The 71,549-nt window shown below is 46.1% G+C and overlaps 2 protein-coding genes and 1 pseudogene across 2 annotated transcripts; 2 read left to right on the forward strand and 1 right to left on the reverse strand.

Moving 5' to 3' along the window:
• The first annotated feature begins 8,786 nt into the window (after positions 1 to 8,786).
• On the forward strand, positions 8,787 to 12,597 carry Rax (retina and anterior neural fold homeobox). The gene is made up of 3 exons (XM_075970821.1): positions 8,787 to 9,075; positions 9,292 to 9,545; positions 12,012 to 12,597. Exons 1-3 carry the CDS (start codon positions 8,787 to 8,789, stop codon positions 12,495 to 12,497), a joined length of 1,029 nt encoding a protein of 342 aa, XP_075826936.1. The 3' UTR covers positions 12,498 to 12,597.
• A 12,095-nt stretch (positions 12,598 to 24,692) lies between these two features.
• Positions 24,693 to 25,418, forward strand: LOC142848585 (RNA transcription, translation and transport factor protein pseudogene; annotated as a pseudogene).
• Positions 25,419 to 42,305: 16,887 nt separating this feature from the next.
• Grp (gastrin releasing peptide) lies at positions 42,306 to 54,347 on the reverse strand. The gene is made up of 3 exons (XM_075970822.1): positions 53,882 to 54,347; positions 47,836 to 48,062; positions 42,306 to 42,526 (listed from the first exon to the last, which is right to left on the reverse strand). Exons 1-3 carry the CDS (start codon positions 54,024 to 54,026, stop codon positions 42,473 to 42,475), a joined length of 426 nt encoding a protein of 141 aa, XP_075826937.1. The 5' UTR covers positions 54,027 to 54,347; the 3' UTR covers positions 42,306 to 42,472.
• Between the last annotated feature and the right edge of the window lie 17,202 nt (positions 54,348 to 71,549).

Here is a 71,549-nt window from a genome sequence, read left to right on the forward strand (position 1 = left end):
ACATCAGAACTCAGAAAAACTTGCCTCCATCTCTCACAGGACAGGGGGCACTGGTTCCAACACACTAATGCCATGTAAAACTATTGCCAGGAGAATTTTTATTCCACAGAAGCTCCTTGGTCTTGCATGAGTTATAAAAGCCAGCTCAGAATTAAAACAATTGAGTTGGTAAATAATCGAGGTGTAGTGTGAATGACTATGTAATTGTGTTTGCACAACAGATCTATACCTTGAGGACTCAATACAGATATGCCCTTGACGTAAGCATGAGCTATCTCAGGGAGAGCCCCAGTTCACGGGAATTCCTGGAGACCTTGGGTCTCATGCCTCCTACTCTGACCCTGACTACCAAGTTCGAAATCACCTTGGTAAACCATTTCATTTTTACATCTAAACAGGAACGTGTCAGATGAGAGAGAACAGAGCAAAAGTACCACCCGGGCGTCCTTTCTACCTAGCATGCAACATAGTGTGGTCTGAAATACAGGTGTTTAGATGAGAAATCAGCTCTAATTGCTCCTGGCTCTGAAATGATTGCATCTGGGAAGCCAAGGAAGCGGCTGAGCAGGACAAGTTTCTTGCCTCTTGCCAGGTGCTCTGCAAAAAGCTATGGTCTTTGGTTTTGCTTAAGGAAAATGTTTGAGGCAGGGTGTTTCCTCCCCTGGGCAGCACTGCAGCTACCAATTGCCTTTTGCTCTGATGATGCTGCTCCCTTACGTTCTGCTCTGTGTGAGCCAGAAAAACCTCCATGGAGTGCTTCTCTGGTTGATTCAGAATGATTTGGGCACAATTATGTGAAGGGATTATTATTCATTTCAATGTTCTTATGCCAACATTCAGTTCAATGTAGTTTTAAAATGTTAATAGAGATATAAGAAGCATGTTTATCACTCATACTAAGGTAATTCATTCCTGAAAGTGGCCGAGAAGAGTCACTATTAGTTGATTTCCACTGACTGACTGTAAGCCCTCATTTGATTATTTTACCTTGTCTGAGGAATCACTTGGGCTACTCCATTGTCTATTGTGTGGTGGTTTCAGTGGAAATGGATCCCATTTCCATAGAGAGTCCATAGGGAGTGGCACTATTAGTAGGTGTTGACTTGTTTGAGGAAGTGTGCCACTGGGGGGGGGGTGAGCTTTGAGGTTTCAGAAGCTCAAGTCAGGCCCAGTGTCTCTCTCTCTTCCTGCTGTCTATGGATGCAGATAGAGAACTCTCAGCTACCTCTCCAGCACCAAGTCTGCCAATGTGCGGCCATGCTTCCCCGCCATGCACCACCTCCAAACTGTAAGCAGCATCAATTGAATGTCTTCTTTTATAAGAGTTGCTGTGGTCATGGTGTCTCTTCACAGCAATAGAAACCCTAAGATACTATTGGATGTTGGGAGTGTAATGGTAAAAATAAAATGCTGTAGGTCCCCAAGGGGCAGCAGTAGGTAGCAGGCCACAAGGGGCAGCAGGTCCCAGACAGGGAGCCACATGGCAGGTGAGAGACCTCAGCAAGTTTGTCGGTCCCACAAGGAGCAGCAGCTTCTGAGAGACAGAGATGGATAGGTATACCATGCAGAGTGAGGTTGGATATTTATTTAGTGGGTTATGGAAAGGAAGGGGAACCAGGCAGTGGTGGCACATGCCTTTAATCGCAGCACTTGGGAGGCAGAGGCAGGCAGATCTCCGTGAGTTCAAGGCCAGCCTGGTCTACAAGAGCTAGTTCCAGAACAGGCACCAAAAACTCCAGAGAAACCCTGTCTCAAAAATTAAAAAAAAAAAATGGAAAGGAAGGGGAAAGAGGAGAGGGAGGGAGCAGGGGGACAAGGAGAGAGAGGCACAGAGAGAGAGAGAGAGAGAGAGAGAGAGAGAGAGAGAGAGAGAGAACGGAGGAGGGGAGAAAAGCTACCTCTTTGGGGAGAGAGCTCACAGACTGGAAGCAGAAGGAAGATCCACTTGCCTAGGAGAAAGGGGAATGGAGTGGGAGGGGCTTGTCTTTTGAAGGGACCAGACAGACCATTACAGGGAGCCTCCTGATTTGATAATGCTTTGCCGGCTGCTGTTTCTTTCTATCTACTACTTAATATTTGTTCTTCTGCTTACTATATACTTAACTCACTAATCTGAAATGAGAAGCACACAACTTTTGCAGCTCATCACCATAAATATCATAAATATGTTATTACAAATATGTTATTACATGTAGCATATTGTCAAAAATACATACTAGAGTTCAGGTTGCATATCCCTAACTTAATCTGAAATATGAAAATGCTGCAAAACCTGAAACTTTCTGACTGCCAATATGAGGTTACAATGGCAAATTGCAGTCAAGACACATCACACTGAAACTACTATATTACATTCAGGATTGTGTGTCTAACATTATATAAAATATACATGAATTTCCTGATTAGACTTGGATCTTGTCCCAAGTTATCTCATAATGTATATACCACGTTCTTAAATTGGAAAAAAAATCCAAAATTTAAAATATTCTTGTTTTAAGCATTTAGATGGGGGTTGCTCAGTCCCTATCAATAATCATGCCATTGAAGGCAACTATTTAGAAATATTTTGATGTTTAAAAATATGTTTTCAAAACCCATTGAGAGTGATTGAGCCCTAGGTATAGTGAGAATTCACTAAACTTCTTGAGACAGAGTTTGGATAGTTGAATGAATATTTTGTTATTTCAAATTGGATCTGCCATCATTTAAAATGCCTATAAATTATAAATTACCCACCATATCTTCCTCACGCCCATATTTATCTAAGGTATATTATTCCTATTTTCCCTGACTCCTAATTTTTTTACTTTAACACCTCGTCTTTATTACGGGGTCAGAGTCCATGATGTTGGAACAAAGGACAGCTGGTACATTACATCTTGATCCAAGAGTGGGAGACAAAGGGAGAGCTTTGAGAATCCAATGAGCCCTCTGAATCCTCAAAGCTCACCCCCAGTGGCACACCCCTCACACAGCCTATTCCATCCCAAACAGTTCCGCCAAGTGGGGACCAAGTCTTCAAATATAGGAGCCTGTGGGGGACATTCTCGTCCAAACCACTAGTTTCATACCTTGGTCCTATAGGTTTATGGCCGTAGCACAATGCAAAAATGCCGTTACTTCCACTTCAAATGTACCCAGAGTCTTTTGCAGACTTGAGATTGTCCAATCTTTTCTGAGAGTGAAGACAGTCCCATAATTGTAAATGCAAAAAGCAAACAAAGTGCATAACTTCCAACACAGAATAGCACAGAATATGGATTATTATTCTAAAAGAGAGGAATAGGGGCAGAGTGAGGAAATACTGGATCAAACCAAGACTGAAACCCAGCAGAACAGATTGTAAAGCCTGTAGCTCCACATCTCATGTCAAAGGGCTTAGATGGCTCTGCCCTTCGGTTCTGCTGCTTGTGAGATACACCTCTCTCAGACTGGTTCCACTCTCTGTACGCAGCTCATGTCAGACATTTTGGGGTTTCTCCAGCACAACCCAGACATCACTTTCAACAGCTTCACACAACGGCTTCTCAGGGCCTCATGTCCTCTCAGATCCCCCCTTCATTCAAAGCTGGCCCTGCCATGTATTTCCTGGCCTCAGTGTCCCTGATTAACCACAGATGAAGATTCCGCAACCCCTGTTCCCATGCATCCTTCATGACTCCAAAGGCAAGATTGTTGTGGGTGATGTTGCCAAGTTTGGCTGCCCGATAGGGATGAAGCTTTGCCCCTTCTATCACATTTGCAGAGCCCTTTCTTTGTCGTTGTTTTCTAGGAGCAGAAAACTCTTCATGTTCCCCCTTCTACAAGTTGGAAGCTTATCTGAGTGGAATTCCTTGCCAATGGGAATTCCTCCCTTTATTCCAGTTTGGAACAGGCCTTTCATCAATTTTCTTGTCTCTTTCAGCATGAGTCTTCACTCCCAGATTAAATGTCAGGCACTCTTTTTCTCTTTTAACTATGTATTTTTTATTTGGTTTTTGATTGATCACTAGTAACCACACAACAGGATCAATATCAAGCTTTTTTTTTTTTTGAAATCTCCACTGGATTAACTATTCCACTCCTTTTCAATTTAGGCAAATTCTTAGAACAAAGGCAGAAACACAGTCACATTCTTTGCCAAAATACCACAAGAATGGTCTTTAGCCCAGTTGCTGATACTGAATCTGAATTCTCCCAGTCTGGGCCTCCATGATCCACATAACTCTCAGCACTACTGTCTTCTAAGATCCTACCAAGATGGACATGTTTAGAGCATTCTATTAATTTGCTAGTCCGAAGTCCCAAAGTCTTGCATATTCCTCCAAAATATCACATGGTCATGTCTGCCACAGCAATAGCCCACTCCCAACACCAACTTCTGTCTTAGCTCATTTTCTATTAATGTGATAAAACATAGTCCTTCAAAGCAACTTTTAAAAGAAAGTATTCAGCTTTACTTACTGTATCAGGGCTTTAGAGTCCATGAAAGAGGAGCAAAAAAATAGAACAGCTGAGAGCTCACATCTTGATCTCTAAGCAGGAGGCACACACACACACACACACACACACACACACACAATGGTGTGAGTCTTTTGACACCTCAAAACCCAGTTTTAGTGACACACCTCCTCCAACAAAGCCACACCTCCTAACCCTTTAAAAACAATTCCACCAACTGGAGACCGAGTATTCAAATATTTATATAAGCCTATAGAAAGCCATTCCCACTCAAACTACGCCAGTACTAGTCTTCTTAGCCACCCCAAGTGTGCACACACCCACTGGAAGCCTGTGCACATGAGGGGCTAGACTCACAACTGAATAAGACACCTGAGGTCAGGTTTTTGCTCCACCTGGAATAAATTCTGTGGCATTGAACAGGTGACTGTAACTTTTTGCTTCCTTCTCTGTAAAAGCAAATACAAAAAAAAAAGTGACTAAACCATAGGGTTATTGTCAGGACTAAACTAATCCATGTAAAGCACTCAAAAAATATGACATATAACTGCTGGACTGAACAATATTCAGTAACCAATAGCTCTTATCATATATAGTTTAGATTGTTAATTGAATTTGTTAAACTTGTGTGTGTGTGTGTGTGTAATGACATCCTAAGTTGTGCCTTTGCTTTGGCTAATGTTAACGTGAAGTTACTTTCCCTAGACATATATTAGGTAGTGGGGAAAGGTGTTTCCTGGGTGTCGTATGACAGGGGTTGGAATGTTCTAGAATTAAATGTATCTACTGAAAAGCTGATCTACATAGGTGATTTGAGTTGACTTTACACCTTCTGTGACTTTTTTTTTTAACCCAAACACGTAACAGTGCTGAGAGAAAAAGTTTTGGTGATGGGGCAGAAGGGCCTTGATTCCCTGCTCCAGGCTAGAGAAGCCCCCCCTACCACACCCATCTCTCCAGAGTACAGAGCAGAGACAGTGTGTGTCATTTTAACGTACTTGGACTTGTTGGAGGAAGTGCATCACTGTGGGGGTGGACTTTGAGCTCTCCCAGGCTCAAGCCATGCCCACTGTCCTCCCAGTGTCCCAGTTCATTTCCTGTTGCTTTTGTTTCAAGATGCAGAATTCTCAGATCCCTTTCCAGCACCATGTCTGTCTGCGTGCTCCTGCCATGATGATAATGGACTACATCTGTGAACTGTGAGCCACCCCAGTTATATATTTTCCTTTATTGTGGTCATGGTGTCTCTTCACAGTGCATATTGGATACTTCCAGAAAATGGACCCTCTACATATGCCCAGGATAGTAGCATCGACTTGGCACCAGACCACACATGCCACCCCCAACACACACACACACACACACACACACACACACACACACACACACATCTACCAACGCTATTTCTGAAAACCATCAAGATGAACAGAATACTGTGGCTAAGTCAGCCACAGATGGGGGCAGGGAAGAGGGAGCTTTCACTGATTCTTCTAATGAATCAATGAATTAAACAAAGGGGTAGTTCAGAAGCCAGACTCCCCACTTTTGCTGAAGCAGAACTAGCTTAACTGCTGGAAAACACAGCTCCAGCTAGGAGAATTAGGGACATGTCTGTCTATTCATTTTCTCTAATCGAGTTCTTGGGAAATACACATGTAGATTAGCTCCTAACAATGACCCCCAGCTGATTGCTTGGAGTACCCTCCACCGTGCCCACAATGGTCCTGACTGGCTCTTTATGTCCCACACAAAGGCGGATCCCAGCCCTCAAGCCTCAACAGGACTTGTAAAGACCTTCCTGCCTTTCTCCAGAAACTCTGTAAACAGCATAAACAGTAAATAAAAGCTCACCTCACCTGGAGCTACCCGTAGAGCTGGCTAGTTCCAGCAGGAATTAACTTTAGAAAGAGGGTAAAGAAACCACTGGGCAGCTTGGGGGGCAGGTTAAGGAACGCTTTAACTTCACTCAGCTGTTATTACAGAGATAGATTTACTATTGGGGGAGAGGGGGTAGTTACAGAAAAATGCATTCTGTCCAAAGGGAAAGAACATATACCAATGAATTATTCTGGCAGTTAGCTGCCCTCTGCCTCAGTACCTCAGCCACTTTACCTAACCAGCTAGGAAATTCCTCTAGGGTGCCGCTAGGATCAGTGCCTCGCTTCAGAGGCTCCCCCGAGGCTCCAGTCTCACAGAACTGGAGACTCAAGGGCTACCGTCTAGGACTCTGATCTCATTTCTTTCTAAGCTAAATGACCCCACCTCCACCTCAGTCTCAGAGATACAGGATTCTGGAGCCGGGGTTGGCAAGGGACCAAAGATGGGCTGCAAGTCAGGAGGCACTTTGATTTAATTAAAATCTTCACACGGCATTAATAACCACAAGCTAGATGCAGCCAGAAACTTCAGGTTGAGGAATCAGCTGCTTGGCATTCTGGTCCTGCCCCTCAATTGGATGTCTCATTTTGAGCATCATTTCCTCTTCAGGAAGACCTGCCCCTTTCACTCACACAATGTCTAGGATCCCATCGCAGGAAAAACGCACAGGGTTTGAAAAACGCCAAAGTGCTATTTATTTTCATTAATTTAGCCAAGGTGTGCATTGTAATTTAACAGGTGCGAGGGTTTGAACATTATTGGGCAAGCGCTCTACCCTGAGTGACATCTTCAGCCCTAAGAGGTTTTTCTTAAAATTCAGACTTTCTGAGCCGAGCCAGAACTTCAGTTTCAACCCACTCACAACCAATTTGTGTGCTGTATTTCTTTCTTTTTAAAAACTTTACTTTTCTTTTCTTTTTAAAAACTTTACTAGAAAGAGGACTGTTAGGGAAATTAGTAACTCACATACAAAGCCTCAGAGGAGCTGGGATTTCTCCCTTGCTTATTCGTTTGTCTTGCCTCATAGCCTGGAAATTAAACTCCTCGAAGCTGGCTGTGCGAGTATGTGGGACGTGTGTGACCTCATTCAGGATAGTGTTGTCCCTGCAGAAGGAACCAGAAAAGTAGGGATAAAGAAGTCTGCCTTGATGGAGACCTAAGAGCCTAGCAAGGTGGAATTGGGAGATACAGGTCCCCTGCTCTTCGGGGTGGGGATCTTCTGCAGAAGGCTTTCACCACGTTCAGACTAACACTTTAGCAAAGTCAGGTACCAGCCGGGGTCTAACCCTCGACTTTGAGGGATGCAATGTTCACAGTTTCCCCTCAGCAATGAGGACCCTAGGAATCAACTTTGTGCTGAGCCTTTGAGTCGTTCTGGGTCACACAAGCCTCAAGGGGCCCCCAAGGGGAAGGAACTCAAGCGGATTAGGGCGCTAACCCTCAGGGAAGCGCTAGGACCTCCCCCCCCCCCCAGCAAAGGTCCCCACCCACCAGCTTTGCGTCAACCTCTTAACCTGCGGAAGCAGGAGAAGGCCAGGGTTGCACATCACTGGAACTCTGTTAAGGACCCTGCCCTTTCAGGATAGCTTATGAGAGGAACGTTGGTGTGTCTTCTTAGGGCCCTGGGACTTCTCATAGTTGAAGTCATTGCTTCTGTGGCACAGAGTGTCCCAACACCGTTTGCGGTTCGCACTGGAATGAAGAAACTGCTCCGAGGGGACAGAAAGAAGTTAAAACAGACACAGACAAAAGAAGCCTGCAGTCTGGGTCTTCAAAGCCCAGGAGCATAGACGTAAAAATGAGGGGAAGAAGGGGCAAGATTCAAATCGAGAGACCTGTGAACTGACTTCCATGGCCCAGGTATAGCCGGAAAACCTTCAGTAGAGCCTGGAGCTCCCAAGGACCACACAGAGGAGGAGGTCCAGAGTGGAAAGCTCTGGGAGGAGGTAGGCAGGAGGGACAGATGAACCCAGAAAGCGGAGAGGGAACTCCGGGAAGTCTGCCCCAGTGAAGCTATTACTGGAGTAGAGAGATGCCCCTCCTGTCAAACTTCGTAGTCCTGGTACCTGGAAAATGTTTGTGGAATTGAACTAGATCAAAATATCAGATGGAGGGACATTCCGGGTGCAGGCCTGGGTGGCACGCCTAGGACCCTAGGCTCACCAGGGGAAAGACCCGCCCTCTGTAGAGGGAGGGGCTGAGGGAAAGGGCTGGGTCTGAAGAGGAGGAGGAGTCCCTGACCAGCAACGCTGGTCTTTTGCTCTAAAGCTCCAGTTGCCCCAGGCCAGGCCAAACTTCCAGCTGCTACAGCACTCCGATTGACTGCTGACCCAGCGCTTGCCCATCTCCAGAGCCCAAGCCGGGTGCCGCCGAGCTTGGCTTTGGTCCAGTTTTGCACGTTCTAGAAGTGCGCACTTGGAAAACACAGGCATCGAGCTTCAGTCTGCAAAGTGCACGCCCGCCTCCCCATGCACCTGCCCAGCTGCTCGCCAGCCATGGCCGACGGGAGCTTCTCGCTCGCTGGCCACCTGCTCCGCAGCCCGGGCGGGAGCACCTCGCGCTTGCACAGCATCGAGGCCATCCTGGGCTTTACCAAGGACGACGGGATCCTAGACCCCTTTCCTGCAGAGAGGGATTCCAGGGGCGCAAAGGAACGAGATCCCAGGCTGGGCGTTCGGCCTGCCTGCCCCAAGGCACCAGCGGGAGGCACTGAGTCTTCCCCACCGCCAGCCCCCGGGCTGGTCCCGGAGTACGAAGGTGAGTGCACGGCCCCGCTGTGAATCCCCTGAGGTGCTCTGCAAGATGAGTTTCTCTTTGACCTTAGGTCAGCGGGTCTGCCCGATCTGAGATTAGAGAAATCTTAGGGACCCCACATAGTTTCCATCGAGGACAACTCCGGCCCTAGGGCCGTGGGGAGGCGACTGCGCCTTTTGGACAAGTTGTCACTGACCCCCTGGGGCCTTGTTGCCCTAGCTTCTCGCCCCTGCTACCCTAAGGAGCAAGGAGAGACACGGCCGAGCCCAGGACTGCCCGTTGGGCCAGCAGCAGGCGACTCGAAGCTACCAGAGGAGGAACCTCCTAAGAAGAAGCACCGACGTAACCGCACAACGTTCACCACCTACCAACTGCACGAACTGGAGCGCGCCTTTGAGAAATCCCACTATCCGGACGTGTACAGTCGCGAAGAGCTGGCCGGCAAGGTTAACCTACCCGAGGTTCGGGTCCAGGTAAGTTCTAGGACTGATGGACCGGAACCTGGGAGGGTCAAGGCTAAACTGCAATTACTTAGTGTGTTCCTTCCGTGGTTAGGCAGCCCCCCGAGCCCAAGGAGTATCTAAGAACGTCGACATTTATCCCATGTACCACCTTTTGAGCCGTCTGGTTCTGTAAGATGTCCCCTTTGGGGGAGGGGGCTCCCGGCTTTAAACTAAAAGGACTTGGCAGTCGCTTGGGAGATGAAGAGCTTGACAGCTCATTAGAAGCAGTCGAAAAGGAATTGCGGGTGTGCGGAAGGCAAAGGGAATGGAAGCATGAAAGCACCGGCCAGGGGGTCACTAGACTGAGGGCCCCCAACTGCCCCCACCTCGTCACCAACTGCGCACGTTTGTTCAAAACGAAAACTCCCTTCCCTTTTAAGCCGCCAGTTAAAACTTTAGACAGATTTAAGAAACTGACTTTTCCTTCATTTTACACTGCCTTTTCCTTTTCGAGAGTTTTTGCTTTAATTAAAGATGAACTTTTTTTAATCCCCATCATTAAAATATTTGGACGCTTTAAATATTTGCTAGTCATCTGTGAAAAATCTGGGAGGGCTTCCAAATTGAGAGAGTTTACAAGGGACCTGAAAGGGAGACAGTGAGAACAGATTCAATGTGTCTAGAGTGGAACCAAGATGGGCTTTTTGTCGGTAGGATTTCCCAGCAACGGGGATTCTATGGACTTCCGTGGTTAGGCAGCCTGGGGCCCAGGAGTGTCTAAGGCAAAGAGCTCACTAACTGTGATTTTAGGATTAACTACCAAAGACAGTTCAATTTCTCCTAGTTCTGCACTGCAAGTCTATAGTTTTCATTAAAAGTTGAACATTTCAGCACTTGCTGTCCAGGGAAGGGAAAGAGAGAGAGAGAGAGAGAGAGAGAGAGAGAGAGAGAGAGAGAGAGAGAGAGAGAGAGAGAGATTGAAGACAGAGTGGAAACACTTCATCCCAGTGTCCCACAGACTGCAGCTCTTGTCTGGGGCTCCCTCTGCTCCAAGTTTACCTATACCCCTCTTGTTCAGTGGTTTTACCTTCTCCACCAATGTATGGGATTCTGGAGAGCAGGGTCTGTAGCTTTCCTGGGACCAGCATGTAACTTCTCCCCATATAAGTAGATCATCAGAGGGTGTGACAGGACTAAGGAGGGTCTCCTCCAGGATGAAGGGCGGCAGGAGAGCAGTAGGTAGCCAACTATCCCAAGCTTTAGGCACACAACCTTAGATCCAGTACTGCAACTAATTTTGTAGGGATGGCGCAGAGTTCAAGAGTTATGGAAGAACCACCTCCCCCTCCCCCAGAATATCTCTCTCCCTCTCTCTCTCTCTCTTCTATATTTCCTGGTGGCTGGTGCCTTATGTGGAGAAACTTACATTTAGTTCTCTTTTTCTCCCTAATTCCATGGTCACACATGCTTGTTCCTCCTCCACTCCGGGCTGGGTTTTCATCTTCTCTTCTCTCCTGATGATACCACTTCCCCCATTGGTCCAGAGCACTACGTTCTCTTCATAAACTCAGCCCTAAGCACACCTTGTCCAAAGTTCTTTACTAACCTTCTCTAAAAGAAGCCGATTCTGTTTCGTCGGTGAGTGGAATGTGGTGTTAAAACACTACCGTGGCATCCTTCCTCGTGAGGGTATCAAATCAAATCAGTAGTGGAGGACCCAGTGCAAGGAACCATAGCGTCCTTGGCAGGGACTTTTCCGTATGTGAAAAAAAAGAAAGCAGCATCCCTTTTACACAACAATGGACCCACATATGAAGAGAAATGGCAAAATGCCGTACTATGAACGTAGATATAATACACTTGAACAATTGTGATCTTGGGGAGTAATTTATAGAAGCCTCCGAAATACTAAACAGGCACCAATTAAATAAAGCCGAGAGTGCAGGGATTGAAATACAAAGAAACCTAGGGGAAACAGTTGCATTTTTAACATGGGAGTTGCCAGTGCCTGTGTTTGTAACAGAGAAAGGGGGCAGATAAAACAGAGAGGCTGAAGCAGCAAGCAAGAGCTACCGCATACAGAGCAGAAGCAAGATCCCAAACTGAAGCATCAGGAGCCAAAGAGTCCCAGAAACTGGTTTTAAAGTCCTAAGGTCTGGTCGCCTAGTTAAATTCACTGTTCTCTAACAGATACCAAAAACAACAACAACCTTGAGAGATACAGAAGATAGGGGGTGCTTGGAGGAATGGGGTGAGGTCGGAGAGGATAGCGGCAAAAAGAAAGGCATATGTAAAAGAAAGCCTTGGTGTACAAGCCGGGAGAGATCAAGGAAGTAAAGAAAGGAACTTGTGCGCCCTTCGAGCAGAGGTCTACTCCAGTGCCAGGATTATTTGGGGGGATAGGGGTAGGATCAGGCTGGCAGGCCTGCCCAGGGTGGGGGCTTCACTCTGCTGCCCTTCGCCCGAGCCTGAAAGGCTCTGCACTTCTGCTGGCAGGTTTGGTTCCAGAACCGACGAGCTAAGTGGAGGCGGCAGGAGAAACTGGAAGTGTCGTCCATGAAGCTGCAGGACTCACCCCTCCTCTCCTTCAGCCGCTCTCCGCCTTCCTCTGCTCTGGCCCCGTTGGGGACCGGCCCGGGCAGCGGTAGCGGGCCACCCGGGAGCGCCTTGCCCCTGGAGCCGTGGCTCGGGCCGCCGCTGCCGGGTGGAGGTGCTACAGCGCTGCAGAGCCTGCCTGGCTTCGGGCCACCGGCGCAGGGTCTCCCCGCCAGCTACACGCCACCGCCGCCCTTCCTGAACTCCGCGCCCCTGGGCCCGGGTCTGCAGCAGCTCGGGCCACCACCCGCCTACACGTGCGCGCCGGGATTCGGGGACAAGTTCTCGCTGGAAGAGGCTTATCCGCGCAACAGCAGCATAGCCGCTCTGCGCCTGAAGGCCAAGGAGCATATCCAGGCCATCGGGAAGCCCTGGCAAGCCCTCTAGAGGCGCTGCAGAGCGTGTTGCGAGCCCTCTGCTCCCTGCCTTGTGGCCACGCTCTTTGCTAGTCCTGGGGCAAGCCCCGGCCAGCCCTGGGACGGACACTCGCGCCTACCTTCTAACGCTCCAAGAAAGACCAATGGAACCCCAACCGGGAGGCCGGAGGGACGAGTGATGAGCTGCAGGTCCCGCTGGCCACGCCGCTGCTCCTAGCTACTCCCATAAGCATCAGTGCCCACCTGCGGGAGGGACCAAGGATCTTGACTTTGAAGGTTCCCGCTGGAAAGAAAGGGGAGTCAGAAGAATAGAGTTGAAGAAACTGTTTGTAAACTTAGTTGAAAGTATTTTGGAGAAAAAATTAAAAATTTGTTTGTTGCCCGGCTAAGCGTGCTCACCGATTACAGCCTGAGGGTTTAGGTAGGAATCTAGGGGTCAAGGCTGTCTTGGATCTGGTGGGCCTGGGCGGTAGGAGTGCAACACAGGGAGTGTATGCAAATTCTGAGAACACTGCTCCAAGAACGAATCCCCCTCCCAGGCTGTGTGAGGTCAGCAGCCTAAAGTTTAACTGCTGCTCCTGTGTTCCCACTTATTTGCTAATAATAGCCAGCGGCCCTTGCTACTTCCACCCAGTGGGAAGCAGGTCCACCACCTTCTAAGGTGGAATCAGAGCACCCCCACCCTACTCCCTTTTTAGGGAGCTAATACTATCACTGCTAGTCACTGGCCTGGTGCAAGCCCTCACCCAAAGTGATATTAGTTCAAAGATCGGAGCAAAGACTTTTTCTCCTGACCATGGACCCTCTCTTCTCCCCAGTTAGCTCTGCATCCCCCAAGTCGGAGATCTGCTAAGAGCACAGGGTGCAGGGTAGCAGGAGTCAGGGAGCTCCCCATGGGTCTGGGCTGGTAGGCCCTCCTTGACCGGAATATTTTCAATATTTGGTTTGGTGGAGCTGACTGTGGAGCAGGGAAGGCATGCTGCTATCGCAGCCAACTGCCGCTGCTCCCGAGTCTATGTCCAGCAGCTAACAGAGTCTAGGAATCCCTTCTGGACAGCCACTACATCACCCCTGTGGCTGAGAACCTTAGCACCGAGCAGCTGCTGCCCCTGGGTCCTTAACATATTGTGCAGCTCTACAGTTTCTTTTCCTCCCTGAAATGGACCCTACCTCACCGCAGACTTGCAAGGCAACTGGGTTCTGCTGTGATTAAGATTCTGCCTTACCGAGAGCAAGGCAGAAGGCTGCACCTGTGGCAATGGCCTCTCTGTCTTAGCTCTGCTCCCGGAATGCTCTTGATTACAGAAACCTGCTCCACGTTAACTACCTGGAGGCTGGCACAGGTGTAACCCGGGATCCAGTCCTGGCCCTGCAGGATATGAGAGCTGTGACACACACAGCCAGGACCCAACCCCCAACCTCCAGAGTGTGCTGGCAAGAAACTGAGTTACCTTTTCAAGACGTAGGGAGTGACACCTGCACTTTTTGCTTACTAGGATGTCTCTGGGGGAAATGGAACCTGACACGTGATCATCTCTAAGCCAGAAAAAAAATAAACTTATAGAATGGATTGAGTGTCGGGTTCTGTCAGCTTAACCCATCTTCTATTCCATCCTTTAATAGGCAGGCTTTAAATTTTATTGTTTTGTGGGGGTGCGTGTGTGTGTGTGTGTGTGTGTGTGTGTGAGCTCAGGAACACTGATGCTACAGTGTGTGTGTGAGCTCAGGCACACTCATGCTACAATGTGTGTGGAGGACAAAGGAAACCCTTATGAATCCAGGCACAGAACTCAGATCATCAGATCTTCCCGCTGGCACCTCTACCCACTGGCACTTCTCACAGGCCTAATTTTAATAGGAACAGCTTATCCCCAGGACATTCAGCTTCACTTGTCCAAGCTGAGTGCACTTGCTTAACCCTCTCCCTGCTTACCCCACTCCCGGAACTGGGACCTTGCCCCGCAAACACCAGCATCTTCACTTTCCTGAGCCGTCTCCATGAGCACCTGCTGTCCCAGTCTGTTGTTTCCACAGCCTTCCAGCCCAGACTCAGTGAAACAGGGAGGACTTTCTCTGTAGGGTCTCTTGACAGTGCACTGTGACCGTGGAGGGCCTGGCCCGTCTGCTGACTCCAGCTCCAACACTGACAGACATTGTGTGACTTGCTAAACGACGAATTTACCTGGGGTTACTTACAGGACTGGACCAACATTCACAAAGCTGTGCCCTTTTTAAAAAATGCAGGGGTTGGCGAGATGGCTTAGAGGTTAGCAGAACTGACTGCTCTTCCGGAGGACCTGGGTCCAGCTCCCAGCACCTACATGGCAGCTCACGACCATTGTAATTACAGTTCCAGGGGGATTCCATGTTCTCTTCTGGCACCAGGTATGCCTGGGGCACAGACACACACAGAGGCCGAGACACTCACACAAAATAATTCTATTTCCTAAGACAGAGTTTCTCTGTTTAATCCCTGTTGTCCTGAAAGTTATTATATAGACCCACATATTCTCTCTCTCTCTCTCTCTCTCTCTCTCTCTCTCTCTCTCTCTCTCTCTCCCAACAACTTGCTAACTGCCAGTGAATGTTCCCCTTCATGTGGTCTCTCCCACTCAGCAACTCTTAGTTCTATAAATCCTTGGAAAGGGACCAGCCTGGTGAGCCCCTGTCCCTCCAGGGCAGAGAGTCACTTTGTGCAGGTGTCCTGCAGGTGATCACAGCTGCTTCAAGAGGGCATCTGACATACCTAGACGACAGCTCGCACACAGCACAGTGTAAACTGGGACAATGTCTTTGTGTCTCCCCGTTTATGAAATGGGGCCAACTGAGTCTTCCTGACAGGGTGATTGTGATGTGTGAGGAGAGGCAAATATCTTAGAAGAATGCTTGTGCACAAGAGGTCGTCTGTGTGTGTGCATATGTGTGTGTGCATGTTTGTGTGTGTGTGCATGTGTGTGCATGCGTATATGTGTGCATGTGTATATGTGTGCATGTATGTGTGTGCATGTGTGTGTGTGCATGTGTGTGTGTGTGTGTGTGTTGTGAGGATTAAACCTGCAAACAAGAGTTCTGCTATTGAGCAGTGTCTGAAGCCCAGCTACTGGTATGGTTTCTCTCAGAAATATGGGTGTGGTCGACTCTGTTAGTCCCAGAAGATGAATTAGGAGGACACCATTCTAGCAGGCTGGGAAGGGGGGAACTGTACAAAAACAAACATGAGGAGAAGAATGGAAACAAACAACTGGGGGCCCTGGGCTCTCCTTGTTTCAGTTCCTAAGGAGAGCTCTTTGGCCATATTAGAAACTGAGATACTGAAGGGTGGACGCCGAGAGTGCTCTGTGGTCCCCCTAGGAGATTTAGAGGTCCCCATCTCTCTTTGGTCCTTGGCTCTAACAGTGGAAGATTCACTGGCCACCACCCATGCAGGTGTGTGGAGGGAGGGATCCGGTGCACAGCAGGGTCTTGAGACAGGGCAGCTTGCCACAAAAATGACCAGAACCCCAGTGACCTCGGACAGCTGGACCAGTGCTCAAGTTCAAGGTTTACAGAACTCGGCAGGTTCAAAGAGGCTCTGGCCAGGGCGGAGTGCAGGCTTCCTAAATCAGACTAAGGGCTCTGGTTTGGGATGCAGGAAGGTTTCGATGACCCAGAATAAAAGGTTTCCCCCGTCGTCCTCCATCACTGCCAAAAAAAAAAAAAAAAAAAAAAAGATGTCACCTAGTGAAGGTTTGGTTCAAGCGAAGCAGTTAGTATAAAAATGAAAGCAAGAACCAGTTGGGAATAGTTTTACAGACTTCAAGGGGGAGAAGCTGTTCTGAATACTGAGATAAAACCCAGATGGAGGGAGGCTTTAACTGGGGCTGGTCCTTGGGAGAGCCCCCCCCCCCCCCCGAAGATGAACTCCAGGTCTGCCCTGGCCAGAAGTTGCAGGGCAGCAGATCTGCAGTTTCTTTTCTACTTTTGAGAATGTGTTTGGCCGTTGTGCAGAGCCCAAGAGAGTAGAGAAGGGAGCATCAGAATAGACAGCAAAGAAGAGGGTGGAGTCGAGATGGCCACACCCTTTCCCATCTATCCCCTTACAGTGTAGGAGGTACAGTTTCTACATACAGGGATTTGGTTTATCACCATATCAAGGCTCTAGGCCTATGATGGTGGTGCCCTCTGCCCAATTTCTCTCCCAGGGGAAGTCTCTTCCAGTCAAAGGTCTTCAGATCCCAGGGTCCAGAGAGCAGTGGCAGAGCAGGGTCCCCCTTGCTTGGAGCCCTGCAATTCTGACCTGTGTCTCCAGCCCGTACCCTCCTCAGTTTCTGGCTCTTGGTATTGAATCTTGTTCAGGTAGATCTGAACCTGGGACCGGGAGGGGCCACATTTGGGGTAAGTGGGATGAACTGGAGGGACAGGGCAACAGCTAGAGGTTGGCAACCAAACTGGGAGCATCTTCTATTTCCTTTAAGTATATATTTAATAGCTGCAGAAATGGAAAACATCATACTGTACGTAAGTCCCGCCCTCCATCCCAGTTTATGTAGGATCTGGCTAGGGAGGGAGGCAATCCCAGTCTCCCTTCCTAGATCTGACATTGCAGTACAGAAACTGCCAGAGCCCAGCACACCCCTCATTGTGCGAGGTGTACAAGGACAACCTCTGGACTGCAGACCCTGGAGCTCTGGACCCCTGCCTTTGGTGGTGATGAACCCATCTTCCCTACCTCAGAGCCTTACCTCTCTTCTAGCCCCACCCCCACCCACTTCTCTGTCTCTGTTCTGAGCACTCTCCAGCCACAGCAGATTCCTAGGCTATGCATGGAACCCCCACCTCCCCAGAGGTATGTAGAGAAAGAGTTCCATGGGGATGCTATTAATTAACAGCTTACAGTGACTGTGTGCTTAGCTACTGTTCTAACCGGCCTGGGAAAGGCGGAGCCATGGTATGCTTTCCAGCTAACGTTGTCCCTTTCACTGGGGACCGGTTCTTAAAAATCTGGGCTCAGCTTGTTAACTGTACAATAATGGTTTAGAATTAATGGCTCATTAGTGGTTAATTCCTTAACCAAGCTTTAATTGCTCACTGTAAAGACTGTTTCCTAAAACTGGATTAAATCACGTAGATACTTGGCTATGGAAACTGCTAGCTTCTGCTACCTTGAGTTGGGCAGCTTTTTTTCTTTTTCTTTATTCTTCTTTCATACAATACATCCTACCCACAGCATTTCCTCCATGTCCTTCTCCCAGTCCCCTCCCCACAAGATCTACTGCTCCTCTGTTTTCCTTAAGAATAGAGCAGGCCTCCCAGTGAGTGATATCAACTGCACAAGGCATAACAAGATGCGATAAGACTAGGTTTAAACCCTCATATCAATGCTGGACAAGGCAACCCAGTAGGAGGAAAAGGGTCCTAGGACCAGGCAAAAGAGTCAGAGACAATCCCAACTCCCACTTTTAGGAGTCTCACAAATACACCAAGCTAAACAACTACAGCATGTATGCAGAGTGCCTATCACAGACCCATGCAAGCTCTGTGCTTGCCTCTTCAGTCTTGTGAGCCCCTATTAGCCCTGCATATTTGATTTTATGGTATAAGCAGAGAGTGATATTTCATTCCTGGCTGCCCAAACCTGAATAATCACACAGAAACTATATTAATTACAACACTGCTTGACCAATGGCTCAGGCTTTTTCTTAACTAACTCTTACATCTTAAATCAACCCATTTCTATTACTCTATGTATCATCACAAGGCTGTGGCCTGCCAGTAAGGTTCCAGTGTTCTAGTGTCTTTCTCCTTTGGCAGCTACATAGTGTCTCTTAGACTCTGCCTACTCTCTCTATATCTCTCTTCCAGCCTAGCTACATTCTGCCCTGCCATAGGCTAAAGCAGCTTTATTCATTCACCAATAAGAACAACACATATACAGAAGGACCTCCCATATCATCTCCCCTTTTCTAAATAATCTAAATAAAAAGTAAGCTTTTAACTTTAACACAGTAAAATTACATGTAATAAAACAGGTATTAAACAAGAATTACCCTTAAAATATTTCGTCTATTTGTATCTGGAAAGTTTTATATCTAATTTATCTTTTATCATAACTAAGGAAAACTCTTGTTTGTTCTGGCTGCCCAGACTTCCAAAATAACCATACAGAAACATTACTAATTAAATCACTGCTTGGCCCATTAGCTCTAGCTTCTTATTGGATAACTCTTACATCTTAATTTAACTCATCTCCATTAATCTGTGCATCATCATGAGGTCGTGACCAACCAGCAAAGTTTCAGCATGTCTGTCTCCAGTGGAGGCTCCATGGCTTCTCTCTGACTCTGCCTCCTTTCTCTAGTTTAGTTTCCCCCGCCCACCTCTATTCCCTGCACAGGCCCAAGACAGTTCTTTATTAACCAGTGGTATTCACAGCATACACAGGAGAATCCCACATTATATAACTATAACTATCTGTCTCCAACTCTTAAAAGACCCCAGAAGGATATAATATTACCTAACTAAACAGGAAGTGCATTGTAAGTAAATTCCAAAGTTCTAGAAATAACAGAGACATCTCATTTCCTGAACTGTCACCCAAAGTTCTTCTGTAACATTGGGGTATTCATCTTCAGCCTACAGACCCATAGTATCTGTCAGACTGTTCCATGAAGCAGGAAATTTGAAAGACTGTTTTACCTATATTGGCAGTTTGCCAGTCACTTTTTTCTGTGTCCTGCAGAATGTCTGGTAGACTCTTTCATGAAGCAGGAACCCTGAAGGACTGTCTTACCTCTTTCGGCAAGTTCAGTAGTTTTTTCTTTCTGTGGGTCCTACATGTCCAGTTCATACAGCATAACACCAAGCAATCAATCTAGCCAAGAGCAGTGTCTTGCCCAAATGGCTATCATACTCCATAAGGAGCCTTTTTGATGCCCATCATCTTCTTGAAGTAATTGGTGCTGCCAGAAGCAGATGTCTCACTGTTGAGAAAAGTCTAAGTTCTTTAAACCTTTTAAATGCCTTATTCTGTAGTTCTTTGACGTATTGAAGATTACCTAACTGAAATATATCTCTGTACATTTACGACTCAGAAAGGAAGCAGTCTTACTTGGACCTTTTGGAGGTTTCTGTCTTGAGTTGTTATCGGTTGTCTTGAGCAGATAGGAGCATAAAGGGAAGCTAGGAATGAAGAGCACTGAAGATTACATGATCCCTTCCAAGCTTGTCTCCAAGACCTCAAGGCCTTGCCTGGTCTTGGTCCCATAAAGATCCCATCACCTCCCAGTTGTGCCACTGAGGAACAAGTCCTTAGCACACGGGTCTTCAGGGTGTGAGAGTTAATCTTCATTCTAAACTTGAGTGGGTTTAGAATCGCCTGGAAATGAACTTTTGGGTGTTTTCAGAAAGGTTTAACTGAAGGGGAAGAATATAGTTCACACCTGTGTCTTTTGACCCTGGACTGAATTAAAAGGGGGAAAGCGGCTGACACCAACCTCCACCTCTCTGCTTCCTGACTGCCAGCACAGTGTGCCCAGCTGCCCTTGCTCCTGCTACCACTGCAAGGGACTGCATTCCCTGACTGCAAGGCAGAATAGCCTTCCTTCCTAGACTCCCTATGTCAGGTACTTTGTCACAGCCAAGGGAAAAGTAGCCAATACAGGGGCACTTTTTGGGGTTCAACCAGGAGCCATACAGGACTTTGCTTGACACTGAACACAGTCCTAAGTGTAGCGAAAACTTCACAATGCCAAGAAGACAAGGGGTGAATCCTTATGACTGTGGATTAGGTAAAGTCTTAAATATTACACCAAGTGAATGAACAACAAAGGAAAACTGTGAGGGCACCTTCACCAAAACATCACACTGTAATTAAATGATGTCATTTACAAGGTGAAAGAGCAGTCCTCAGAATGGAAGAAAATCCTTGAAAATCATATCCGACAAGGGATTTGTGTCAACAGTATATAAATATCACTTGCAACTCAGTAGTAGACAATCCAATATTTTAGTGGGAAACAGATCTGCATAGGCATTTCTCCAAAAAGATCCACAGATGACCAATAAGATCATGACAAAAGTTTGTCATAGTGATCTGGAAAACACACAGAAACTCCCAGGGAGAGGAATTTCACAGACATCAGGATGGTCAGAATCAAAAGGTGGGGTGTCAAGACTGGAGCAGTTGGAAACACACACAGTGGTGGGAGAGATGGACCAGGGTCAAAGTAAAAACCACAGCTCTCTTCTTCTCCTCCTTCTCCTCCTCCTCCTCCTCCTCCTCCTCCTCCTCCTCCTCCTCCTCCTCCTCCTCCTTCTCCTCCTCCTCCTCCTCCTCCTTCTCCTCCTCCTCCTCCTCTTCCTCTTCCTCCTCCTCCTATTTCTCCTCCTTCTGTTTTTTTGAGACAAGGTTTCTCTATGTATCTATCCTGGCACTAGTTCTTATAGACCAGGCTGGCCTCAAATTCACAGAGATCTGCCTACCTCTGCCTCCTGAGTGCTGGGATTAAAGGCGTGTACTACCACCACCCAGCTACAACTCTCTTCTTAAAGGGCATAGGAGATAGTTTATTCTGAAGCCATTACGAATGATCATGGTCTGGCGAGTACAGATTTAGGTTGCCCATGTTCCAATGTAGAATCACTTTCACAGGATATATACAGAACAAAGAAAGTTATAAATCAAGGCATATTCTTAATGGGTGCATCACAGAGGCAAATACATTGAGATGGGGGGAGCTTTTCTATAGGCCCACGATGTTGCCATCTGATGGCATCCTTAGCTCTTGGACTAGCAGAAACCAGTGTTCTGTTAAACCAATAGCAGATAATATAAACTAATATTCTTTATCACAGAACATTAGCTCTAAGCTAATAGCTCCTGGGATTTTAAATTTATTTTCATGAGGTGTTAGTTCAGTTACAGCGTGGGGTAGAAAAGGGTTGTCCCAGAAGGCTACAACCAGTTCAAGATAAAGTAACTCACCTCTGAATCTACACAATCCCCATCTCCACAGCACTGAAATTTCCCTCCATCTACCCTTCTCTGCAGACACAGAAGCTCCTTCCATGAGGTTTTTGGTCACAGCCAGAAACAGCTTATTTTCTGGAATTTTGGTTCACACACACCAGTCACTTTGGCTAACATCCTGGCAGTTCATCAAACGAGTAGATGTGGAGTTACCCTATGACGTGTTTAGACTAGTCTGAGATGGTCAGGAAAAATAAAGGCTGTACACATTCACAATGACATCTGTCTGTGTCTGTAACATTTTTTTGTGATAGTCCAAAGAGAATCCAAATGCTCATCAGTGGATGGCTTTGTGAACAAAATGTGGTATGTCCACATAGTGGACAATTACTCTGCCACAAAAAGAGCAAAGTTCTGTGCTTTACTGCGAGTAGATCATGAAAACATTATGCTAATTACTAAAGAGCCAGTCACAGAAGACCATTATGATGCAAGTGACTGCCTTAGTCGGAGTTCTGGTGCTGTGAAGAGACGCCATGGCCACAGCATCTGGATAGACAGGCAGCAGAAGGAGAGCATGACGAGGGGCCGGGCTTGAGCGTTTGAAAGCCCAGAGCCCAACCCCAGTGACACACTTCCTTCCAAAAGGCCACACCTACTCCAACAAGGCCATACCTCCTAATGCATTCAAAGTGGAGTCTATGGGAGACATTCTTTTTTAAAATAGCATCCTTTTATTTATTTTTCAATATTATTGATTTTTATTGAGCTCTACATTTTTTTCTGCTCCCCTCCCTGCCTTTCCCCTCCCCTTCAACCCTCTCCCAAGGTCACCATGCTCCCAATTTACTCAGGAGAGCTTGTCTTTTTCTACTTCCCATGTAGATTTGATCTATGTATATCTTTCTTAGGGTTCTCATTGTTGTCTAGGTTCTCTGGGATTGTGATTTGTAGGCGGGGGTTGGTTTTTTTTTTTGCTTTTTGTTTAAAACCCACTTATGAGTGAGTACATGTGATAATTAATTGTCTTTCTGGGTCTGGGTTACCTTACTCAATATGATGTTTTCTAGCTCTATCCATTTGCCTGCAAAATTCAAGATGCCATTATCTTTTCTGCTGTGTAGTACTCCATTGTGTAAATGTACCACATTTTCCTTATCCATTCTTCAGTCAAGGGGCATTTAGGCCTTGTATCCCTGGGGAGCCATTCTTATTCAAACAACCACAGTAATTCTTGAAATGAATTCCAGAATAGAAACATCTGTAAAGGAAGAAAGTAGGTACATGGTGGCGAACGCAGGATCATGGAGCTACACACAGGGTGAAGTAGAAAACGAGTTACTTCCTGAAGTAGTGAAAATGTCCCCAGATAGACTGTGGCGATAAGGGCCTGTGTCTGTGGATATCTTTAGAGCATCGGATGGAGGGTTTACCAGGTGACACACATGCTCTGTGAAAGCTGTATCAATAAAGCTTTAAAAGTGGCCTCTGAGCCAGGCGGTGGTGGTGCACGCCTTTAATCCCAGCACTTGGGGGCAGAGGCAGGCGGATCTCTGGGAGTTCAAGGCCAGCCTGGTCTACAAGAGCTAGTTCCGGGAGGGGCACCAAAGCTACAGAGAAACCCTGTCTCGAAAAACCAAAAAAGAAAAAGAAAAAAAAAGTGGCTTCTGGCTCTTGCTCCCTCCACACTGGAAAACTGCTCTGAGATGCATTTCCTGATGCTCTCCATTGCCGTCTGGGCCTGTGAGAGTCAAGAAAGAAGTTGGTTGCAGTTGATGGTCCAAGAGTCCTCTTCTGCCCTTCAAGTTGTCGTCATTTCTCTGCCTACCAGGTTCCCCTGTGTGGCTAATCCACCACAGTTCCTCTGCCTTCTTAGCCACAGACACTCTGCTCTAAACAGCCCGACCTTCATTGCCCTCCCCGCAAGGCCAGATGTGGACAGTGCCTTTGTAGCCAATACCGAGATCAGTCTTTATAAGACTCCAGCTCCACGGGAAAGAAAAGAACCAGTTTATCTGGCTAAAGGCCCTTTTTAGCAGTGACAGCTGTGGGTGGGGTGGAGGTCCTGTGGGGTCCCAGGGCCCCAGTGAGGCCCTACTCCTTCCTCACTAGTGCAGAGCCAGCCTTCGAGAAAAAAAAGCTTCCAAAAAGCCTTGGCCCTTTTCATATGGGTGAAAGATTCCTCTACAGTGTCTGTTCGTAGTTGCAAAGCTTCAGGGTCTCTGGGCTTATGAAGACAGGCTGTCCTTAGTTCAAGATATGCCAACGCCCTCTTAAACAGTTAGCAGGTGATTACCCACGGGAGACCTGCACAAGGTTAGACCAATTGACCAATTGACATGGAGGGAGGGCAGGCTCATGAATCCTCATCCAAGTTAAGGTTTGCTGGTGTTTGTGGGGGCGGCAGTCCTCACAAGCAGAGTAAGGGTGAGAGAGGGGGACATTTATAGGCAGTTAAAGGTTGCTAGGAGGAAGGGCTCAGGGGGCCCCGCCCCTCCCAGAATTTAGGCACAATGCTTACTGAGTTTTCCTTCAGTGGTTCAGCTGCAAATGCTTCTCTGAACAACACTGTTAAATTTATCCGGCACCGTGGCATATCCAAGTGGAGTAGTTTGTTTCTGTCGTTATCTGGGGGTGAATACACCTTTGTTCACACGTGGGCTGTGTGTCGGTGTTGTGTGGGGGGATGAATATCAGAGAGTTTAACTTCCCCTGCCTCATCCCCTCCTTGTTTCTTGGCTAGTAGGACCTCCGCAAAGTTGGATGAAACTCCTGAAGACTCCAGTTTCAGCTCGCAACGTCGCTACTGCAGCTCCACCTGCTGAGTTTTTCTCACATTGTGGGGTCCTTCATGGCTTCTGCACCTAGTTTTGCTGCTTTGGATGACAGTACACGCTCTCAGATTCCTGAGAGATGAGCAGGAGCAGTAGGGAGTGCTTCTCTGCCGCCCACCCCCATAGCAGCTTTAAGCCCCGTGGGGTCTTCTGGGTGAGGCTCCTTTCCAGGACTCTAAGAAGACTTAGTCCACTAGGCTGCAGAATGTCAGCCTGGAGCCAACTCCTTCAGTAACTTGGCCGAGGTTGCCCTCTCGTGGTCATCTTGAGAACTTCACCTGCGGCCAGACCATCTGGATCCGTTTTCAGAAAGGATCACCTACCTGCAAGGGAAGGGGGTCCTCAGCAGGATTGGTGTCTTCTCTCTGTGTCTTCCAACACTCTGGAGCTTTGAACTTCTCTCTGGAGAGACATCTCTCACTCCATGCTCCGACTCTCATCCAAGCAAATCTCGCCTGTAAGAGAAACCAAATTCAAGAGCCCCTGCTCTCCTCTGCTCCAGGTGGAAACTGTTCTATGCTAATTATTCAAAGTGGGAAGCTCTCTGACCACCTTGCAGGGGAAAATGTTTGCGTTTCTAACGTGAGTCCGGTGCTGAGACTGGACCACCTGGGCCTCTTTTCAGATGCAAGCTCCCAGCCCTGGACTTCAACTGCAAAATGAAACCAGAAAAGCAAAAGCAATTTATTGACTGCTTGGTTTAGCTGTGAGATGTGAATACGGAACTATAACGCTGGAAAGTGGAGGGCTAAGCACCTGATAGCACAAATTAATACTATCGACGCAACTAAAAACTCACAGCCATTGGTCAACCTGGTGGTAACAATCCTGATTTTAGGGCCGGTGTAGTGATTCCGGCTAACCTCCTTTAGATTCAGGGTCAGGAAGGCTAGTCACCTGGTGACGCTTAAGGAGCCTTGCGTTTTGGTTCAGGAGCACCTAACTTAGTGTGTAGCCGCTGAAGCAAGCCAAACAAAGGCGGGCTCACCTGTTGCTTAGACAGACACATTCTTGGTTTTGACACGGAGCTGCAGTTCTTCGGAAGCTGCTCAGATTCTGTGGTTGCTGCATAGAGACGCAGACAAAACTTGGCGATGCTCTCTAGGCAATCATGGCTGAGCCATAGGCAGACCACAGATTGGAGCGATGATTAAATACCGCGGGATTTCAATTAGAAACTGTGCACACTGGTGCGTGTTTAGAAGTCAAATGACACGTTTTTGATGGAGGAATATTCCAGAAACTTGACTATGTTTTAGAGATTTACTACTACTGCTTTTTTTTTTGTTGTTTAATAATGTTTGGGGAAGTTAAACATAAACAAACAAATGAGACAACTCCAATTATTAAATTTTTTATTGAAAATACATTTTTTTTCTTACAACATATGCTGGTCATGGCTTCCCCTCCCCCAAATCCTCCCAGACCCTGCCCCTCCCATCCAAATCCACACCCTTTCTTTCTCTCTCCCACTAGAAAACAAATGTGGTACATTCATACAATGGAGTATTACTCAGCTGTTAAAAACAATGACATCAGGAAATTGGCTGGCAAATGAATGAGGTAACCCAGACCCAGAGAGACAAACATGGTGTGTACCCAGCAACAAGTGGACATTAGCTATAAAGCAAAGGAAAACCATGCTACAATCCACAAACACAAAGAACCTAAGAAACAAGGGGGGACTCCAGGGGTGGGGCGCATGAACCTCCCTGTGAAGGCAAAATAGAATGGGCACTGCCAGTGGATGGGGGGCAGGAAGAGGGTGGGGATGGGAGCAGTAGGGATCGGGTTGGGGCAGGATGGAGGGAGAGAGTATTGGGAGAGACAGCTGGAATCCGGGGTGTCTCTGGGGTGAGCTGGAAACTTAGAACAAAGGAAACTTCTAGCAATGGAATCTGGGGGTGACTCTAACTAAGACTCCTAGCAATGGGGGATATGGGGCCTGAACCAGCCATCTCCTGTAAGCAGGCAAGACTTCCAGGGGAGGGAGCTGGGACACCACACCAGTCACAAAACCTTTGACCACCAATTTGCCCTGCCTGCAGAATGTGCTGGGGTAAAGATGCCACAGAGATTGTGGGAGCGACTGACCAATGACTGACCCAGCTGGAGACCCCTATCTTGAGAGGGAGCTCAGCTCTGAGGGCCAGGACCCAGAGGCGAGATACCCCAGAGACCTAAGATAGAACCAGATATGACTGAGGAAAAAAAAGCCAATGAAATGTTTCTAATGATATTCTGCTATACTCATGAAATGGTGCCTAGGCCAACTGTCATCAAAGAGGCTTCACCCAACAACTGATGGAAACAGATGCAGAGACCCACAGCCAAACATGAGGAGGAACTTTGGGGGGAATTTAGGAGCCAGAAGGGTCAAGGACACCACAAGAAAACCTATTGCATGTGAATGCGCTAACAGAGCACAATCATCTGTTTCTAATGCACGAGACACTGCATCTTTGCACTCATGTGTGTTTCTATAATAGCGCATCTGTGTATAGCTGGAGTACAACACTCACGTGTTTATATAATAGTGCATCTGTGTATAGCTGGAGTCCAACACTCACATGTTTATATAATAGTGCATCTGTGTATAGCTGGAGTACAACACTCACGTGTTTATATAATAGTGCATCTGTGTATAGCTGGAGTCCAACACTCACATGTTTATATAATAGTGCATCTGTGTATAGCTGGAGTACAACACTCACATGTTTATATAATAGTGCATCTGTGTATAGCTGGAGTACAACACTCACATGTGTTTATATAATAGTGCATCTGTGTATAGCTGGAGTACAACACTCACGTGTGTTTCTATAATAGTGCATCTGTGTATAGCTGGAGTACAACACTCGTGTGTTTAATAATACATCTGTGTATGGCTGCATCACCCATGATCCATCACTCCTCTAATATTGAATATCCAATATTCAATCCCCAGGTTCCCCATTAGCTTGTGTTCCCATGGGTGCTGCTATACTGTGGTACCCATGTAGATGGGTGTTCAGCACCTCCATGTGTTCTGACATGCTAATAAAACAATGGACACAGCAATATGAGAACATGAGTGTGCATGGCTCTAATTCTTCACTGGTACTTCAATGTCCTGGTTCACTGCTACAATAATATTCCCGTGTGTGCGGTTTTCCAGTAAATCTATAAGTACGTCTGTTACAGTGCATCTGTGTATGGTGTATTAGCAGTACAACCATTCCTTGTCAAGTTTTGTCTGTATATATGCAGCAACCACAGAATCTGAGCAGCTTCATGAAGAACAGCAGCTTCATGTCAAAACCAAGAATGTGTTTGTCTAAGCAACAGGCGAGCCCACTTCTGTTCGATTTGCTTAGGCAACTGCATCAATCCTAAATTAGATGCTCCAGAACCAAAACGCAAATTTCCTTAAGCATTACCAGGTAACCTGACCCCGAAACTGAAGGAGGTCATCCAGCCTCAAAGTCAGGATTATTGCAGTCAAGTTGAGACGAAGCGTGAGTGAGAGATGTCACCCCAAAGAGATACTCAAAGCTCCAGAGCGTTGGGAGACACAGAGGAAAGACACCAATCCTACTTAGGACTCCCCTCTCTTGCAGATCCACTTTCTAAAAAACGGATCCAGATGCTCTTGCCGCAGATGAAGTTCTCAAGATGACCATGAGAGGGCAGCCGCGGCCAAGTTACTGAAGGACTTGGTTCCAGGCTGAAATTCTGCAGCCTGGTGGACAGTGTCTTGGAGTCCTGAAAAGGAGCCTCACCAAGAAGCGCTCCTTACTGCTCCCGCTCAGCTCTCAGTTAGGAACCCGAGAGCGTGCACTGTCACCAAAAAGCAGCAAAGCTAGGTACAGAGACCACGAAGGGCCCCGTAATTTTAGAACAATGCAGCAGCAGTTTGAGCTCCAGTAGCAATTTGCAAGCTGAAACTTGAGCCTTGGTTAACTTGAATTAGCTTTCCAGCTTTGTGGAAGTCATAGTAGCCAAGGCACAAGGAAGGAGGGGATGAGGCAGAGGAAGGGAAGCCCTCTTATATACAACCACACACACCCGAGATGAGAACAAAGGTCTACTCACCCCCAGATATGACAGAAACAAACCACTCCACCACAGTGTGGCACATGATCCATGAATTAAACGGTGTTGTTCAGAGAAGCATCTACAGCTGCACCGCCTAAGGAAAACTCCTCATCCGAGCAAGCGTTGTACATAAATTCTGGGAAGGGCGGGGCCTCATGAGTCCTTCCTCAATCTTTAAGGTCCCCCTCTCTTATCCTCACCCGCTTGTGAGGACACCCGCCCCCCCCCCACACACACACACAAATCAATAAACCGTAACTTGGATGGGGATTTGTGAGCCTGCCCTCCCTCCATGACATACAGTGACAAGGTCTAACCTTGTGCAGGTCTCCTGTGGGTAATTACCTGCTGTTTAAGAGGGTGTTGGCATGTCTTGGACTGAGGACAGCCTGTCTCCATAAGCCCAGAGACTCTGGAGCAGAGGGCGTTTCACTGCAAAGAGATACTGAAGAGTTATCTTCTGTCTTGCTCTGTGCTAGTGAGGAAGGAGTGGGGCCTCACTGGGGCCCTGGGACCCCACAGGACCTCCATCCCACCCCACAGCTGTCACTGCTGAAAAGGGTCTTTAGCCAGATAAAGTGGTTCTTTTCTTTCCCGTGGAGCTGGAGTCTTATAAAGACTGATCACAGTATTGGCTACAAAGGCACTGTCCACATCTGGCCTTGCAGGGAGGGCAGTGAAGGTCAGGCTGTTTAGAGCAGAGTGTCTGTGGCTAAGAAGGCAGAGGAACTGTGGTGGATTAGCCACACAGGGGAACCTGGTAGGCAGAGAAATGACGACAACTTGAAGGACAGAAGAGGCTCTCGGATCATCAGCTGCAACCAACTTCTTTCTTGACTCTCACAGGCCCAGAGGGCGATGAGGAGCACCAGGAAATGCATCTCAGAGCAGTTTTCCAGTGTGCACATAGGGGGTGAGGAGGGAGCAAGAAAGCCGAGGGATGTCTCTGTGCAGCTCTGCATAGGCCTGAACTAGCACGGCAGAGGACACATTCTGAGGAATAGAACATTGCCCCACGGTGGACAAGTACACAGTGGAAATGGAATCAATTTACAGAAGTAAGAATACAGCGGTACCACCAGTGCACCTCGTACAGATGTGGCGAAACAGCAGTGTTCAAAGACTTGCTGGAAAACAGTGCACATGAGACCATGGTTATAGCAGTGCGCGTGGACACTGAGGTTCAGGGCAGAAACAGAGCGATGCAAACTGATGCCCTCGTGTTGCTGTGCCCCTGTATGGACTAGCACACAGGATACATAGATGTGAATGGACAGCAGTCCACATGGGAATAAAATACAGCAACACACGTGGGAAGACAGCAAAAGAGTGCACAGGGGTTCTATTTTACAGGTGTGATGCACATGTTCTTGTAAAGCAGCAGACGTGGCTGTGTGACTATAGCCGTACACAGGTGTACTACTATTGAAACACAGAGGACATCAGCACCCATGCGCATACTAGACAGGAGCACACAAAGACACACTAGCATGCCACTGTACATGAATAACCAGGTGGACCAGTATTGCAGCTCTATACTCACGGGCATCAAAGTTTGAGGACTGGAAATGTAGCTCAGTGGTGAGTGCTTGCCTAGCTTGTCCAGGCTCTGGGTCCTATCTTCAGTGTTCCCCTGGCTCCGTCTGCCTGCTGAGACCTTATCAGTAGCTGAAGGTCAGGGTGGCTTGATCTGCCTAACAAGCTCTCTGCTTTTCTACCCAGCACCCTTTCTTACCATGGGGAAAGACAGAGTCCACAAAATCATCCAAGCGGTAAATCTTACACATCCCTCCAAAACACTACAGGCCAGCTAGAGGACCACAGCGGGGAATGTAAGCGATTTTGTTGGGTAAGCCACACTAAGGAGATGGGTGGAATAATTAGTCCTTTAGTCAGATGCTGTGTTTTTCCTGTCCCAGAATCCTTTCCCCTATGGAAGTAGCTTGCAGGGCCACAGCCAAGATTTGGGAAGCCCCTGCTTTTGTGAAAACCTAATTTCTCCTTTGCTTCCTTCTATCTGTGCTCCAGGCACATTTTTCCCTAATGGGCTTCACTCTTCTTCTAAAGCCCCCCACCCCACCACAAGGCCTCTTGTCTGCCACTGTCTGATCTCTGTACTGGCTTAAAGGACATGGCTTTTGGCTGTCTTCTCTTTTCCGTTCTCTTCTCCAGGGAGCTGCTATTTATAGTTTGCTGGCCCTGAACATGTTTATTTTGAATTCTAATATAACAAATATCCTTAAGCTTCAGGTTGAGTCCATTCTTAAATTATTTTATTAATGAAAGTAAGAATAGCAAGAGGGTACCTCAATTTCCTTAGTGTCATTATATCTGGTTCTAATTGTTAAGACACTACCCAGGCAAATAGCCCATCCCAGAGCAGCTCTGATCAAAGGCAGATGTTCTTGAACACCTCACTAATGAGTGAGAGCTATTTCCCCTCCTCCATACCCTAGAGATGAGCAGGACTAAGGAGCTTCCTCTGCAATCCAGACTCGTGTTTCTGTCTTTTTAAAATTCACATTTACCCCACCCCTACCATCCCCACTACATACCCCAATATCCTTGCTGTCATTTTAGGTTGTGTGTAACCGAGGCATCTGCGAGCGTGGTTGGCACAGGGGAGCACCGTCTGAAGCACCGTCCATTTCCTCTTCATTCTGTTTATTTCCACTGTGGTGTCAGAACAACTATTGTGTTTTTCCAGTAATGGCCACTTATCTTGCAAGGTGAAGAAGCAAAGGAGGAAGGAGGAGGGAAATCCAGATAAAGGGGAACCAAATCCAATCCCCAGTCTCATCCCCAGCTCCACAGCAGACTACCTATTATGGTCTCTCTCCTATCTCACAACCCCTATTCCCCAGAGACTAGCAGATTCTGATGACACACCCTGATTTTCTTCCTCCTATAAACATCATCACGCTCCCCCCCCCCCCCGCCTTAGAGTTCTTCACTATTCCTAAATGTCAACTCCCAATACTTAAGGACACGTTCTACCTGGAACCCCCAGCGACCGCCCCTGGCAGGATCTCAAAAACATTCCCTACCACAGCAACCACACACTCCTAAGAACCAAAAAGGGCAACAAAAAGCAACAAACTGAACACCCACCCAACAAAGACAAGACCAGATGTCAGCACCTAGAACTGCAATCACCCCAAACCCAGACACTTAGACACCTGTGTGCAAGCACAGTAAGAGCCAGGACAATGTGTCTCCACTAGAGCCCAGCAACCCTACTGTAGTAGGTCCTAAGAAAGGCAACATACCTGAAACACAAGACAAGCACTTCAAAGTAGCCTTAACAAATACGTTAGAGGTCCTTTAAATCCACTAATGCAATGTACGAAAACAAGCAAACAGAGGAACAAAATGAAAAAAATAGCTCAAGACATGAATGTGGAAATGGAATCAATAAAGAAAATGTGAGGTGAAGAAAAAAACTGGAAGTAGAAATTCAGGAACTCAAACAGGAACCTCAGAGGCAAGCCTCACCAGCAAAATATATGAGATGGAAGAGAGAGCTGGGCATGGTAGTGCAAGCCTTTACTCCCAGCATTCAGAAGAGGCAGACGGATCTCAGCATTCCAGGCCAGCCTGCTCTGCAGAGTGAATTCAAGGACAGCCAGGGATATATAGAGAAACCTTGTTTCAGAAAAAAAATCCAAAAAAAAAAATCCTCCCAGCTTATCACCTATCCTGCTGCTGGGCCCTCACCCCATACCCAGTAGACTTTTTTGCTGCTCAGGGGTAAGCCATGCCAATCAGAAGAACAGGTGCTAGGCATATCAGTCAGAAGATCAGAGACAGGCTGAATCCAAGGCCAAGCTAGCCAGCAGAAGGCCAGCTCCCAACTTGAACAGAGACTCCCTATTAGATCAGAAATCACATTGGCCATGAAAAATCCAGGCCACAATGACCAATAAACCAAAAAGGAAACAAAATCAGTCCTTAGTTAGGGTCTCTATTGCTGTGAAGAGACACCATGACCATGGCAACTCTTATAAAGGAAAACACTTCATGTGGTGGCTTGTTTATACTTCAGAGGTTCAGTACATCATCATCACGGTGGAAAGCAAGGCAGCATTCAGGCAGAGAAGTGGGGCTAGAGAAGGAGCTAGGAGTTCTTATATCTTGACTCACACTCCACAGGAAGTTGTCTGGGACACTGAGTGTGACTTGAGCATATATGAGACCTCAAAGCCCACCTCTACAGTGACATACTTCCTCCAACAAGGCCACACCCATTCCAGCAAAGCCACACTTTCTAATAGTACCACGTCTTCTGAGGAACATTTTCAATTAACCCACCACAGAAGCCAAGGAACAAAACATCCACTCAACAAAGATAATCTCAGAAATCAGTACCTAGAGCTATAATCAACCCAATCCTAGATGCCTAGATCTGCCAGTGTAAGAAGAGAGCCAAAAGCAGCCAGGGCAGTATGACAACACCAGAGCCCAGCGATCTTATGACAGCAAGACCTGAATACCCCAATGCAGCTGAAACACAAGAAAATGACTTTTAAAACAACGTTATAAAGACAATGAAGGTCCTTAAAGAGAAAATAAAACAATTCCTTAAAGAAATAGAAGAAAGGACAAACAAAAATATGGGAGGAAATGAGTAACTCTCTTAGGATGCAAGAACAAACAAACAGGTGAAAGAAATTATTCAAGACCTGAAAACTGAAATAGAAGCAATAAAAAACAAAAACTGGGGAAATTCTGGAAAAGGAAAATCTGAAAAAGCAAATAGAAACTACAGATACAAGCATCAGCATCAAAAGACAAGAGGTGGAAGAGAGACTCTCAGGCATTGAAGATACTATAAAGAAATAGATTTATCAGTCAAAGAAAGTGTTAAATCTAAAAGAAAACACAAAACATCCAGGAAATCTGGGACACTATTGAAAAGATCAAACCTAAAAATAATAGGAATAGAAAAAGGAGAATAATCCCAGCTAAAAAAAAAAAACCAAGAAAATGTGTTTAACAAAATTATAGAAGAAAATTTCCCTAACCTAAAGAAGGATATGCATATAAAGGTACAAGAAGCTTCCAGAACACCAAATAGATTGGACCAGAAAAGAAAGTACTCCCCCAACTCCCGTCACATAATAATCAAAACACTAAACATATAAAACAAAGAAAGAATATTAAAAGCCTGAACAGATGTCTTTTAGACTCTCAGAGACCATGGATGCCAGTCCAGACTACTATACCCAGCAAAACTTGTAATCACCATAGATGGAGAAAATGAGATATTCATGACAAAGTCCAATTTAAACAAGATCTTTCCACAAATACAGCCCTACATAAGGTACTAGAAGGAAAACTCCAAACCAAGGAAGTCATTATACCCATGGAAACAGAGGCAATAAATAATTTCACATCAGCAAAACCCAAAGAAGGGAAACACATACACTACTATTACTACTACTGCTATAAGCAACAACAACAAAATAACGGGAATTAACAATCATTGTTCATTAATTCTTTCAATATCAATGGAATCAATTCTCCAATTAAAACAGGCTAACAGTATGAATATGAAAACAGGATCCATTCTTTTGCTGCATACAAGAAACACACCTCAACATTAAAGATAAACATTATCTCAGAGTAAAGGGTTGGAAAAAGATTTTCTAAGCAAATGTCTCTAAGAAGTGAGCTGGTGCAGCTATTCTAATATCTAACAAAATAGAATTCAAACCAAAATTAACCAAAAGAGATAGAGAAGGACATTTCATCCTCATCAAAGGAAAATCCACCAAGATGATATTTCAATTCTTAATATCTATGCCCCAAATGCAAGGGCACCCACATCTGTAAAAAAATTACTAAAACTTAAATCATACATTGAACCTTATATTGCGGGAGCTCCTTCCACCCTTCAGCCAATAGCCGCTGAGATACCAGCCCCAGCACCCGCAACAACCTTACACATCAATCATGAAAGACTACAGCACCCCACTCTCAGCAATGGACAGGTCATCCAGACAGAAACTAAACAGAGAAATAGTTGAGCTAACAGATATTATGAATCAAATTGACCCAACAGATACCTACAAAACATTTTACCCAAACACAAAAGAATATACCTTGTTCTAAGCACCTCATGGAATTTATTCAAAATTTATTCAAAATTGACCACATTCTCGGTCATAAAGCAGATCTCAACAAACACAAAAAAATTGAAATAGGCCCCCTGAATCCTATCAGCCCACCATAGATTAAAGTGGGTTTTCAACAACAAAGGAAACAACAGAAAGCCTGCAAACTCACAGAAACTGAACAACTCCCTACTGAATGACTATTGTGTCAAGGCAAAAATAAAGAAAATAAAAACTTTCTAGATTTCAATGAAAATGAATGCACAACATACCCAAACTTGTGGTGCTAAGAGGAAAGTTCATAGCACTAAGTGACTCCATAAAGAAACTGCAGAGGGCCGGGCGATGGTGGCACACTCCTTTAATCCCAGCACTCGGGAGGCAGAGGCAGGTGGATCTCTGTGAGTTCGAGACCAGCCTGGTCTACAAAGCTAGTTCCAGGACAGGCTCCAAAGCCACAAAGAAACCCTGTCTTGAAAAACAAAAACAAAAACAAAATGTGTTTTTTAAAAAGGATTTTCATACAGGTTTTTTCTATGTAGCTCTGGCTGTCCTGGAACTTGCTGTGTAGACCAACTAGCCTTGAACTCACAGAGATCCATCTGCCTCTGTCTCCAGTTGTTGCGCCTGCACTACGGGACGGTCTCATGAGCCAGGAGCTATGCTGGAGATTTAAAAGCATACACACAGAGACACCAGCTGGAGAGGCGAGAAACTGCGGTATGGGGTGGGTGAGGGAGCAGAGTCCCGGCTGTAGACCTCCTGCGAGCAGCCCAGGTGGAAGGAGTGAACCACACTGGGCTTGGACTATTCCCCATCCTTCGAGCTGGGTCAAAATGATCTGTGACAATGGAGCATCCCCAGTGTGAACGGAAGGGGGGCGATTTGAGTTTGCAATCTGTACCGTGCTACCTGAGCAGCCTATTACAACCTGCTACTACAACCTGCAGAGTTGTAGTAGTAAAAACAGCATGGTGTTGCCATCAAAACAGACACATTGATCAATGGAATTGAATCAAAGAACCAGTCATGAATCCTCATACCTAGAAACCAGAATTATACAATGGGAAAAGAAAGCATCTTCAACAAATGGTGCTGGTATAACCTGCACAAAACTCAAGCCCAGATGAACCAATGACCCCAACATAAAACCAGATGCACTCAACCTGATGGAAGAGAAAGCACAGAGTAGCCTTGAATGCACTGGCAAGGGAGACAACTTCCTGGATAGAACACCAGTTGCACTAGCACTAAGATCAACAATTAATAAATGGGGCCTCATGAAACTGAAAAACTTCTATAAGTCAAAAGATACTGTCAATAGGACAGAAAGGCAGCCCACAGAACGGGAAAAGATTTTCACCAACTCAGCAACTGTAATCTTGCTACTATTATGAATCATAATGCAAATATCTGATTGCAGGATATCTGATATTCGACTGCCAAAGGGGCCTGGACCCACAGGTTGAGAACCACTGATTAACAACTGTCTAACTAATACAATGGTTATTTCTGAAGCTCCAAAGTAGTCTGTTTTCCACGTAGCGCTTACAGATACTTCATTAATTTCCCACTAATTAATTAGAGAATCTGATTATAGAGGAAACAAAACCAGTGTTGCAAATCAATTCTGCAGAGTCCAGACTGCTCTCCTGCAGGCACTTTGCTTACCTTAAGGGGTAGTGGGGAAGACATGAAAATATACCTGCCACACATACATGTTCATAGGCTCACGCATCCATGTAGATAGGTGGGCGTGACTGAGCAGACTGAGTTTCCCTGTGTGAGCAGATACTGCAGATAAACATCTGATTCCCCACTCTGCTTCATGACTGTGGATGCAGGAGGAGCAGCTACTTCAATTCTTACTGCTGTGATTCTCCCCACTACAAGGGCCTAGAACCTTGACCTGCCCTTCAAATTAAAATGAAGTTGAAGAGATCTTTCAACACCATGAAGATAACGTAAATAAAGCAAGAAAACATAAGAGAAGTGAATTGGAAGGTAGGAATGTAATTTCTTTGGGCAGTTTTTTTTCTTTTTGTTTGTTTTTTTTTTCTTAATGAAAATCCAGGAAAAGAGTGTTGGTGATTTCAAACCTAATACTTCCTGATGCCTAAATCTTTATCTGATGGGGACCCTTGAAGGTGAAGAGGAAACTCTTCCTCTGTCCCCTTTGGAGACCTCCATCACTTACTGCCCCATAAGTGTCACATGGTGCTCTTCTTTGATGTCGCTGTACCCGTGCTCAGACGCAGATCTCTCAGAAGACTCAGCATTAGCTTCGTATTATTATTCTGGAGAAGGAAATTTGGGTTTAAGCTTCCAAACTGCAAACATAATCTTGTGTGAAAACTATGAATGGAAAATAATTAGTGGCTCCTTGGAATATTCTTAATCAAAGAGCTTAGGAAACATGATTTATGCTATATAAACAACCAAGATCCCCACACTTCTTTTTTCCTCTGCAGTATTACCTTTCGGTTGGTTGTTAGTTTAAATAAGGCTCTCAAAATCTAAAAAAAAAAAAAAAAAAAAAAAAAGTCACATCTTGGATTTAATTTCAGAAAGTTAAGATGAAGGTTGGGGAGGTAGCAGCAAGTAAATGACTTGAGTTCCATCCCTGGCATTCACATGATGGAGAGAATCAATACTGCAGGTTGTCCTCTGCCCTCTGCATGTGCACTGTGGAGTACACACACACACACACACACACACACACACATATAAAATATAATAAAAAATTTTGAAGATGGCATATGGGGCTGGAGGGATGACTCAGTGGTTGAGAACACTGGCTGCTCTTCTAGAGGACTCAGATTCGATTCTTGGCATTCACATAGCTCCCAACTATCTGTCATTGCAATCCCAGGGGATCCAAAGTCCTCTGCCCTCTTCTCGCACTGGATGCTCATCCAGGCAACACATTTATACACCTAAAATAAAAGCGAAGGGAAGATATTTCAAAGATGACAGCAAACGGATGGAAGGCAGGATCATGAAGACGGCACACCGTGCGCAGTTTCTGGCATACCACACGCAGGATGAACGTGCAGCCACAGCAGACTTGGAAACGTATTGTCTAAGACCCTCCTGGTCATCCTGGACTTAACACTCTCTACTTCCAGCTTGGCTCATTCCCAGGACCCAGTATCATAAGAGCAGTCATGGAAAACACTTACTAGCTACCCAGCCAGCACACAGCCTCTTATTTTTGAAGAGAAAGGGGGTTTGTTTTTACTGTTTTTTTTTTAAGGCTGTGAAACAGCAAGCAGCAATGCCTCATTCTAGGAAATGACACTTCTGTTTCCCTGGCTGCCAGGAGTCTCATGTTACAGACATCTAATGTCTCATGTTACAGACATCTAATGAAAACACAATTACTAGGTTTCTGAGAAAGCTTTGCTCCTATAATATAGACCCAGCCTCTTCTGATTCTCTTCTTTTTTAATATTTATTTATTTATTAAGCATACAATGTACTGCTGGCAAGGAAGGCACCAGGTCTCATTATAGATGGTTGTGAGCCAACATGTGGTTGCTGGGAATTGAACTCGGGACCTCTAGAAGAGCAGCCAGTGCTCTTACCCTCTGAGCCATCTCTCCAGCCCCTCTGATTCTCTTCTTGAAGTGGGCAGTTGACTAGAGCCACGGTGGCAATTCTAGGACGAAAATCATGAAGCATCCTAAATCCTGGGAGCCCTTTGCCGGCCCCCACTGCCTGCCTCTAGACGTTTTGTGATATGAGAGAAAAGTTAAACCTCCATCCTCTTTAAATTATTTAAATAATTAAAGAAGTATTTTTAATTTTAAGCTTTATTTATTTCATGTGTATAGGTGTTCTGTCTGCATACATGTCTGTACATAACATGCATGAAGTACCCGTGGAGATCAGAAGAGGGCATTGGGTCCCTTATGACCGGAGTTACAGATAGTTGTGAGATACAATGTTGGTGCAATGACTCGAACCCTGGTCTTCCAGAAGAGTAGGCACTGCTCTTAACCAATGAGCCATCTCTCCAGACCCCAACCTCCACCCTCTTTAAACCACAGGTATTGTTTGGTTTAATTTTATTACACACAATCTCTGACAGGCAAATTACCAACAGTTTTCAGAAAGGACCCTTAACTGTTAACCGGCAGCATAAGGCATTAAACAAGATCCCTTATATGAAAACAAGGTATTAAACCCCTGAGATGATGGTGATATGTGGTGTGTGTGTGCACATGTTTATGTCCATGTGTGCATGCACGTCTGCTTGCATTGGAAGCCAAGAGTGATTGGCATCAGGACTCTTCCTCAGTTGCTATGCACCTTATATTTTCATACAAGGTCTTCTCACCTGAGTCTGAAGCTCCCTCATTTGGCTAGGCTGGCTGGCCAGTAAAACTCCAGGGATCCTTGGGGCTGAAGGAGCGGAAGGAGCTCCCACAACACTCTGGCCTCTGCTTCTCCCTACATGGGTACAGGGGACCGCATACTTGCATGGCAAGCTGACTGGGACATTTTCCACAGCTTCATCTGGAAAAGTTTTTCTTTTGTATTTAAACATACAACCAGACAGCACTCAGGAAAAGTAAGACATGGTGTCAGCATCAGAAAGAATCCCTATCATCCTCTTTCTGAAAGTATGAGTCCATTTAGAGTATGACACTTATTTGGGCATTGATCGATGGCCTCCTACGTCCCTTGTGATGACAGTATGGTCTGCTTCTTTCCAACAGCCATGTGTCATACAATGTTTGTGAACATGCACAGTGGCAAAGTGTCTTAGGGTTTCTATTGCTGCGACAAAACACCGTGACCAAAAATCAAGTTGGGGAGGCAAGGGTTTATTCATCTTACACTTCCGCATCACTAGTCAATCACTGACGGAAGTCAGGACAGGAACTCAATCAGGGCAGAATCCTGGAGGCAGGAGCAGATGCAGAGGCCATGGAGGGCTACTGCTTACTGGCTTGCTCCCCGTGACTTGTTCAGTCTGCTTTCTTATAGAACCCAGGACCACCAGCCCAGGGATGGCACCACCCACCATAAACTGGGCCCTCCCCCAGTTATCACTAATGAGAAAATGCCTTACAGCCAGATCTAATGGAGGTATTTCCTCAACTGAGGCTCCTTCCTCTCTGATGACTCTAGCTTGAGTCAAGTTGACACACAAAAGCAGCCTGTACAGAAGAAAACTGGGGTAAGTGGAGAGATATTTTAACTGCTTCTTATTTAAGTGGATCCAAGCAGAAGACACCAGCTGGAGAGGCGAGGAACTGCAGTATGGGGTGGGTGGGGAAGCAGAGTCCCGGCTGTGGACCTCCTGCGAGCAGCCCAGGTGGAAGGAGTGAACCACACTGGGCTTGGAATATTCCCCATCCTTCGAGCTGGGTCAAAATGATCTGTGACAATGGAGCATCCCCAGTGTGAACGGAAGGGGGGCGATTTGAGTTTGCAATCTGTACCGTGCTACCTGAGCAGCCTATTAGGCGTTAAGAACCTCGAATCCAAGTGAAGACACCCCAATTACCCAGAGAGATCCACTTTATAGCACTTGACAAACCTGAGGCTGTTATTGTTTTCTTGCCATTCGGATGCATCCTCTTCGGCATCCCCTGCTTTGGGTTGTCTCCTGTTAGACACAATCACCTTGCTGTGTACACGGTATGCTGTAGACAGCTGTCCAGTAGTGTGGCCCCACCCCCACCCCACCCACCCCACACTTTTCCAGAACTCAAGGCTGGAGCCTAGTAGGTCTTCAGCATAAGAGAGTGCAAAAACCAAGTAGAAAATCTTTCCTTTTCTTTTTCTTTTTCTTTTTTTTTAAGGGAGAGAGAGACATCTGTTATGTGCGGTTGACCACATCTTTGGCTTAACCTTTTCCTGTTTGATAGAATCTCGTGATTTTAATGCCACAGTCTCAAAGTAGAAGCTTGAAAACTACACTTCCCAGCTGCCCCTGCAGCTAGATACAGTCATGTATTCAGGGGCTCACCAGTCAGAGACATTCAGTTATGACTGATTTATGGGTGAGCTCCAGTGGAAGAGGCCCCCCCCCAGGGCTCCATGTGCATCAGGCAGGTGATGAGAGGCAGTGCCTACTGAGTGGGAGGAGCCTAACTCCCAAATAATGGCGTGTGGACTTTCAGTGAGCTTGACAGTAAGGGGCCCTGCAAGGGACAGCAGAGTAGAGAGAATTGCTCTTATGTCTCTGCCAGAACCCAGGAAGAAAAGTGACTTCTGCTAACACAGGATGTACATCTGCTTTCAGGAGACCCTAGCAAGCAAGTGGTAATCTCCCTGGGGTTCTTCCTCCATTGGCTCCTTGTCTGCCCATGATGCCGCTGTTAGGGAAGGCCTCACCAGGGTCTCTGCGTGAGTGTTTTCTTCTTTCTGTTGGAAGGCGGGGCCTTCTATGTTTACCCTCTTTCATTTGTAGTATGCGGTTTTAGCTGACACAACTCATGAGCAAGCTTATATGTTTGTTTAGTTCAGTTTCAATGGTTGTGTGGGGGGGGCGTGTGTTTGAGTGTGTGAGTGCCCACTCAGAGGCCAAAGGAGGGTAGTGAGTGCCCTATTCTGCCATGTTCTGCCTTGTTCCCTTGAGACAGCATCTGTCACTGAACCTCTAGCTAGACTGACAGCCAGCAAGGCCCAACAATCCTCCTGGTCCCGTTCCCCACAGGGATGAGGTTACAGAGTGGGAACAGCCACACCTGGCTCCTTATGTGGGTGCTGTGTACAAAACTCAGGTATTTGTGCTTGTGCAATAAACACCCATAATTACCCACTGAACGTGTCCCCTGCCCTGGGAGGTTCTTGTGACAGAGGCCCCAAAGAGCCCAAAGGCAGAGGGTAGGGGACCTAATGCAGTCAAGCCCCTGGGAAGATGTTTCTTGCAGCTCTCAGTTTGGGTGAGTTTGGAATCAACAAGGTTTTTAAAGACACTAGAACACATCAGCTCTTTAGTGTTTTGCTGATGCAACAGGAGCGGGATAAATCTTTTTAAGGTTTCAAATGCAATTTTTCCTAAGAAGAGAGTCTGAACCATATGGCAACAAGTTTCAAAATCTGTTCATGTGCAAATGTCATGATAAAAATGGGGCCGGGGAGTGTTTATGGACAGCCAGGCCTCATTCTTCGAAAACAGGAGGGAAGTCTTCTGAATTCATCTTTTCATTTTGTGGGGAACCTGAGTGGATCCGGCCTGGTGGACCCCTACTCATCTCGAAAACACAAACAAAAACAAAAACAGTATTGCTTGCTACATGTGCTGAAAGAAGATTTGAGATGGGGTGATACAGAAAACATGTTTGGGTTCCATTTCCATCTACCACATGACCTTGGGAAAGTCACCTGACCTCTGTGATCTTTTGTCTCCTCATCTGTTAAAGGAAGGTGAGCATTTTCAGCTCCTGGGACCATCTCAAAGGAAGAACGTATCATGGCATCAGCAACACACCGAGTTGCACGGGTAAGGACTAAAGATAAGGGAATCACTAAGAAATTATGGTGAAGACCCGCTTTCATCCCCAGCCCAGCCCAGCTGATGACATTACTCGCTGCAAGAACTCGCTAAGCGGCCCTCAGAGGTGACAGCTGGTGATTCCTCCTGCCTTAATCAGTGAGCACGAAAGTCTATGGTCAAGGTGTGTTCTGAGCTCTGCCAGCCTCTCTTCTCATTTGGAGTTGAAATAGGAGGACAAGTTGCCCTTTGGGCAATGCGATTAATTAAGCTTTTATTGTGAATGGTAGCAGATTGGAGCCCTGAATCCAATCAACAAAAAGCCTAGCTGGGAAAGGTATTCATTGGAACGCTTTCTCGGCTGTTCACAGAAACAAGTTCAAACCAGAAATGCTGCTTGAAAATCATGAGTTTAGTCGTGGTTGAAAGATACAGGAATCGTTAAGTAAATTGCACAAAGAGAATCCGGTTGATGGTCCAGTAGAACTGATGCTTGCGGAGTGCAGTCTCTGAAGGGTTTTGTTTTGCTCCTTGGAAGCTGTCCTTGTCATTGCCCCTTCAGCTGGAGGTTCCTTCCTTCCCCTTGAGAATCTGGAGCAGAGAGTCCACCAACTTCAAAAAATATATTAGAAATAGTTATGTACACACATGGGTGATGGGGAAGTCCAGTGGTACCCATTCCCGGAAGACCATCAGCATCACTGGGTAGAAAGGCAATTCTTGGGTCAACTCCCAAATTTTCTAACTTGGAAATTCTGGTGAGGAATCCTGTGCTCACAAGTTTTCTAGGGGATTCTAAATACAGTGTTAGAGAAGCATGCTATGCCTGCCGAACTTTTCTGATCTAATTCCTTGGGTGTGTTTTGGACCATTGTTGAAAGTTAAAGGTTTATTTAGAGCTAGGGAAATAGGCAGGGGGACTGTGGAATGCTACTCCCCCCACCACACACACACACGCACACACACACACACACTGCACACTAGCTAAAGCTCGTTCGTTTTGGAATCTACAAACTGAAGCAGGACAGGATAGCAGTGTGGGCAGCTCGGGAAGAGGAGTTCATCTGGGTCTCCACCCAAATTCTAAATTTACTGCCATTTGCTTGCTGTGGCTTCTGCTCAATTTCACAGAGAATAAAGGAAAAATAGTTACAGGGTTTTTAAAAACTGTATTCCCCTTCAGCAAGTTTTACCCAAAGAGATGAGCAGCTGGATCTTATTATTTTTTAACCCAGACAAGAGTTTATTAATCTTCCCAAGACTCTCTGGCAATTTAGTCCTGCTTCCAGACTGGCCACCGGTTTCTAATAAGGGAAGTGCTGCTATTCTTAGGCAAATGGTACCTACTCTGCAGTTCCAGGCTGTGTGCTGCAGATGCTAATGAGCCCTGGGCTGGGGATGGATTCCCATACAAGCCAATTAGCTTCCTCTTCCTCCCGCAGAACCAAGACTGCAACCACCAGACTGCCAGCCTTTAGATTCCACCATCTCTCCAGCCTAAGAACTGCCAAGGGCCATAAAAGGAGCCAGCTGAGGATGAGGAGGAAGCCCCACCCTCAAAAGGCTGACTTGAAAGTTTTAGCTCAGCTCAAGAAAGAGAAAGGAGTAGAAAGGAAAATGGGAGAGAAAAACTGAGTGCTCAAAGGACCAGGATCTGGCAGACAGAGATGCTGGGGTGGGGAAGAGCTCATTCCTCCTGCACAGAAGGTGGTGGGGTCATTGGAGGATTATTATCGGTTATTATTGGTTTATGTTGCTCTCTCTGTGAAACTCCTGTGGGAATTGCTCTACTTTCCTTTCTGTTGCCAGAATAAAATATTCCGCCTGTGATGGCTAATCTTGGTTGTCAACTTGACACACCCCGGAGTGGAACCCTCTATTGAGGAACTGCCTTTATTGGAATGACCTCCGAGCAAATCTACACATCCATTTCCTTCCTGATCAGCATCTCTCAGTTCATCCCCAGTCTCTGTGTTCACGTCCACAAATAAAAGGAAAAGCCCAAGACTGCAAAGGGTGGTGGCCAAGGTCTACATTACAGAGAAATTCTTCACTGATTACCAGAACATTCCGCAATCATGGCCAAGATTACGAGTTAAGCCCCGGATCTGATATGATCCCTACCTCATGCTGTAGAATCCGTGGGGGTAGAAATTCCATTAATTTCAGGAAAGCATTAAAGGATCGGGGAAAGAAGAATGTGTAAAAGAAAGATGAACAAGCTGGGCAGAGGCAGCACACAGCTTCAATCCCAGCACTCAGGAGGCAGAGACAGGGGGGTCTCTGTGAGTTCAAGGTCAGCCTGATCTACAGAGTGAGTTCCAGGATAGGCTCCAAAGTGACAGAAAGAAAGAAAGCTGAACATTAGTTGGAACTTGCCTGGCCTTTCTTGCTAGCAAAGCTCTGGGGCCTGTCTGCTCTGACCCAGGAGTGTCCTGTCAGCGCACATTCCCACACACCGCTCTGAATTAAGTAAGTATCTTTGCCACCAAAACATAGGAAATTCTCAGCTTCTAACTACAGCTCTGGGCGAGTTGGCAACAGGACTCGGTGTTTTATGGCTGCCGTGAGAGAGGAGAGCATGTGTGGAGAGTTTTTAATTTTAAGCAGAGACCTTCAGCGTCTGAAAGCTCCTGCAGCTAATTCTACTGGTTCTCGGCTAGGTTATTAAGCTTCTCTCTGACCCTGGGAGATAGATGGATTTCTAATAGACCAGGTCTCTCAGCACTCTTTCTTTTTGAATAAGATAATTATGAAATGGTTTCAGTTTTTCACGACAACATATTTTCATTGAGGCAAAATGTCCAAAGCAAGAGAAGCAATAAACTGGTTTGCTTCTGGTGAAGACTAAACTCATTGCTAAATTTGTTTTCCACAGTTCTGGGAAATGTATCCAAGAGAATAGGGCTGGTGTGTGTGCTAGCTAATTATTCAACTAGAGGTAGAATTAAATGGGATGGGGTTTTGGACTTGGGGAAAGAAAAACAGCACATCAGAAGATAGATCAGAAAGCAAGGCCTGGCTAAGTAAAAAAATGACCCATAGTGGTGGGAGCAGTAGTCACTTCCCATGACTGCCCCTCCGTCCTCCCTATAATATCGCCACACGGAGACCTCAGCAAAGCTACGCTTTCCTAATTCCTTAAAGCCTTGAATATTCTGCTGAATATGGGACATTGGGGGCCCTCGAGAAAGGAATTGAATTTTTAAGGAGTTTGATGATTGGCAGAGCCAAGTTCAGGGGACAAGGCAATCCCAGCTGCATGCTGCTGTTTGCTCAGAAAAGGGAAGCACCATTGGAACTGGAGAGATGGCTCAGTAGTTAAGAACACAAGGGTTTGAATCCCAGCACCCATGTGGATGCTTTCAACCATCTGTAACCCCACTTCCGGGGGATCCAACACCCTCTTCTGACCCGCAAGGCCAGGCACACACGTGGTGTACAAGGCATATCGACAGGCAGAACACCCAGACACCTAAAATATAAACATATCTTTAATTTCTAAAGAAAATTAAGCACTGGAGAAGAATGACACATTGTGTGTCCGGAGGGTTTTATGAATGACCTATGAGGGCATATGCATTTTGATGCTTGTAGAAATTTATCTTTGAGGGTTGTAAGGCTTTTGTGAGTTTTGCATTCTTCAAATAAATGAGAACCACACAGTTATTAAATATCCACTCCAGGAAAACAGTAGACTAAGAAAAAGTGTGTGGCCAGGAAGGGGCTGAGAGTCAGTTACAAGTTCCCAGCATCCTCTGAGCAAATGGGCCTTTGACAAACAAGGAAGCTGACAGCCTACCACCTGCAAGGCCATTTCTAGAGAGCGACTCGGAACTTTGTGCAACCTTGGGACTGATCTCTCTATGGGTTGATTTCATCTAGATTGTTTTTCTTTTGAATGAAAGCTACTAAAGGCTCTCTCTCTGTGTGTGTCTCTGTCTCTGTCTCTCTCTCGGTGTTTCATGCAACAAAAGAGATTTTACTTTGCATTTAACATCAAAACTCTTCCAATAAATGGGAGGGGAGTGAAACAGAAAGGATCTCCCCCCAAAAGGTTAGCCCTGGGCCTCTGGGAAAGGCCATCAAAGAGCTTACCACCGTGACAGGGGGAAGCAGAGAGATCTCTGAGCTCTGTGAGTGAGTGACAAGCAATTATCCGTTTCCAGGAACAGAGCAAAGCAAGGCCACCTTCTCCATCTTGCATACCATGTGTTAAGACTAGTGGGTGCCATTTCCTGGGAGAGGACTTGCAGGGCAATACTGTCCCAAGCAGGTGGAAGTCCGGCTATTGCTCTTGTATCATCACTAAAAAGTGGTCTGATTCTGTCCCTGTGCCCTCAAAATTCAGGGGCTGGGGCTCTACTTAGGAGGATACTCTTAGCATGTACGAAACACTGGATTCATTACTAATGTCAAAAAATATAAATAAATAGAATTCCTGAGAGTGTGATGTCAAATAAGGTAATTACTTACCCTAGTAGCTGGATTACAGTGTACGGGTTTGGTCACAATGAGTGAAGACCCCAAGAGGGCATCCACTGGAACTGAGTTATAGGCCATTGCTAGCTGCCAGACGTGGTACTGAGAACTGAACTTGTGTCATTTGCAAGAGCAGTATGCACTCTTAATCACGGAGCCATCTCTCTACCCTCACATTATTATTTTTAAGGAAGAAAATATTAACTTTATAGTTTTACAGTCTTCCTCCGTCCATCATGGGAGGGCAGGGCAGAGCTGCAGTAGGCCAGGAAGTAGAGAAAGGATGCCCCATCTCTCATGAATTACGTTCACCTTCTCCTGTATGTGTGCTAGAAGTTGGTGATGGATCCTTCATTTCAGCTGCCTTGCTTCCCGTAAAATCCAGCCTCACTTATATGCTATCTTTGTACCTAAGCACCACCACGTTAGTGTTATTATATACCAATGAACCCGTTGGCTTCGATATACTCCCTGAGTTTTGAATATTAGAATAGAACTCGAATAAGTAGAAAAAAATACAGCTGTGTATATAAACAAGAACTCGCTCCTCTGAAAAGAAATATCTGCCAATAGGACCTTTCTTTCTCTAGTGCATATAAAAAATGAACATTTCTATAAACCCTCAAGAATTTATTCAAGTACTATCTGTTGACTCACTATCAAAATATCCTGGCAAGAAGTAGGGGTGGCGGCATACGCCTGTAATCCTAAACACTTGGGAGGCTGAGGCAGAATAGTCTCTAGTTACAGGCCAGCCTGGGCTACAAATAAACAAAAATTCTCATGAAAACCATAATCACCGCTTAAAACAAGCATAATTACTAATAAAAAAAAAACCTCCTAAACTGGACTTTGGACCTTAGTGTTGTCTTCCAAGAGAAAAACTATTCTATCAAAAGAAAAGATAGCGTGAAAATTGAGTGATAGTTTGCTTAGCACACATAGGTGCTGGCTTAGTGTAACCACGTAAAGACTTCCCACCATGGTAATTACACTGTCAACTTGACTGGATCTAGAATCACCCAGGAGGCACACTTCTGGGTGTATCTGTAAGGCTATTTTCCAAAAAAAATACTTCACAGGTGGGAAGACCCATGCTGAGTGTGTGTGGCATCACCCCAAGGGCTGGGGTCCTGGATGGACTGAAAGGGGACCAGAAAATGAGCAGAGTGCCAGCATCTATCTCTCTGTGACACACATGACAGCCACCTCGCGGTCCTGCCGCCACACCTTCCTCACTCTGATGGACTGTACCCTCGGACCGTGAGCCACAGCAAACCCAGCTTTTCTCAGACTGTTTTGGGTCAGGGATTTTTGTAAAGCAATGGAAAAGGTAACCAGTGTGCATAACAGGCAGTTTCTGTTCCCCTGATCGGATCCCCCCGTGAACTCTCTCCCTAGATACCTCCCACCCCAATTCTGAAGTATGTTTGTTTCACCTTTGCGTTTTGAACATCGTTCGAGTAGCTGCCGTCCTCGGAAACCCAAGTAGGCTGGTGCTGTGGTGACAGATGGCTTCTGTTTCCCAAGGCTTCTAGGAGACCCAGCAAATTCCTTGCAGCTTCTTCCCAGCGGATGTATTCCCTCAGCTGCTCCTTCAGGCCGTCTCCCTCAGACACATACAGGGACGGGGACTCATCTGTGCTCTTTTTCCCCATTAAGTGTCCTATAAAAACAGAACAAACCCAGGATGCCACAGATTTAACCAAAGGGAATGAAGGAAGGAGAGACCGAAATGGACGCAGGTTGAGTGTGTTCTGCTTCCTGGTAAAGACAGAATAAAGGACATTATTTTGCTATTAAGAGTTGGTCTATACACAGCACACAGACTTTATATTCTGTTCAAAACATGGCGTGAAATGAACAAAATTCAGACCTGTGTGTGACTCAGGAGCCCTGGATTTGGCTCCAGCACCTCTACTGACTAGTAGGGGGACCTCAGACAAGGGCTGTAGCACCCAGCCTCCGGTGTTATCAGCCATGAAAGGAACAGGGCAGGCCAAATCACATCTAAAAAGCTCCCAGATGTGGAGTCCCATCAATTCTGTGTGTCCAGCTGAAAGGCAGAATCCTGACGTCTCTCACCACCAATTTCAAGTTTCTGCTGAAAATGAAAGTCTTGATGTGTTTCTTTGTATGTTTTTTTTTAATGTTGCCTTTCTCTTATTTGTAATACAATTGTACCAAAGGAATCTTTCATTTAAACTTTCTCTGAATTTTAGCTGAAATTGAATCCAGAAAACTCACTTGGAAGTGATGGTGGGTTAAGAGTGTAATGAAAAGCAAGTCAGAAAGCAAGTTCTGACTGATGTTCAGCAGCCACATCAGTTTGGAGGTTTCTTTGGGGCCCCCGAGACTCTCTCAGTAGTTCTAGCACATGTGCCAGCCTTATAAATTAATTAATTAGTTAATCCTAAGAAGGAGGCCAAAGTACTAAAAACAGGGATATTCACACATTTAAGAAGTGGGCGATCAATCCCAGGTCTGCACATATTTTTTACATTTATTTAGTGTGTGTGTGTCTTTGTGTATGTGTGTGTGTGAGAGAGAGAGAGACAGAGACAGAGACAGAGACAGAGAGACAGAGAGAGACAGAGAGAGAGAGAACACCGTGTATGTGAAAGTCAGAGGAACTTGTGGAAGCTGTTCCTCTTCTTCTACAATGTGGGTTCCAGGTCTTGAACTCTGTTAGTCTAACTTGGTGGCAAGTGCAAACCCCAAATACACAAATTTTTGTTTTGTTTGTTCGTCCATTTGTTTATTTGTTTTTGAGGCAGAGTCTCACCATGTAGTTCCAGCTGGCCTCAAACTCACTCGGATCTGCCTCCCTCTGCCTACTGGGGTCTGAGATGAAGAGGTGCAACCCCCACACCTAGTCAGGTCTGAGCTCTTAACAGTTTCATCCTTTAGATGAACGCACTTGACAATTCTCCGCTCCCATTTTCTCTGACACCGCGCTTTATTCTATTATTAAGCTTTTGGTGCTTTTGATTTAAAGTGTCCAGAAAAATAAAAGTCTCGTGGTTGCAGCACTAACTGGCCTTAGGCGCTGTCCAGGGAAACATTGCAGGAATAAAGCTTGAATGACTGTCCATAACTTAAAATGGAAAGAGACCCTGTGCAGCGCCTCTGTCCACCTTCGTTATGCCTGTCATATGAGCTGCAATTGGCGGTTTGCGGAATGCTTGCACGTGGGTACTCTCATTTGATTGGCACCATAGTGGGATGGTGAAATGAGACTTGCTGAATCCTTTGAGACATAGGCAAAGGATCTAGGATCATAACAAGGCTAAAAAGTTCATCTCAAACACAGGAAACTGTTTCTGAAGTGTCTTTTACCTTCCCAGCAGAGCATTATCTTGGGATCTGCAAAGAAAATTGTGGCTTATGAAAAGCTAGTGTCCCATGGAGCAAGGATCATTTATCAGTATATCATGATAGCGTGTGGATAGCAAAAAATTAGTTCTGTAAGTGTTAGGCAGTCTTCAAATGAGATTTTGAGAGAGCGAGGATCGTATCTCAGTCTATCATGCTATCGTGTGAATTGAAAAAAAAATTAATTCTGTGACTATTAGGCAGGCTTCCAGCCTTCAAATGAGATTTTTGAGTGAGTACTTGCCACTCAGGCGACTCCACACTGCTTGAAGAGCTTGTTAGGGACACTGTCCCAATTGAAGGATGAGACTCTTACATCGTTCCAGTCATCTGCTGGGTCAGCCCGGTGCCCAGCTGCCCACTAAATAGCCATCCATTTGGCCTGCGTGGTGATCACATTGCACAGCTTCCTAGGAAGCTGCTGTGTCATCTGCTCTAGTTACATGGAGGAAATTGAATCATGGTGGCTAGAAGACAGCGCTGGAACTCTGATGCCCACAGTAATCACCTCAGTCACTCTCCGATCGCCCGTCATCTAGTTAGGATGCTAAAAACGAGGAAAGAGTCATTGCCAATAAAGCAGTGGGGTGACGGGGATCATTTGATGGAGACCTTCCCTTTGCTGTGCTGGAATACATTTGTGGACTTTTCTCTAACAGGAAAATAGAGCCGCCGCCCATCTTATTATTGACCTAATGTAGATCCTGACGACGCTAGACTGAATGTCAGTGCTTGCCTGCTGGGGATGCGCGGCTCAGCTGCCCTCTTCTCGAAGCATGCACACACTGGTTAGTACAGGAAGTGCGCCATCTATAACATCCCAGGGAAGCACACATTCCCTGGGTCCTATTTCATCGCTCGCTCCTGTCAACCACATCATCATCTCCATGGCAACATGGACAAGATACCCACTTCCACTTCATCTCCTATCATCATCTGTCACACATCCATATCAAAATAATGGAGACCTCAATATAGAGAAAAGACGGGTACTTAAAATAATAATAACAAAGCTTTGCTCTGAATGAAAGAAAAAAAAACAGGTGTTGTACCTTTAAATTGTGTAATATACCACTAAAGGGCAGGTTTGAAATGTAAATTAATTTCTTCAGCGTTGAAACTAGAAAACTACCCTAATTTGAGAAAATATCATTCAGATGTAAAGGATTATGTACTTCCAAGAAATGGTACTTATGGGGCAGAGGAGACGGCTCAGGGCTAAAGTACGGCGCAAACGAGAGCGCCAGAGTACAGCTCCTCAGAACCCGTGTAAATGATGAGCAGGCCTGGCGGCCTGCCAGTAATTCCAGTCTCAGAAGATGAGAGCAAGCTGGGTAGCTAGACCAGCCACCTCTGACAGCTCTGGATCTGATTGAGGGACCCTGCCCCCTGCCCCAATGAATAAGGTAGGAGAAGTCTACTTTATGCATCCCCACACACATATGCAGCATGAACACACCCAAATTTATAACACACACACACACACACACATACACGTATGGAAATAGAAGATGGAAAAATAGTCTTTATAAGCACATAGTGTAAATTTCAGTCTTTGGTGTGCCCTGTGGTAAGTATGAACTCGTCCGCATCCAAACGGTGATATCACCCAATTCAGCTCCCCGAGTTCTGCTCCACATCAAAGTTAGAGCCAACACTAAGAGCATGTTGAGGGCACACAGAGCATAGTCCCTAGTCTTTGTGTTGACTGTATTTTCACCACACACACAATATGCCCGTGAGCACGAAGGCCCACAGGAGAAGTGTGGGCCGTTTCCAAGCTTGACTCATTGTCCCTTGCTTCCCTCAGCCGGAAAGAGCAACTCCCTGAGAGAGCTGTGATGACGGTTTCCTTGTGGACAACTGCAGAGGTTTAGTTCTAGGGTGTCACTAAGCCAGGAATGATGGCAAATGCTTGTGATCCCAGCACTACAAAAGCTGAGGCAGGAGGATCACAAATTCAAGGCTAGGCTGGGCTGCACTGTTAGGCCCTGTCTCCAAAAAGGTAAGTAGGGGTGGCGTAGCTTAGTGACAGAGCACTCACTGGCCTGAGTTCACGCCTGGCATCACCAAAATTCAAACAAATGGAGCCAAAACAGCCCTGAGCAACTTGTCTTCTGGCATGGGAGAGAATGGACCTTGTTTTAGGACATTTCCAAACTAAAGCTAAATCTCACATTGCTGATGCCCTTCTTTCAACAGCGCCTATCCAAAATGTCTTGTGTTTCTTTCTCAAACCCAAACGTGAGGCTTGACTGGGCTCCATAGCAAATTGGAGGGTAGGCTGGGCACCTTTGGCAAACTTGCCTAAATTTTATAGAACCCCAGTGGAGGCTGAGATTGGAGCTCCAGAGCTGGCTTATGTGAGGATGCCCTGCATTCAATGCCCTGCAGCTAAAATTATTAAACAGAGAAGAATTCATCTGAAAATAAATTTTTTAATGTTTGTGGGACCACTGTGGACAGTGACAAAGGGACATACCCTATATACTCCAGGACGGGGGTGCCCCTAATGACAGTGGGTCAGTTTCAGGTTGGCTGGTACCGTAGATAAGACACTGGATTCCTACCCTCCTCTCTTGTGCTCTTAGTCCCCAAGGGTTAGATGACAGCTCATCGTCTCTTCTTGTGTGGTGATAGAAAAAAATAATGGAGTTTGGAGTATCTGTCTGTTCTCCCTCCCTGCCCACTGAATGGTGGCTGCATCAGACAATGGCCTTTTAATCTAAGCCCTGAGGATCCCTTTCTAAGAATGACCAGCTCTAACTTGGGGTTCTTAGGGACCTCTTCAACGTTCTTCATTCAAGAAATGCAGGTCTCTCTGCTTGTTCCTTTTCAACCTGTACTCCATCCTCTATCCAGACTCCTGGAATTCCAGAGGCCCTCAGAGGTCACACATCCTTTCATCCCTGGGACTTTTACCAGGACTTCCCAAAACTATAGGATGGCAACCCAGTGCTCTCTGGCCAAACACAGCATGGAAGTCCAGAGGCAGAGGCAGAGTTTCCAATCTCATCCCCACCCCAAATCCAGCCTCGTTTTGGCACCTAGAATCTGAGTTTAAGAAATTTCCCATACACTGTTCCCTGCTACTAAGTACCTAACTAGGGATGGACACACACACACACACACACACACACACACACACACACTCCTTCAAGCTCTTTAGGGAAGGAACCTGTTTCCCAGGAAATGCAAGGTGGTCACAATTAACTGGAGTGGCTAAAGATCAGGAGACCTTGGACTCAGCATTTCATGGAAGCTGCATTTGCTTGAGGAGGCATAATGCCCCCAGGACCCCAACAAGACTTGTTGGCAGAAGTCAGAAAAAAAGAAAGGGAAGAGGGTGATGTTGCGGGTCTAAGAGATGGCCACACGCCTGGGATTTGGGCAGCAGGAGCCAGATAAGCTTGTAGAGTAGTCATGATCTCTGAAATCAGCCAAGGCAAGGAGTGAGGAGGAGGGAGGAGGGACTGGGGGGAGGGGAGGGGACGGCGTAAGGACCAGGGAAAGAGCCTCCCTTCAGAGAGAGTTGAAGGAGTGAGAAAACTCAGGAGAGTCTTTGAACCCCAAGGTGGGAAACGCTGCACCCAGGTCCCCATACCTTGTGGTTCAGCTTGGTGTAGGACCACAGCCTGATTTCCAGCCCACGGGAGCCAGTCCACCAAGCTGGACTGGGATCCGGGATTCACTAGGGGACCTAGCTTCCCCCAAAATTGTTTGAGAATAGGGGTGAGGCTAGATAAACAATAGGAGGCATTGAGCAGGTATGGAGGGAAAGTGAGCTGCGGGCAACGTTGAGAGGTTTGGGGAGAGGGTTTGAGCAGGCACAACTGCCCCAGATGCCCCGCGAAAAAGGAATGCTCACAGGTGGGAAACTAGAGAGAAGGGACCTGGGGACCAGTCTGCCACTGGCAAGGGACCTGTCAGGTTTCTCAAACCAGAGACGATGGGATGGAGTTTAGGGGAGATCTGGGTGTTTCAGTAGAAGGAAAGGAGCCAAGCCAAACTCCCAAGCTAAATGCCCAGTTGGGGAGAGAGGTTCCCTCCAGCTGATGTTCCCTCCCTCTGAGGATAGGAGCTTGGGGATCTCACTCTCGGGACACTTACCCACAGCCCAGTGGCTGCCGCGCGGGTACATCTTGGCCAGGACAGTCCCTCCGCCTGTGCCTGCGGACACTGGAGCAGCTGGCCCCTGGGGCGCCTGGCAGAGGACCAGCGCCAACAGCAAAAGTGGGAGCTCAAAGCCTCGCATGGTTCCGGCGGGAAGTCCTCAGGGCTCTCGGTGAAGCTGAGAGCGCGCTGTCCTAGCGGAGCAGCGACAGGAGGACAGGAGCGCTTGCCACCGCCGCTTCGAGCGCCACTGCTGCAGACTCGACGAGGCCCCGGACTTTATATAAAGGAAGCCTGCGCGGGAGGGGCCGGGGGTTCTTCCACCCGGGACCGGAGCGCACTGACGTCTCCCTATAGCGAGCCGGGCTCCCGGATGCCTGCCCGGTGAACCATTCATCTATGACGAGCAATGAAAGGCTGAGTGTACCTTGACCCATCTCCCTTTCTCTACTAGTCCCATCCGATTAATTTCTGCCATCCTAGACGTCTTCTCCAACACGATATGGTGAATTGCTTTGCTCCTGTCCATCCCCAGCAACAGCAGCAGCACCAGCCTCACCTGCTCTGCCAGACACAGAATAAAGCAAGAAGATGCGCTCTGTGTACAGAGCTAAGCTAGTTCGATTAAACACTGGCCCCCTGGCAGACATACTGCTTCCAAGAAACAGGGGGGGGGGGGGGGGACGACGCTCTCCTGCGAATTTCCCTTGCCAGCTCTTAACTCAGTGTCCCTTAGCTACTTTTACATATGCAAAGCTTCTGTAGAACAGTTTCCCTCTGCCCCTTCTGTTCTCACTTCGGCAGACTGGTCACCCACCCCGCGCAATTCCATCGATGCTGAGGGGATGTGCACCATAGCAATGTGACAATAAATAGAAGCTTGTAGGAAGTCATTGCCCACGGTTTGGCCTGTGCTTATGCTTGTAAGAGGTGAGGCCTGTTACCAAGGGCTGGTGAACCGCCTCCCTGCTTGGGGCCTGACTATTCCCTGCAAGCAGGTTGCTGAAGTCTCCCGGTCTGAGTTTCTGGCAGCATACTATGCTCAGTGCCTTTCTTAAGCGACCACACACAACACATTGCATGGCAGTTTTCTTGGACTGGAAATGTATTTTTGTGCATGTGTCTGGTTCTGAGGAGAAAAATGTTGATTTTAAGATTGTTTTTAGTAGCCAAGGAAATACAGTAATACGATTCCGAGGGAGAGATCCAGGAAACCAAAAGGAAGAGGAGGGGTGGGATGGCAGATACACACACACACACACACACACACACACACACAGAGAGAGAGAGAGAGAGAGAGAGAGAGAGAGAGAGAGAGAGAGAGAGAGAGACCTATAGTGGGTCTGGACTCCATCTCTCTTGGATTCCCAGCCTGAGCACCCCATCCCCAGGGTGGCTGTGAGCAGGCATTGTACCTTGAACAGGCGTAGACTGGCTTCTTCCAAGCAGCACCCCTGGGACTTGTTGGAGACCTGGTCTTGCTTCCCCACGCACCTGTAGATCACAGGCTGTTCTGTGTGTTTGATGAGTGAACAACTTGTCCAAGAATCATCAGGTCTAGAGTCTTCTACACCTGCAGAGGAGCCGTGAGCCCTTTCCTCTCCAGGTGAAATGCTGGAGGAAGCCCCTTTGTCTGAGAACCTTGTTTGTGTTTTGAATGCTTGTAGGGGTGGCACTATGTTCAAGATTGTGTAGCCATTAAGAAGAGTGAGGCCTGGAGGACTTTTGAAGGTTAGGCCTGATGCTGATTCCAGCCTCCTTCTTTGGCCTCGCACCTCAGGTCTTACCCCCCCACACCCTGTTCTCACCACTGTGAACTCCACCATGTATGGCATCCCATGGAAAGCCTCTGAAAACACGAGCCCAGTAAGCTGTATCTATTGTGTATGTTGGTCACAGCCACCCAACATTAGCCAATCTGATTATTTTAAATGATGCTTTCCTTACAACGCAGAGGGAAAACCACAGTCCAAACGTCGGCGCACGAAAAGAATGGCTCTTCTATGACTAGGAAACCTCCATTTTTGTGCCTCGCGCCTGGGAGCTTTTACTCCAAAGACCCCAGCCCACGGTCCTTCTGTCACCTAAAGCAGAGCCATGTGGTTACATTTGCATCCTGCTCAGGCAGCCAGGGTGTCAGTCCCATTCAAGGCTGCATCTCGTTCCACCCTCAGAGAAGAGACTTAGAAGATGAGAGTGGACACAGTGTCCCGCAGGTCAAGAGATAGTCGCTTTCCATACCGGAAAGACACCCGCTTGTTGCCAGGTAGAACGTGAAGCCGTTGTGTGTTTGGGTTAAACATCGAATGAGTCTCAATAGATCCTGACTGTGTGACTTCTTAGGTGCACTCTAAAGGCAACCCAGTGGTCTGCCTTTTAGAAATAATTAACCCCACTGACTTAAGGGGAAAGCTAAACTCCTGTGATAAAGCTCTCACCAGGCAGCTGTCTCATGTGAAAGATAACTTGTTGCTATTTTCGGTTTTGTCCAAGAATGTTGTTCCCTACGGGTATCTAGGAGTCAGGATTCATGTCATTTAGTCCCTCCTCCATTCTCTCTAATGCAGGGACACCTAAAGGGCGTGTCCACAAAGAGCTTGGAAACTTGCCTCAGCGTACATCAATGCAGTGCCCCCTTTATCCAGAGCATCTTCGTTACCTTCTCATCTCTTAGACAAATTCATGACAGCAACAACCTGAAGGAGGAGTGCTTTGTTTGACTCGGACTTTTACCGGTTTCTGCCTGCCATCATGGGAAAAGCAATTCCTCTCATCCTAGTGGTCCAGAAAGCAGAGAGAAGTGGGGTCCTGGCATTTAACTGGCTTTTCCTTTCTCCCCTCTCATTCTATCCAGACTTCCAGGCCATTGATGCTCCTCATCTTCACAGTGTTCTTCCTTCTTGTCTGTCCTCTCTGGCGACATCCTCCTGGGCACACTCACAAGTGTTCCTTGTTATTCCAGGTGACAAATGAGTCTCATCTGGAAGAAAAATGCCCACTGAACTGAACGCTATTTATAGCTACCAGTGACTTGTGTTCAACACTGGTTGCTAATCCTGTTGCCGATGGGTAACAAGTACTGATCACTGGACCATACAAGAGGAGCACTGTCCTGTCTGCATGGCCTGGGTTGCAGTTGGCAGGAGGGAGAAAATGAAGCAAATGTTCTTGCTTTTCTTTTCACATCAGCCGACATGTAACTGTGCTCTTCAGCTCATGGCCCTTGGTCCGTCAGCTCCACAGTCACAGGCAAGAGCAAAGGAGGCTGGAGGTCGCAGTCCTGAGATACACCAGCTCTCAACACATCACTGCAGAGGGGGCAGCTAAGAACTTCAGTTCTTAGAATGGCTGAGGTGCTTGAAACTGTTACAAACAAAAAAAAAAGTGTTACAAACTTTTTTTTTCTATAAAATCGATTGAATTCTGCAGAACTGGCCAGCAAGAAGCTCTCCTAGACAGACACATAGACTTGTAGCTTATCTCTTCTCAACAGGGAGACAGAATAACACGCAGCACAATAAGCTAGCTGGTGGAAGTGTGTTTATTCACCTTTGACTTGGCAACACTGTAGGGGACATCTTGGCATCTCTGTGTGAGGTGACTAGGACCACAGCCCTACAGAACTTTCTCTCTACTACCAGGTGACATTTTCCATATTAGACTGTCTTCCTGCATTAGGCCTCTGCTCCCTAGAAAGCATGTGATACAAGTCTTCTTAGAGACATAAGATTTTAGGCCAGTTTATGCCTTACAATGTTCTGCTCAAAGAAAGGATGGCTGGATGGCATGATCTGAAGGGAGAATCAAAAGGTTCAGAAGGTATAATCTGATCAGGGCCATTTGTATGCTGGGAAGAAAGAACCGCTTAAGCTAGCTCAGCAAAGTAGGATGTGATGTGTTGTGAGACCACAGTGGTGATGCGGGGAAGCCCAAGGACAGAGACTGTGTCTTTCATCTGAGCCTCACGGTGACTGTGGTGGGCCCTGGCTTCCCACACACAGGCTATGTAAAGTGTTTCCTCCCCTGTATGACTGCTCTGGTTTCCTCTCTGTGACTGACTTCTTCGATACATTCCCGTTCCCATGTAGCTGCAGCCTACTTAACAGTCCTCTGTAGCCACCCCAGCTCCTTCTATCAGAGGGCTGCTTTCACATTGCCTCTGCTGCTAACAGCCTGTTTCTCAGCTCCCAAACTCCCGGTCTCCAAGAGAAGCATGACCAGTCTGAGTTGGTCTCATCATCCAGGTTATAGGCTCCCCAAGATCTTATGTATTGGTCTGCATTCCACTACACAGTTCTGACACCTGCTCAGGGTTCAGGAATCCATGTGCATGGGGCAGTGTCCACCTTGCAGGCTCTGGGTGGCGCTGTACTCCCATGCAAGGGTATGGCAGGAACCCAGGGATGCCATAAACATGCCTTGTCCCCCTAGATCCTGAGGCATGTTGTCTTGGGTCTGGTATTCCATGACTTTTAGTGTGCCGAGTTTCAGACTCTCCTTCTTCATGGGTCTTATTTTCTCTGATGAGCTTTGAGTTTTGGTGGACTTTTTGCTGTTGAAACAGGCTCTGTTTATTGTGACTCCTTACTTTGATTCACCCAGGACACTAGAACTACCTGCTAAGAGTGTCTAATCAGTTGAATAACTTGCATCCTCACAGGGAATCAGGCCAGTTCACCAAAATTTTAATTAGTCTTTACAGTGGAATTTGGGGTAAATGTATGCTTTCAGCTTGACTCCTTCAAACAGAGAAAATAATTCATGTATCCACACTACTGCCTGTAGAAGATGCCAGGCTGGGAGTCTCCGTGTATCTATACCACTCTGCCTGTAGAAGATGCCAGGCTGGGAGTCTCTCTGTAAGTTTAAGTGACTAGTTTTTGCTTGTTTGTTTGTTTCCCCTTTTTTATTTGAAATAGATTATGATTTTTCCTCTCCCCAAACTCCCCCCAGATCTTCTCCACCCACACAAATTCATAGTTTCTTTCTCTCTTTCATTAGAAAACAGACATTTAAAAAGACTTAAGAATAATAGTAAGATAAAACACAAACAAACAAACGAGAATAGAACAAAACAAACAAAAAGAGCCAAAAAAAGCATAAGAAATACATACAGATTAGGAACACATACATAGAAATCCCATAAAAACACAAAATCAGAAACCATTATATATATATGCCTGTAAAGTAGGAAGAAAAAGAGAAAGGAGGAGAAGGAAAGAAAAGGGAAAGAGGGAGGAAGGGAGAGAAAGAAAGAAAGAAAGAAAGAAAGAAAGGAAGAAAGAGAGAGAGAGAGAGAAAGAAAGAGGGAGGGAGGGAGGGAGGAAGGAAGGAAGGAAGGAAGGAAGGAAGGAAGGAAGGAAGGAAGGAAGGAAGAAAAAAGAAAACCTCCAAAAATACTGTTGAGCCCACTTTGTGTTGGCCATCCACTGCTGGGCATGAGACCTCCCCTTAAGTGTATTACGACCAATGATCAATTGGAGATAACTTCTGGGTTAGGGATGGGAGCCTGCGTCCCTGTCCCCGTCCCCTCTCAGTGCTGGGATCTTAAGGGACTAGTTTTACTAAATCAGCATAGCCTACTGAGGAGGGTGGCCTTAAGCTGATGCCAGTTGTGCAGACACTAGCTGCTAAGAAAGAGTCTGCGGTCAGTCTTAGTACAGGACGATGCTCCAAGACTCCCCAGGCTCAAACCCCAGCAGGGTATGAAGCTGAAAAGGGGAATGGTGGGATCGGAGGCAGTAGGTGGGGGCTCATGGCTCAGTTCCCCCTGGAATCCCATTCACCTTTGCCAGTTAGGAGCTATCATGTGACCTCAGACCAGTCACTGGGCTGCAGTTTTAGGGTCTTTATCTGTAAATGAGCTGGCAATACCTCCCTCCTTGTGGTATCAGGAGAGCTAGTGGACAGCCGTGTATCTACAAACAGACAGCTGCTTGATTTTTGCCTTTAACAGTAGAGCACTATCTCTAGGGCAGACTGATTTCTGCGTTAGTGTGTGTTCCAAGATGACGTAATTCCTTTTTCAGTACCTATCCCACTGTTAAATGTTATCTAGGTCTCCCGAGGAGACGACTATACAAGTAATAATTTTGCCATTCGTGTCTGCTATATAGTAGGGGCTGTGTCCAAGCTGGCCATCCCATTTTATAAATGAGGAAACTGACGTCCAGAAAGGTTGAATAACTTGTCTAGGACCTAGAAGGCAATCAGCAGATCCGAGAGCTAACCTCAGCTCCATCTGCTCCTTGGGCTCTGAGCGTGAGTGATCTGGCAGAAACAAGCTCCTTTGTAGCTTGTTTGGGAGTTGACAAATTCCACCACCCAGAAGACATAAAAAGAACTATGAAAGATAATTTTAGAAGTGATATGGGGGGAGGTGATTTTTAGAAGCCATTGAGGTAAATTTTGCCACAAACCCCTCCGTTTGCTTATTTTGCGCCGCTCCAAACACACACACGCGCGCGCGCGCACTCTGCCTCCCTCAATTTGTGTGCATCACCTCCCAGCTTGTGTGCAGTAGTAGGTGGAAGCAGTGGGAACAGAAATTCTGCCTTTTTAGAGAATAACAGAATCATGGTTTTGGCAACAATAAAGATGGCCAGAATCCCAAAATATAGTCTAAAGGGAAAAACACACTTCTGAGCTTCGGCTTCAGACTCTTACCACACAATCCTCGTGAGTTCTGGAGAATCCTCGTGTGTCGTTAATTAACTTCCACCGTCGTCTGGGCTACCAGACAGCTGGGAGGGGGTGATTACCTGGAACCATGCTTATAGTTTCCTGAGCCAGCTTTCTCAGCCTTGACGTTGTGCATAACTGGAGCTGGATAGGTCTTTGTGGTGGGAGCTGTCTGTGCATCGTAGGATTTGAGCAGCAGCCCAGCCTCTACTCACTGTAACCAACAGCTCCCGGAGGCTGTAATCGTCAAAGGTCTTCAAGCATTATCAGGGGTCTCCAGTTGAAACCTTTTACTCCCTAACTCCTCATCCTCTGAAACTCCATCTTCACTGGATGCTCCTGGTGTCCATCCTTAGACTTGCCCAGGATTAGAGAATGCACCCCGTCATAGCTGGACAAGCCTACATTGAAAAAAATGTATCATCACCGGGCGATGGTGGCGCACGCCTTTAATCCCAGCACTCGGGAGGCCGAGGCAGGCGGATCTCTATGAGTTTGAGGCCAGCCTGGTCTACAGAGCTAGTTCCAGGACAGAGAAACCCTGTCTCGAAAAACCAAAAAAAAAGAAAAAAAAAGAAAAATATTTCAATGGAGGGAATCTTCTAGAGAACTGTGTCTCTCCATACTCTTCTAATTCATAGGCCTATCTGTCCTTCCCTCCTCTCCTCCTGACAGAGCCTTGAGTACTTACAAATGTGTGCCTCTGCTCTTCTGTGGACTGGAGACACCTTAGTCCACCAACAGCCCCTCACGTGGAATGATGGCTCACCCCCATCTGCTTCCCATCTGTGCTGAACACCTTCCCAGGGTGGCTTCTTGTCTCCTTAAAAGTAGGGACGGTGAGGGCCAGGAGCGCTGGGAATGACTACAAACTCACAACCCCTTCACTCCTTCCCAGAGGGAAATAATCAGTGACCAGGGGATTAGGTGAACGAGAAAGCTGCCTTTCCAGAATTTTCCACATTTACTTACGTCAGTAAACCTCTGGTCGAAAGACCCAGGCCTGGGAACATAAGGGTCATTGTGTACTCTGGGTCAACTGGGCCTGGAGGCTGAGAGGTTTCAAAGGTGATAGTCAAACTTCAGCTAGCTAAGATAACCATTCTTTGGGTGACCTTGAGGTTGACTGGGGTAGGTAACAGCTTCAGGAGCATAGGTGAAGACCATGCTAGGATCGAGCAACTCTGATTCTTTTTTGCTACGGCTCCTTCTGCAAAGAAAGCTCTGAAACCACTTCACAGACTCTTTTTTTAAGAACCGACCACACAGCCACAATGCTTGATCACCCCTGAAGGCTCCCTCCCAACGGCCAGCTTCTCCAGCTGGACTCTCTCAGCTGAGGCCAGGCTAAGTTGCCAAGCAAGTTTTATAGCAAGTTCCCAATGACAAAATTATTCAGAAAAAATCTCTGAAATGCTATTTAGTCGAATCTGATTTGACTTATTAAATCAAGAAGACATCCATCCATCTCCTTGCCCTCCTTCTTGATGGCGCCTAGCACTTGATGGCACCCAGGAATTCAGACCGGTATATTGTATTATCGCCGAAATGAGGGTATCTGGAAGGGCCAAGGATATGCAAGCCTCCACGCAGGGCCCCTGGGGAGGTTCCAAAAGCACTGGGCCCAGCTGCTGAAGCCTCATCATGTTGTGTGAACAGGCTTTCTCCCAGCCTGCTTACACCAGGGCAATGGAGCGAATAAGGTCAGGGCAAGCAACCTATTGGAAAAGAGCTTAAAACAGCCCTCACCGCACATGATGTGGCAATGGCTCATAGTCCTTCCCATCAACATTGGAATCTTCATGTGTGTGCATATGTGTGTGGATGTAGGTGTGTGCATGGGTATGTGTGTGTGCGTGGATGCAGAGAACAATCTTAGGTGTCATCACTCAGGCCTGAGCCACCTATCCCCGCCCTCTGAGGTTCACAGTAGTGTGTCCCGCTTCAGTTGTCACCTGAGACAAAACAGAGGTACTCTGTAGGTATCCAGAGCGTTGCGTAGGAGTGGGGAGGTTTAACGCACTCTGTGGAACCTGGAAAACATCGCCTGCTGATGGCAAGTAGCATTTGTGGCAGAATAGGAATGGCGTTGATGCCTAATTTAATTTTTAATAATGAGGGATAGAGTACCTTTCTCAGATGAGTTTCATAAACTGTAAGTGTATGTCGTGTCGGTGGTGGGGTCACTAGACTCCCCTAACTGGTGCAGCCCACTCCTCTTTGATACCAAACTTTGGAAAGATAACTTATACATACAAGGTATAGAGCAGTGGTTCTCAACCTTGCTGGTGTTGCGACCTTCTAACAGAGTTCTTCATGTTGTGGTGACCCCAGCCCTAAAGATACTTTTGTTGCGGTTTCGTAACTGTAATTTTGCTACTGTTATGAATAATAATGTAAATATTTGCATTTTCTGGTGGTCTTAGGCGACACTTTTAGAAGAGTCATTCAACACCACACAGGGTTTTGACCCTCAGGGTGAGAATTACTGGTCTAGAGTGTCACTACTCTGTCTAGTTTCGATCTTTCTGAATTATTCCAGGGTCCCAAGAGAAAGAGAATCAATAGTGGGGTCTAGAGAGATGGCTCAGTGATTTAGAACACTGGGTGCTCTCCCAGAGGACCTGGATTCAATTCCCAGCACCCAGGTAACAATTAACAACTGTGTGTTACTTCATTCCCAGGGAATGCAATGCCCTCTCCTGGCCTTTGCAGGCACTGCGAGCATGTTCATGGTATACAGACATGCATGCAAGGAAAACTTCCACACAAATAAAATGAAAATAAATAAATCTTTTTTAAAAGGAAGAGTATAAACAGGAAATGAATATCTATTATCTGTCGTTGTCTATATGTACGTATGTATCTATCTTTATCCATTATCCATCTATCTATAAATTATTTGCCTGTATATCTATTTTGAAGAAGTTTAATTTCAAATCACTGACCTAAGTGATTCTTGAAAACTTGACGACTGTGTTGGCTAGTGTTTTGTCAACTTGACACCAGCTGACTCAAATGACGAGTCATCTGGGAAGAGGGCATCTCAGCGGAGAAAATGCTCCCACCAGACTGACTTGTAGGGAAGTCTTGATTGATGATTGATGTGGAAAGGCCTACTTCACTGTGGGCCATGCCACTGTTGAGTAGGTGGTGCTGGGATGTATAAGAAAGCAGTCTGAGCAAGCTATGAGGGAGAAGGCCGCGAGCAGCCCTCCTCTGTGGCCTTGGCTTCAGTTTCTGACTCCACATTCCTGCTTTGATTTCCCGCCCTAACCTCTTTCTGTGATGGACTGCTGCCTGGAAGTGTTAGCTGGAATAAACCCTTTCCTCCCCTAGTTATGGTCATGGTGTTTCATCACAGCAGTGGAAACCTAACTAAGACAGCAGGCCCACCAAGATGCACAGCAGCGGCAGACTCAGGGAAGAGTTCGTTTGTGGTTTAAATTGAACATCAAGCTTCCAAATATATTCCTGCTTTTGCCTATTCGGCCTTCAATGGGTCAGACATGGAAAGGGGATGAAGGCATCTGATGTCACAATTTTTAAGGTGCTTTCTTGGTGTAGATGGTGAGTCTTATCCTTAATTGGAGGGGGTGTTCTGCTCTTTGGCTACTGTTGCCCAATCTGGGTCCAAGCCAAGGGTAACAGCTATAGGGTCCCCAAGTCCCAGCAAAGTGTGGTGATTGTAGGGTCCCTGGTAAAGAGCAGTTCTGGGTCCGAGGTAAATGTGGTCGACGTGTGTTCCTGTTAGAGAACTGCTCTATAAATTGGCAGGTATTCCTAAAGGAAATAAATCAGAAGAGATAGTGAGGGATACTACATACTGATCATAGGAGAAATCCAAGAGGACATTACAATTCTAAACATTTATGCACCGAACTGAAGGGCTCCCAAGTTTATAAAAGAAACACTACTACAGGTAAAATCATATATTAACCCTAACACACTTTCACCAACAGACAATTCATCCAGACATAAACTAAACAGAGAAATTCTGGAGTTAAATGAAGTTGTAAATCAAATGGACATAGGAGAATCTATAGAACGTTCCGCCCAAACACTAAATGATACTTTTTCTTCTCAGTGGCCCATGGAAGTTTCTCCAGAATTGACCACATCTTAGGACACAAAGCAGTCTTCAACAGATATATTTTTTAAAAATGGAGCTGGGCGGTGGTGGCGCATGCCTTTAATCCCAGCACTTGGAAGGCAGAGGCAGGCGGATCTCCATGAGTTCGAGGCCAGCCTGGTCTACAAGAGCTAGTGCCAGGACAGGAACCAAAAAGCTATGGAGAAACCCTGTCTCGAAAATCCAAAAAAAAAAAAAAGGAAATAAATCCTCATCCTTTCTGACCACCATGAATTAAAGCTGGATATTAACAACAATAGAAACAACAATAATTATAAAAGTTCATTGGAAGCTGAACAACTCACCACTGAATGAAAGTTGGGTCAAGAAGGAAATTTAAAACACTGTTAGAATGGAGTGAAAATGCAATGTACCTAAACCTTTGGGGCATAGTGAAGGCACTTAGTGCTATGAACTTACCTCTTAGAACTGCCTTCACTATGCCCCAAAGGTTTAGGTACATTACAAGTCGCCATCATATGAGCAAAGGGGGCAGCCTACGGAATGGGAAAAATCTTTGCCAATTATACATCTGGTAGAAAGCTAGTAATTAAAATAAAGAACTAAAAATATTGAACATCAAGAAGACAAACAACCCAACTTAAAAAAATGGCATATAAAACTAAACAGAGTTCTCAAAAGATGAGACACAAAGGGCACAGAAACATGTAGTGGCATTTCCGTTGTATTTTAATAAATAAAGACTGCCTGAAGATCAGAGAGTAAAACAGCCCTACTGGTCAGCCTTACTACCAGGCAACGGTAACACACACTTTTAATCCCAGTAGCCACATTAGTTCCCATGGAAACTGGGCAGTGCATGCCTTTAATCCCAGCCCTAGAGAGGATTATAAAATGGAAGGCAACATCTCTCAGACACAGTCTCATTCGGAGATTGCTGGAGGCAGGATCACCATTTTCAGACTGAGGTCAAGGTAAGAGCCAGTGGCTGGCTGTTTTGCTTTTCTTACCTTCCGATTGAGTCCCAATATCTGTCTCTGAGATTTTATTAATCATGCTTTAGAAACACTTTCAAAATTTTTGACATTCTTATCTACCAGGGAAATACAAATCAAAACTGCTTTGAGATTTCATCTTACTTGGTCAGACTGGCCAAGACCAATGAAAAATGATAACAAGATAGCTCATTCATGCTGGAAGAGGGAAATACTTACTCATTGCTGATGGGAGTGCAAGCTAGCATAGCTACTCCCACAAATCATCGTGGGAGATCCTCAAAAGGCTGAAAGTTGATCTACCACAAGATTCATCTATACCTCTCTTGGGCATACATCCAAAGGACTCGACATCTTACTTCAGAGGTACTTGCTCTTTCGTGTTCACTGCTGCTCCATTCATAATAGCCAGAAATCAGAAATAGCCTAGATGTCCTTCAGCTGATGAATGGATAATTAAAATGTAGTACACTTACACCGTGGGATATCATTCAACTGTTTAAAAAATAAAAACACAAAACCATGAAATTCACAGATAAATGGATAGAGCAAGAAACCAGCATCCTGAGTGGGGTAACCCAGATTCAAAAAAGATAAATATTGCATGGATTCTCTTATATATGATGTTATCTGTCAAAGTTTAGGTTTATGAGTTTCAATACAAATAACCACAGAAGTTACATAGGTATTAAGGCATCAGTGGGGAGGAGGGGGTCTTCAATAGCAAAGGAAATATAGTACAGTGTTAGAAGGTGATAAAGAAGGAACTAGAATAGGATTAAGTAGTGACAAAGATGGAAAGGCCATGTAAAGAAAGGGATATGGGAAGAGAACACTAACACTAAATGACTTTTGAAAAATATGGAAACCTAAAATATCTACCTATGTGAAAGGAATTTAAATGGAGTCACCATACAATGGGGGAAAGAATGTCCTAACCAGACATCTTATGCCACCAAGCAAAACCTTCAGTTCCAGGCGTAGGTTACATCTCTTTGAGTCATTGTTCAATGAGTCCCGTCCCATGGACCCCACTCCCAGCCCACAAACATCACAGGCTATTGCCACGACCATTGGTTCCTCTCCATAATCTGAACTAAGGACACATTGCTGAAGGCACAACTTATTGATGTCATCAAATATGGAGAACTCAAGCTGGTGCCCACGTGAAGCTTCCTCTTCTGACAAGTGTTCATGGTGCCAGACAGCACTCTGGACACTACTAGAGGACAAAAGCAATCACCACCACCGTCACCCAGCTACAAACTCTGAGACCTCTAACAGTGACATGCCTGCAAGATACACTGGCCCAACAGTGTCACAAACGTTATGAAATAGCCAAGCATTTTTAAATCCGCTCTAAATCCCACTCTGTGAATTGGAACCCATACATGACTCTGCAAAAGTGGCCAAGAACCTGAGGTCAGGGGCTTAGGGGAAATCTACTACTATTGTTCTGCTCAAGGAACACAGAACTAAAATGATTCCTACTTACGTAGTGTTACACTCATAGAGGAGCATTGCCCAACCCCCGTCAGAGAAGCTTCTTTTTCTGGTAGACGGTAATTATTAAGGAGATACACAAATGGGCAATGTGCAGAGAGTAACGGACATTGGAGCACTCAGTCCTGAGTGGGATGTCTATATCAAACCCCTCCTCTCAAGGCTCAGGAGGAGAAGAGGGGGTAGCAAGACTCTAAGAGCCAGAGGAAACCGTGTCCTCCAGACACAACAGAATTAGCACACATGGGAACTGACATGTATGCACAAAATCTACACAGGTTCCAACCAGAAAAAATCCCGGCACTATGAAGAGGAGGTGGACAGAAAGCTCCACCCCATACCAAGAAGCTATTTGCAATTGATACCTAGTAAGAAAGGGCCAATCAGTTTCCTCCAATAGAGCTGTCACTGGGCATATCAACTGCACTCTAGGGCAGACTTCACACCCACTCGTTGGACAACACAAAACGGACTCCGTGGTTGTGTGTATGCAGGCAGGTCTGCCTGTGCACATGTGAGCACGGTTCTTCGCCTTACTGATCATTTTTTGGTTTGGCTGTTCTTATTTCCTTTGGAGATTTTTTGTTGTTACTGTTGCTTTTCCTAATGTTTTGGTTTGTTTTATGAGAGAGAAAGAACATGGAGTTGGTGAGTTGGGAAAGAACATGACCAAAACATATTGTACGAAAATGGTTTTAAATAAAAATTTAAAAAGCAACAGCAACAAAAGCTACAAATCAACCTTACTGAAGTGTAGCTTGCACAGTAAGCGCATCTGGGGAGTTTTGCAAATGTGTGTGATCACCCCAACTGACACTGAGCATCCCTGTCACCTCAGATAGTTCCTCCAGCTTCGGTTTGTGCTACAGTGGACCAGTTTGGGTTTGAGAATTCCACATTAGCAGTGTTCTACAGTATACAGTCCTTTCCATCTGGCGTCTTTCATTTGCCATATGCTTCGGAGACTCAGACACTATTGCGTGTGTCAGATGCTTGTTCCCTTCCTCCTAAGTCCTATTCCCTTGTGTGGCTGTCCCTCAATTTGTCTACTCTTTCACCAGTTGACGGCTAGCTGGGTTCTTTCCAAACTTTTTAATTTGTATTTTCTTTTGTTTTTTTGTTTGTTTGTCATCTTTGGCCAGGCTCTTTGGCTCTTTTCCTGGTACAAAAAGTTTGTCCTCCCTGTCTTAAGAGTCTATTATTCCTAAATATTTGGGGAGACTTCTGACTCTGGCTTTGCTTATACAATAGCAATGATTGATAGATCCTTATCCAGTGAATACTCAAACTCCTGCTTCAGAAAGGGGTAGCCTTGTTTCTACAGAGTTGTGGCTTCAGTTCTTTATGCCGTAGTCTACTGAGCATCAACCACGAGGATGGTCCACACTAGCTCTCCCTGGACCACGCTTCAGTTAGGGTGTACCAGGGGCTCAGATCAAGGACTCAGCTTTCCCAGCTATGGGGGAGTGGGGGAATTAAGAAACACGTGTAGATGTCGTAAGCTTACCCAGTACCCACATATTCCACTTTTCACCTTTGTAAAGAAACCTGAAACCCAGGCTCCAGTAGTGAAACTGCTTGTGCTCAATGACAACTTCCCACTTTCTGCTGCCCCCAGGCAATGAGGACCAATGGAAACTTAAGACAAGACTGCAGTGCCTCCTGGGAAAGCCTTTGCCTTTCTGACTGGGACAATGGTTCTCAACCTGTTGATCCTGACCCCTTTCAGGCTGACCTTTTACAGGACTCACCTAAGTCCATCAGAAATCATGGATATTTACATTGATAGCTGGAGCAAAATTACAGTTATGAAGTAGCAACAAAAATACTTTCATAGTTGGGGGTCACCATGGCATGAGGAACTGTATTAAAGCGTCGCAGCATTAGGGAGGTTGAGAATCACTGGACTGTGGTGTAAGATAAAAACTCTCTCTCTCTCTCTCTCTCTCTCTCTCTCTCTCTCTCTCTCTCTCTCTCCTCTCTCTCTCTCTCTCCCTTAAATGTGGGTGTTCCAGCAGAGCTCTGGCCGCCATCTTGTGCTGTCAGAAGATGAAGCAGGAGACACACAGAAGATTGACTTTGCTGGCACACAAGAGCATCCTTGGTATCTGTCCCCTCTGTCCCTTGGTTCAGGTGATAAATCCCTGTGCATCCAAGCCGCTGCCTAACAGGTCTTTGTTACAGCTAAATAAGTTCCTAGTTTATGCAGGGAGGTTCTGAAAACTAAGGTTGGAGCAGATGGAAAACAAACATCCTCCTCTTTTGACTCGGACAACGTTGTCTACAAATAGAATTCATCACTTCTCAAATCTCTTAAAATCTCCGAGGTTTTCCTTCAAGTTCCTTATGCTGCGGGCTGGTTCCCAAAGCATACAGTTGGTAATCCTCTGCCTCTGAGAGTGTGTGGGATCTTGGACAAGGATCTCAACCTCTCTGCATTCCAGTTTCTCCGAGGGGAATGGGAGGGGTGAAGAGAGTTGCCACGAAGAGCTAAAGGAGAAATTTAAAAAGCAAAATAATGCTTTTCTTTGCCTGTGATGGTGAGAAGGAGGCAAAGGAGGAGGGGAGGAGGGAAGGGGAGGGGAAGAGAGGGTAGAGGACAAAGCATCTTGTAGCCACACTAGGGCAACAGCTTCACCAGAATTTCCATTTTCTTGAAGCAAAACTTGGCTCTCGGTGGGGATTTCAGAAATAGCGGGTTTGATCTGCCACGTCTTACTTCCTCTGCTACAAAACCTCCTTCAACACGATCTGCTGTTATTAATCCACCTTCCAAGGTGTGTGGGTGGAATACCAAGGCTCCCTGGCGCTTATCCACCACCTCCTCGCTTCCCCCAGTGTGTGTTCTCCGATTACTAAGGCGCTCACAAGTAACCAACCCTGACTGTGGAAGCCTTTTCTCACATTAAATTTCACCTGACTGAATTCTGATCAAAGTTCACAAATATTTTGGACGCCATCGTTTTAACTTTAATTTGCATCCTGCATTTTCCATGCCTCACTTGCTTTTGTCTTATCTACAAATTTAATCAAAGTCAAATTTACTTTCAGGTTGGTAATGAGCACTGTATATTGGATAATACAGTTTCCGGTCTTGTGCCCTCTGGGAACTTTCTCGGTTCTTATTCGAATTCGGATCTAATTTCAGATGCCACCAGTGATTATTTCTATTGACCATTTGTCAACAAAACCCAAAATGATGTTACTGTCAAATCTTCCAGGCTCCCCTTTGTAAATTGCACTATGAATTGCTTGGGTCAGAGGTTTCGCATCAAATAAAGGTTTAAATGATTTCCACTGAATTCCCCTGTGGGGTTTCAAGTCTATAATCGTGTTCGAAAATGGTCGAGCCTATATTAGGGAGAATAATTGGAGGCTTTTGAATCTGCCTGGCTTGTTGCTCATTAGATTCCCTTCCACCGTGTGCGTAGAGATCAATTTTCTTATTAAATTTCTTAACTTCTTACCTGGAATAGCAGGCTGACCGGGACAACATTCATTTCCTGAATCATTGTACTTATTAATCTTCTTCTGTGTCTCAAGTCTGGAACTATGCCAGGTTCTGGGGCCCTTTTACGTCTTCTCCATGTGTACCATCATGGATCTGAGTAATGAGAGCCTGAAATGTCCCCCACTTGTGTTTGAGAACTGAATTCCAGATACCCCTTAACTGGTTAGTGGCCAGTTGTAGCATTATCTTCTAATCAAAATTTTCTCCATCTTTACCAAGTGTGTCCACACACTCTTTCCACACCCCACTCCTAAGAGATATTCGACAACGTCTAGAGATATTTCTGGTTGCCACTCCCGGAATGCCCAGTGGCAATACTCCTAGCATCGAGCAGGTAGAACCAGGGACATTGCTGGTCACCTGACAACGCACAGTACAGCACCCAGCCTAGGCAGGTCTTGAACTGCAATCCTCCTGCCTCCGTCCCAAGTAGGAATTTAGTTAAGTATAACTATGTCTGCCTTCTCTTATGATCTTGATAAGAGGTCATTCTTTTTTTTTTCTTTCTCAATTTGAAGCAAGGAAGATACCCAGGCTAGATTTTTCCCATGGAGACCAGGAAGTCAGAGGGCTAGCCTATGCTTGTTTGCTTTTAAAGGAGATGGCTGCCGAGAAACGTTTTCACCTTCGCCGCTGCTGTTGTTAGAGAGGAAGACTCGCTTTCCTGAGCAGGAAAAGGAAGGCCTTGGCCTTGAACTTTGTGAAAAAACCATTGTGAGAAAAGGAGACCAGAGACCCCTAATCAGGTTTCAACCAGAACAATGTTTCTTTTGGCAACATTTGAGCTTTTAAAGGATCATCCCAGGGACACAGTCTCCAGCTGGCAAAAGCCATGACATGGTCAAGTCTCTAAGTGTGGATCCGTTGGAAGCAGCCATTTGT

The sequence above is a fragment of the Microtus pennsylvanicus genome, chromosome 4, assembly GCF_037038515.1.
Source record: "Microtus pennsylvanicus isolate mMicPen1 chromosome 4, mMicPen1.hap1, whole genome shotgun sequence".
Classification (NCBI taxonomy): domain Eukaryota; kingdom Metazoa; phylum Chordata; class Mammalia; order Rodentia; family Cricetidae; genus Microtus; species Microtus pennsylvanicus.

Bases quoted from the DNA above. Each gene is read 5' to 3' on its own strand.
- Rax (XM_075970821.1), top strand. From the start codon at position 8,787: ATGCACCTGCCCAGCTGCTCGCCAGCCATGGCCGACGGGAGCTTCTCG. The intron at 9,076-9,291 runs GTGAGTGCACGG...TTGTTGCCCTAG, and splicing joins GCTGGTCCCGGAGTACGAAG to CTTCTCGCCCCTGCTACCCT. The intron at 9,546-12,011 runs GTAAGTTCTAGG...TTCTGCTGGCAG, and splicing joins TACCCGAGGTTCGGGTCCAG to GTTTGGTTCCAGAACCGACG.
- Grp (XM_075970822.1), bottom strand. From the start codon at position 54,026: ATGCGAGGCTTTGAGCTCCCACTTTTGCTGTTGGCGCTGGTCCTCTGC. The intron at 48,063-53,881 runs GTAAGTGTCCCG...CTGTTTTTATAG, and splicing joins CGGCAGCCACTGGGCTGTGG to GACACTTAATGGGGAAAAAG. The intron at 42,527-47,835 runs GTGAAACAAACA...TATTTTTTGAAG, and splicing joins ACGATGTTCAAAACGCAAAG to TTGGTGGACTCTCTGCTCCA.